At 31.8% G+C, this 63,715-nt stretch overlaps 4 protein-coding genes and 2 non-coding genes across 6 annotated transcripts; 4 read left to right on the top strand and 2 right to left on the bottom strand.

The window, feature by feature from the left end:
* Nucleotides 1-11,770: 11,770 nt before the first annotated feature.
* Nucleotides 11,771-15,077, bottom strand: LOC132727680 (von Hippel-Lindau disease tumor suppressor-like). The gene is made up of 3 exons (XM_060713247.1): nt 14,955-15,077; nt 13,728-14,068; nt 11,771-12,495 (listed from the first exon to the last, which is right to left on the bottom strand). Exons 2-3 carry the CDS (start codon nt 14,059-14,061, stop codon nt 12,323-12,325), a joined length of 507 nt encoding a protein of 168 aa, XP_060569230.1. The 5' UTR covers nt 14,062-14,068; nt 14,955-15,077; the 3' UTR covers nt 11,771-12,322.
* A 1-nt stretch (nt 15,078) lies between these two features.
* Nucleotides 15,079-16,567, top strand: LOC132727679 (sulfiredoxin-1-like). Its single transcript, XM_060713246.1, has 2 exons — nt 15,079-15,396; nt 16,167-16,567. Exons 1-2 carry the CDS (start codon nt 15,079-15,081, stop codon nt 16,374-16,376), a joined length of 528 nt encoding a protein of 175 aa, XP_060569229.1. The 3' UTR covers nt 16,377-16,567.
* Nucleotides 16,568-22,641: 6,074 nt separating this feature from the next.
* On the bottom strand, nt 22,642-41,447 carry LOC132727681 (WD repeat-containing protein 31-like). Its single transcript, XM_060713248.1, has 10 exons — nt 41,290-41,447; nt 39,737-39,926; nt 34,885-34,959; nt 34,114-34,255; nt 31,983-32,083; nt 29,213-29,283; nt 28,322-28,463; nt 27,024-27,177; nt 25,134-25,203; nt 22,642-23,610 (listed from the first exon to the last, which is right to left on the bottom strand). Exons 1-10 carry the CDS (start codon nt 41,328-41,330, stop codon nt 23,523-23,525), a joined length of 1,074 nt encoding a protein of 357 aa, XP_060569231.1. The 5' UTR covers nt 41,331-41,447; the 3' UTR covers nt 22,642-23,522.
* On the top strand, nt 40,831-40,903 carry Trnat-ggu (transfer RNA threonine (anticodon GGU)). Its single transcript has one exon. It is a non-coding gene; the product is annotated as a tRNA-Thr (tRNA).
* Trnat-ggu (transfer RNA threonine (anticodon GGU)) lies at nt 41,081-41,153 on the top strand. The gene has a single exon. It is a non-coding gene; the product is annotated as a tRNA-Thr (tRNA).
* Nucleotides 41,448-51,481: 10,034 nt separating the features above from the next.
* LOC132727682 (perlucin-like) lies at nt 51,482-55,624 on the top strand. The gene is made up of 6 exons (XM_060713250.1): nt 51,482-51,703; nt 52,049-52,161; nt 53,103-53,196; nt 53,564-53,661; nt 54,031-54,152; nt 55,126-55,624. Exons 1-6 carry the CDS (start codon nt 51,589-51,591, stop codon nt 55,157-55,159), a joined length of 576 nt encoding a protein of 191 aa, XP_060569233.1. The 5' UTR covers nt 51,482-51,588; the 3' UTR covers nt 55,160-55,624.
* Nucleotides 55,625-63,715: the final 8,091 nt, after the last annotated feature.

Genomic DNA, 63,715 nt, shown 5'->3' with positions numbered 1-63,715 from the left:
TCAAACTATTAGGTAAGTTGTTTTATTAAGAATTTCACCACAACAAATTTGTTATCAAAAGAGCACATGTCAATAATTGTGGTTAAACTATTGTTATTCAAATAAAAGGTCTTTGTATCAGAACAACCTTCCTCACATGCCAGTTTGATTGAATTCTTCATTTCCATGTACGCAAGAGAGCACCGCAAGTCATATTTGGAATTCTACTTGCATACCTTCTCTTAAGGGAATATTTGGCAACTGGAAAAAAACACGGGGACCCTGAGCGTGACATCATAGTCTCGCTATGGTGTATAGATAGAACCTGATGGTTTAAAGATTTAATTTATTACTAAATGAAAAAAAAACCCCAAAATAATGTTTTATCTTTCAAAATACATTTTGTTATTATATTCGTTCAAATATAAATCCGTTCATAATGAAAAAAAAAAAAAAAAAAAAAAAAGAAAAAAAATACGTCTCTTAATACGGCATAAAAACGCAGATGGATAGCGTTTCCAAAACCATTTCATTTACATTGGGTCATAAATAACTGCAAAATGAAGGCTACAAGTGGAACTTTCTCAGGCATAATCAAAATATTACAATAACTGTTTAAAGTTTATGCATTTGAAAAACTCAAACAAATAATGTTATGATTTGGTAAAACTCTAAGGCAAAGTATATACAAGTAATGTTTCAAAACTATTTTTACGGCGATATCAAGTATATCTTAAAAAATTAAAGTGAGAGAAAAAAAGATCTTGAAATAAAGCCGTTTCAAGTATTTGCTTTTTCTGACCTAAGGTATTTTACCCATTTAAGAAAATTCAAGGTTTTAAAATCGATATATTTCATTTTATTATTTCACTAAAAATTCAAATTTAATTAAAATCGAAGGATAGAACAAATTATCTTTAAGATGTATCCCTTTTGAAATCGGCCATCAATCAGTTTTATCGTGTGTTGATGTTTTTACTGTTGAAAAAAGACGAAACTGCGTGGTTTAATACTAAAGCTGATATTGACGGCAAGGATTACACGGTCATGATATTTACTTATGCCATTTATAAACTGAAATATTACTCTAAGCTGTTGAAAAGGTCGGTTTCGGACTCAGGTTACCAGAAATACACGGTGGTTTTGTTTCACTGTGAACAAATATCAGTCCGGTAGAGCGTTGGACTGTGAATCGGAGAGCCGGGGATCGATTCCCGGACGGTGCAAGTCACGTTTATTGTGATTGATCAAGAAATCCTTTCTACGGTCATTCGCACCTAACCTCTGCTCTGGCATGTATAGAAGATATCAGTTCCTTGCAGAATTGAAAGCAACTAGTCCTGGTATACTGCTTGATAGCCTGTCCAGGAATGATGCGGTGGCTGAACTGTGCTCTAGTGAATGCAAAATGGTTTACAGCCGTTATTACGAGATACAGATTATTTACACTATTACTTAGGTTAACACGAATTTTAACAAAATATTTCAATGGATGTATCACCTTAAGAGTATCTCACGCGGAAGACAAAACTATTCTTTTTAACAAGATATATCGCAATGTACAAAACAAACACAAGATTTTACTTGACAATTTTTAATGTTTTATCAAACTGTTTGAATAAAGCAAATATCACAGATAGCTTTTCTACTTGAAAGTACATAGGAGTGCCTCTTAAGTGGTTTAAGCAAAATAATGAGGACAAAAATAGTTGAAACATGATTTTTACTTTTTATCTCAACATGGAAACCATAAGATATACACTTAGATCATCAATTACGAGGCACAAAAAATATAGACCTAAGGAATTTCAAGTCATGGCATTTTAAAAAAAAGACAACTTTCAATAGAAGGCCACAGCAGGGCCCGATGTTTGATGTTAAAAGAATACATGCTCTATATATGTTCACAAATTTGTTATCTACATATGTATTTAAATGGAATCATTTGAATTCCCCATAAAATAATAATGAAAAAAAATATACCAGTATGTGTATAAATTAATCAACTTGTATCACAGCGTTTGTCCTTTAATATTATTAAGTACAATTTAGTACATTATACTACATAGTATGTTATCATTTTTTTAAAGTTTCTACTACATTTAATCATGCAATACAATGCTAAAACATTGTCTGGTACGTCATGGGACTTAAAAATGTATATTTAAAGTCCCAGAGTAGATGTAAAAATATCTTTCCACCACGACACAGAGATGTATATGTCGTTAAAATGACCAATTTATAGTTTCATTTATGTATTGTACATGATAGTTTTGTCGTAACAAAATCAAAACAAAACAAAACAACAAGCATCATATTAATAAATTAGCTCGAGGACGGCTGGAAAGTGAAAAGTAGGTTCATGTTCACCTGCTGTCACCAGAACTGCCTCGGGGGGGGGGGGGGGGGTACAAATAACTGATTGATGGATAGCGCTTTTAAGTAGAATGTAAAGACATTTTGAGCATGTGGTTCCTACTTTCCCCAATTTAATACTCTTCAAAAAGTTACTTCTAACATGAAAAGCAAAATTCACTTTAAGTCAAACATACATACCCTGTACACCTCAATCATTCCCATTTTAAAATAGATTCGGACACATTGTGATTTCGGCCAGCGAAAAAAAAGTACAAATTAAATTTATGTAAAAAAGAAACTGTTAGATAGTGAAATGCAAAACGGAAGTTGGCATTCATAATGGCGATTCGATATGCATAATCTACTTCAGTGCCAATCAATTTGATTCTGAGAAGAAACCTGTATCAATGAACATGTCTAATAGAATCTTAAGTTACTGCAGTTCAAGTTATAAATGCATATCTCCCTTTGAAGAAAAAATATAGATAACTAATAATTATGAATAATTATATGCATGTACTTCACTCTTGACCCATAAAATATGGTTAGCACATTTTATTTATATGACCGTGCCCGGAGAAATGTTTTCAATATTTAAGTGAACTAATTTTAGCTTCCTTAGCTTTATCGTTCGAGAATGGATTGAACCGGTCTATGTAGATGTCTTTATAAGAAAGATTGTGCATATAAAAAGTCATTTTTGAATGTTTCAAATGAAGATAATTCTGAATTCACAATAATTACAACACAAAAACATATCGTACGTATTTTTAGCCCAAAATATATATTAATTAAGAAAACTGACAACAAAAAGGAAGTGCTTTGTTCATTTATCGCTTAGAAAAAATAAAATAAACTTTTCTATCAATATATAAAAAGGACATGGATAGAAAAGCACCTAAAATATTATTTTTTGAATGAAGTAACAATAGGTGACTATGAACTCGAAATGATATGTTCAAATAATATAATGAAATGCCCAAATAGTTCGCGTTAAGTACATTAATTATGATTTTAGCCAATATCTAAAAAAATATTTAAAAAAAAAAAAAATGAATATAAAATCCTAAGATAAGAACCCTAAGGGAAAAGCTTTTTTTCTTTTTTAAATTTTCCTCACCCCTTTTTTAAATTTTTCCCGTAAATTTTCATTTAAAAAAATACATGGCTTATTCAAGTTTTTTTTTCAAGATTTTAACAGGTGTTGGCTGTATATAAACAAGTGGTTTGTATATATAACCTGAGCGGCTAGGCGAGGGTTATATTGCAAACAACCGTTTATATATACGGCCATTTGCCCGATCGAAAATCTTTAATTTGAATTTATAATACAATAAAAATCTTATTTTTAGAATAAAACATAATTAAAATATCTTCATAATTTCTTCTTTCTTCTTCGTTTTCTGCTTAGTCCTGCACGAAATTGTCACATTTCAGCTGTAATTCTTGTAGTTCCATCAGTTATTATTAAACGTCATTGAAACCAGTACCATAATTATGCAGCATTATTTCCCATTGTGATTCTCATTTCAGTTTGTTCTTGTTTCTTTAAAGATTATAGCTAATTCGGTGATTATTCACATTAAGCCTCTTCCCAATCAATTTTTCCCAAAATCATTCAGTTTTCCCAAATATCTGAACTACATCGGCTATTTTACTTCCCAAGTTACCAATTTTATAATTAGCGATGCTTTGCCCAAAATCAGGAGGCTAATGCCTCTTTCCAGTTAATTGAGTATAACCACTATAATTTACTGTTATTAAAATAGAATATGAAGTCATTTTGTTCTTGCGTGCCCAACGTGCATGTAACGTCCTCGAAATCTTGATAAAAATGTCACTTGATTAGGCGCTCTACTGCAAAATGCAAATATCACTTCTATCGTTACAGTAACAGGTGGAGTAAGGCACTTTCATTATTTAGCACTTGTAAATTGATGGGAAAAATAAAAACATTTTACATCTCGTTTTTGTTATTAACAATTAAAACAACATCATCTGACGTTTCACAGATTTTGCAATTTTTTCTTTATCATAATCATCAAATTCTCCTTTTGTTGCCACCACAACAGGAACGGGGGCGGCAACTTTCTTCTCCTCTACTTTCGGTGGTTCCTCTTTGATCTCCTTTGGTTTGGGTTTGTTTATTCTCTTTGGCCTGTCCGGGAAAATTTTAGGGGTGGGCGGTCGGGTCATTTTGCCATAACCACAGTTATGAAAGAAGTACGCGCAAGACTGAGTCCATGGAGTAATGCACAGGTTTACACACAGAAACCACACCGGTTTACACCAGCCTGTGCACATTATTTTCAGCATTTTCACTGGCCGAACGGTTGTAACGAACAACCAATATTGGGGAAATAGTACATTGGTTACCCAAACCCAATCCCCAAAGCTATTGCTATACAAATGCCACAGAATTTAAACTGAACATACGTTTTGCTAACAGCAATTCTTATACAACAATCGAAAACCTATTCTGAAAACTCCCAAACACAGTCAAGTGACCGCGGGCTTGTTTGAGGCTCAGCAAAAGCGTCGTAAAATTCACATCGAACATGTGTATTCAAATTATTCGGATCACGATTCTCTTTTGGTTTTGGATCTGGTGGCGCGACTCGGTTGGTTCTCGGTTTTGGTGCCCGGTTCCGTTCATTCCTTTCCTGCTGAGCGAAATATTCATCCGCCATATCTATTTTCTAAAGATCTCGAAAACTGTGCGACTCTTTTAGTTCATAAAGAAGTATCTTATCACATGTTCCTCGCAAATAAGCTTGGTCCGAAAATAGTTCCTATAATTTCATTTCAAAATGATTTTATTTCAAATTATTAAGAGGTACCCGTGAATGCAAATAATCCAAACACTAAATGTCCAGATTTAATATAACCACTCTGTTTAGTAATTTATCACACGTTTCACGATTGTTATTCTGTCGTTTGTACAATTTATTATTCCAAATTAAAACAAGATAGCGAGTCCTTACCTCGTATCATTTGATTTTATTACTTTATAGCTGTGTGTCCGGTATTTATAAAATCAGAAGATATCCGAATGCATTAACTATGACAAAATATCGTTGAAATAAATTGTACCCATTCACTTAAAAATACTAACACTGTATATTTGATCTTGTTCTTCACTTATTGTCATTCGTTTTCTTTTTAATTCGTATTCTTAACAAGAACAAAACATTGATTTTGCTATAAATTATTGTTCTCTTCAAGCCTGGACGAATTGCGCCACAATAATTGGTAATCAATAGATCTTGCTTTATTACTGATACATAATACAGGCAAGCATTTTCTGGTTAAAATATTTTTTTAAGCCATTTGCTTAAATGTCATTGTCGAAAGGCGTTTAAATGTAGAACTTAATTACTGCACAATCGTGATAGGCATGATCAGTTCCATGTTCTAAATATGACGTAATTGAATTAAACCCCAATAGTTTCGTAAAACATAATTCCGAAAATATCCGAAAAACATTAAATTGTTCTAAATTGAAGAACCCGAAAAGCTGACGTCAAATAATCACGATCTGTGCCATAAATGCGAAGGTAAGTAAATTTGTCAACTGGTAGTCTCCAAAATAAAGTATAAACAGAAAACGTACGAGGAATAACTTCAGTATTTGAGCCGAGTCACGACAAAACCAACATAATGGGTTTGCGACCAGCATGGATCCAGACCAGCCTGCGCATCCGCGCAGTCTGATCAGGATCCATGTTGTTCGCTTACAAACCCTCTATAACAAGAAGAACAGCATGGATCCTGATCAGACTGCGCGGATGCGCAGGCTGGTTTGGATCCACGTTGGTCGCAAACCCATTATGTTGGGTTTGTCGTGACACGGCTCATTTATAATCCTTAAGACAAACCTCTTCAATATGTAAAGAATATTTAATTTCACTTCATTGTATTGTGTGCACTTAAACGTAAAAACGGACAAATACTTTTAAGACGGATTATATTTTTGTCAGTAAAGGTTAAGAATACTGGTTAACATGTACCATGATAATAGATTCGTAAAACTGACGGAAGAAAAGGATCGTTAAAACAAAGGGGGCAAAATAGATATCATTCCCCTCAAACGGCATTAAAAACTGTCCATTTGTTTACTGAATACTTTGTTTGTACACGATACAAGTCATTGTTTGATTTATAAATATGTTTATTGTTGTTTGTACTTCGAGTAAAGATCGGACTAGATACGGAAGAAAATTTCATGCGGTCCTTGTAATTGCCCCTTTACTTCCCTCCGAATAATACTATATTTATTATTACTATCATGCACTATACTATATGTGTTTTATATACTGAATATGTCATGAAGATGTCAGACATGTTATATTGCTCAGATAAGCTTATATATGACCCGAGTCGCTAGGCGATGGTTATATTGCAAAACAGCCATTTATAATATTAGTTATTACGATGTTTAACAGGTTATATGTTCAGTATAAATGTCAGTAAGTTTATATAACCCAAACCGCTGGGCGATGGCTATGTTTATACTATTAGTTATAAGAGTTCTGACAGGTTATATGACCGTATATAAATGGTTGTTTTCATATATGCTGTAACTAGTAAATGAATAATATATACGGCCATATAACCTGTCAGGAATCTTAATAGCGAATTTAATATACAATAAACTTCCTTTTGAGAGAAAAAATAAACTATATAAACGTCATTATTATCCAAGGAAAGAAGACATTTCAAACGTGCATTATTTTAAATCATATATAGAAACACTTAACTGACAACAGCCGTGTATATATATTATATAAACTTCACGATTAACAAATAAGAAACGGCGTTATACACGTGAAGGTATTATATCAGCGAATATATATAACGTTCATTGCTACATAAACTAACGTTTAAAATGGATGACCTTAATTCCAATCAAGGTCATTGCCCCGGATTAAAACAATTTTCTTTTGTTGGGGTACGATTTATTCACATTACGTGACAAAAGTGAATATATTACAGATATAGATTAATAAAAACAAATATCTTTACATACAAATGATACATTTGTAGGCTCTAGATATCACTCATTTCTAACTTATAATTATATCACATTTTTACTAAGTGAAAACAATTGTACGTTTAAGGATTAATGCTACAATAAAAAAAAATAATAATTAAATACCCATGTAAGAAATGCGGTTCCAAGATCAAGACCATCCATTACTTCTTTACTTAGTTTAAACATATTCATTTAATCTGGATCGCGAAACAAGTTATTGCAACTTATACTAATCACCATCGAGTCCACTTCCTGGAACCAACCAGTACTGGTGTCAGAAACATGGTCGAGCCAGAGTAGGGCTTTAACCCTTGATCACTGGGTTGACAGGGGGATACCTTAATCATTAGACCGCCATTCCCGTTAAACTACTTGTTTCTTTACTTTTCAATTACTAATGCAAGGTCCATCATAATTAAATGTCATAACTTTCTGTACCGGTCATTCAGTCTTTGGGTAAAGTGAGAAAAATTAAAATTTGGGGAAAGACAACTAAAAACCCTCCTTCTTTTTTTTCGGGGAAAAGTACATACAGTATAATAACAAAAACGCGTTCATTTTCAAAAAATTTTATACAATTTTAGTACAGTCCCTCTTTTAGAAGCTGAAAAATTTTGGGTTTCTGGAAGGGGGAAAATACAAAAAATTCACTTTTAAATTTTGGGCAGTTTTTTTGTTTTTTTTATACTTTTTTTGGAAAAAATTTGTAAGGTGCCGCTTTGTTAAAAAAACCAAAAACCCCGGGTGTCCCCATTTTTTAACCAAATTTAAAAACGCATATTATTACAAAATACAGGGGTTCCCCGGTTTAAAGGGAAACTTGCTACCCAAAAAGGACTTTTTATTCATACAGTTTTTCAGGCATTCGTACTTGTACAAATCTATATATCAAACAGAACCAAAGACCATACACGGGAGATGACTTGAGAAAACTTGTTCAAAATTACGTAGCTTGCCAGAATCGAACACTTGTATTTTGTTAGTGTGTTTAGTATGGAGTCATTAATTGCTTCTTGTAGAACATAAACCAAATTACTGATTTAAGCCATAAAAATAAAGTTAAAGGGATTTAGTATCTATGCGTTCCATATACCACCGTTATTTATGTTTTGCTGTCTTTATGAGAAGCAATTCCACACTCAACACTCTAGCTGGCTTTGAAACATCTGATATTGGCAACGTAACTTTCAAAGGGTATGTAACCAAGTGTCATAGGTAAATAATGCATTTGATTTTTATGACATTTACTTTGCATCATATCTTCATTTATATAATAACTATATTTCCAGTAATACCCTGAAAAGGTTAATATAATTCTTAATGGGCAGTTTCTAACTGCCTAAGACATGGCTTCGTAAAACGGAAAAATTATGGCCCTTTGCAAAATGTCCTGTTATACCAAAGGGCCTACTAGCTAAATAACTCAACAGTAATAAAGGGCCATATCTCAACAACACGTATGACATGTCAAACTCCGCGGATCGGTTACGCTCCAGCCATTCTAATCCTGTAAGGGGAGATCACTGCGTGGGAGATTGATGACATGTAGTTATTTTAATACAAAGGGCTATAACTGAATAATAAGTAACAAAGGGCAAAAGACGATTTTTAGGACGCTTGGTGCGCTAATTGTTTTATCATACATTCATGCCAAGTTTCATCAAAATCTAACAGCAAGTTCTAACATTTTCAAGATGCAAAACGTCATTTCAATATCAGATTTGAACCTTAGGGGGTTAAAACTGATGTAACAAAATCTCATAAATAATAACAGTTTATTATAACTTCACAAATTTTGTAATAGTGATGACAAAAGATAATCACAAAAGTAATACATAAAGAAGGCATTTATAGATGGTACATGTGATTATTATATGCAGTGATACATCAGTTTAACTGAAATCATAACAATCAGTTACACAATAAAGCATAAACAAGATGGATATGATGGCCCTAGAACACTCACCTTGGATAAATTGCTACAAATGGTCACACTTTTTTTATAAATTCAGAAATAAGTAATAAGGTCACACAGGGTGCACCATCTGTAACCTAAGTTTAGTATATTATAAAATATCTGTAGATGTCTGCTTGGAAATGTTACAAGTAAAAAAAAACAAAGTGAAACTGCATACCCAAATATCTATGCTCTGAATATTGTACATTTTTTATTAATGTAGTTTCTAAATTGTAGATTTTAAAGTATTTCATTTTTTTAGTCAGGCTGGAACCATTTATATAACTTTTGAAGAGCTCCAACTTTGAGTAAAAATCCACCTTTTGGTTTAGGAGATTTTGTTTAATGAAACTATTGAAAACAGGGTATAATGTTGGACAAACAGTATATTGTAGGTCATACAACGGACAAATTGCCATCACAAAAGCTTATCTCTGTGAATTTTGTGTTCAGGAGAGCTTACAAGAGCTGTCTGTAGAATAGCTTGCTCTACTATTCTCAGAGCTTGATAGTAAAACAAGAGCCTGGATAAAATGGTATCATTCTGTTAAAATCCTGATTAGAGTTATTGCCCTTGGACAGTGGCCTATTATACTCTCAAATAAGTGTTTGACCCTTCAGTAGTTATAGAGAGACCAACTTGTGCTCAAAAACTTAACCAAAGTATGATGGCAAAGCCAATGTGAGTACAAAAGCTTTTCCTATTCTTCGAATAGTCGATCACATAGGGCACAAATAAATGTTCACAGAATTAGAGGATATTGTATAAGGTTTGATTTAATACTAAATTTATTGAACAAATTGAATAAAATCATGTTATGCGAGTCTCTGGTGAGCATAATTCTGTTTTATGCAATGAGTTCAATAACTTTAGCATTCAATCTACATGAATATAATATTCTACGTATCATATATCTAAAATAAGAACAGTGTACAGTTTAACACAGTCATTTTCCATTGACACGCCTGTAGTGTAACACTTACATTAGCGCGCTTTAAAGCTATGTTTGTATATAACACAAAGGACGTTACGTTAAAATGTTATTACACTCGTTTCTATTAAATGCCTTTATTACACTCATGTGCCTTTCTTTATGTGATAATACAAATTACTTATTACAGACAAAAAGCTAATGTTTTCTTTCACTCTTTCATCACATTTATCTCCACAAGTACTGAAGTTGTTACAACACAATTTTTAACCAAGCTTACATCAACGTAATTTCAACCAGATTTCATAATATAGCTCCACTTTAAACACCATATAAGATATAGAGGATATTTGTTTAGTTCAGTGTAAGATTGGAATATATAAGTGAGCACCAAAAGGTATATTTCACGAGTGGCGCAGCCACGAGTGAAATATGAACCTCTGGTGTTCACAAGGTGTAATATATTTCGATCTTACACTAAACTAAACAAATTTTCTTTTTATTATATGCAAAAAAAACGTTTTAAAAAGACATTTAACCTAATACTGAATGAAAAGCGCGCCAAATAATAATACAACATGACGTCATTTACGACATCACGTCATTAAGTTGGTACCCAGTACTCTGCATGCTGGTATTTTACTGAAACAACGTAAGGGGCTTAAATTCAAAACAGTGAAATAACCAAAGTGGTAATTTCACTGTTTCAAACAGTGAAATTACCAGTTTTATTTCACTGATATATTTCTATAACCCACCGAAAAGCATGTAATAAAGATGTTTGAACATCTAATAATACACATCATCTAATAACATAATCTCTAATAATAATTAAATAATCTCTAATTATACATTACATCTAATAATACATAACATTGAATAATACATAATATCTAATAATACATAACAGTTTCTTCTGTGAACTAAATCAAAATGTTATACAAGGTAAAATTTCATAGACCATGTAGACAGATGACAAATTATTTCAATTTTTTGTCCGGTATCTGGAATACCAAGTTTTCCATTTTATGAGGATTTTTATACAATGAAAACAAAGGAGAAAAATTCAGGACCCTGAGAAATGTCCAGTTTACTGAGAGATCTGATTAAGTGGAGATTTGGTTTTTCCAGATTCTACTGTACATGTATATATCAAAATAACCAGCATCAATATGCACATCAATGTAATATCATTTTTACAGTCAGAAAGCCACACAGTTATTATGTGATATTGAACTCCTTTCCTTTGAATTGGGGACATAAATTTTGATGTTGTGTAAAGGCCTGTTATGCCCATGAAGTGTTTTTATTTTTATTTCCTTAAATCTTTTTATTTTTTTGTGTCCTGTTATTGTTTTCAAAAATATACTAATTGGCCAAGTACCTGATCAATCTTTTGTGTCTGCTTTGGCATTTAGCACAGATATAGTGACTTAGTGTTTTGTATTGAAGTGAAAATAGTACTTTGTTGACATTTTGCTACTTTATTACAAATACTTTCACATTCAGTGCTATTTTCTTCAGGTTATCAAACATACATAAAACCATTATTTAAACATCATAAAACTTAAGATTTCCCTTTCTAAAGGATGTAATTTTATTTTTTTTAATGAGGCAAAATGTGCCTTCAGTATGCCAAAATTGCTAAATCTTATAACCTTCACCTTTATTTTTAAACTTATTCCTATATTATGTCACCATATTTCTGTATGTTTTATTATGTTAATCAACTTTAGAAAAATCTATTCAACAAAAAAAATTACACAGCTCTGTTTGTTCTTCCAAAAGTAATACTAAATATTGCACAGTCATTTGAGATCTTGGTATAATGCAAGTATTTGACTACTTTTGTTTGCAAGAATTTGAAATAAATATTAATACAACTACCAGTAACAAACTGCTAACATATTAAAATCATGCAAATTTTTCAAATGCACCCGCTATCCACCAATCCACCAACAAAGTGGGGACTTTGGCTTTTGCTGTTTTAAACCCTGGTACAGCCCATAGTCTGGCAGTGAACAACGACAATGTAAATCACTATTCCTTTATCATGATCTGTCACGTCACGGATGATGATGATGAAGCGCCCTGGTAAATCACGTCAGAACCTCCACGGAGCATGATTTTATGGAGGTCCTCTTTGAGCACATCTGTGATTTCTAGTTCATTTATACGATCCTTGGGTACAATGCCACGCAGCTTCATCAAGCAACACTCTTGAAGACTGTACACTGTGATTTAGCAAAAAGTATGTTAAATCATATGATAAAATAACTTTGTTACTTACATTTGTATATCAATTGACATTTAATATCTTTAACCCTTTACCTCATATATACGCGAAACAACGCACTTTCGACCCCCCCCCCCACCTCTTTTAGGCCTCAAATAGTGAAAAAATGTCCTGGCCCCAAACACATGTTTTCGTTTGAGAAATGTTGCTAAAAAAAGTGAGCACTTTTTCGCGCCAACCCCCCATCCAAAAGATACATCAGGGGGTTGCCAGAATGGGGATGTGCCCCCTTCTGTTTGGGGGGTTTGAAGGGGGGCGGTAAACACCCTCATCGCCAAGAAAATTTTGGACTTGTGAGAGGCTTAAAATGACCCCAGGTTGCTCATAAGGTAAAGTGTAACCAACGCTGAAAAGCCTTTGACTCTATCTTAATCCCTTGAGAAGTTGCAGCACTTTGAAATAAATTTTGATGGAAAAAATCAAGGCAAAATAGTGATTTTTGGCAATTTTGAGATGTCCCCTCGTTGCCATGGTAACAGGAAATTTAGGACTGAGCATGTCGTTACAAAGGCAATGGTCCAGTCAACATTTGTGCCAAGTTTGATCAGTATTGAAGAATTTTTCATAGTTTCATAGCAGTTTGAACTTGTAACAGGAGGCTTTTCAATGAAAATGGCCATTTTTCACAATATGCTCATGAGGGAAATATCCTGGGTAAAAGACTGAGCATTGAGATATGCTTACTAATAAAGCAATAGCATTTAAACAACATGTGATTTTGTTGACGCAACCTTAACAAAACAAAAGCTTTTATACTCAAGATTACACCATGAAAAATTCTGCATTTGCCTTTAATTCAAATAGTACAATACCTCTCAGCAACCATTCCAAATATCACCTAGCAATTTCAGACCTCATTGAGTCATACTGTATTGTCAGTGACATCACTTTATATCAAAATAATAATTCTTCAAAGTTTATAATATGGCAATTTTATGTTATACACAATCAAACCTGCAAACAAAGACCATCCAAGGGACAAATCAAACATGTCCTTTATAGAAAAGTGGTCTTTATTTGGAGGTTTCTTTATTCAATCTAGTCAATGAAGGGTTGTTGAAGAGTGGCCTTTACTAACTGATTGGTCTTTATTCAGAGATGGTCTTTAAAAACAGGTTTGACTGTATCATAATAAAAATAAATGCTCATGAATCATGCTAAAATTTTTACCAGGAATTGTTATATTAACAACTTTTCTCTGAGGTGGCCAATCATTTCCGTCAGAATTCCATGCAACTGGCTCAAAAATCTCTTTCAATTGTACAACCATCTTATCCCCAGTCAACGAGTCAAAGAAGATCCATGGGTGGCCAGCAAATGTGTTGATATCAAGGAACTGTTCTGGAGTCAGTGTTTTATACTTCACACGAGCTCCTTCATAGTTAACCCACACTACATCAACATTTCTGTTTGTTTTGTTCAAAAATCGCAAAAAGGAATAATGAACAGATTTTTTAGACTTCAAAGGTGGTTGGTCATTTTCTCTCTGCCTAGCTTCACCCATTCCAAGTCTGAAATTTAAAACGAAAAATATTATATTATAATAATATGAAATAATAATATTTTGTCTTGGGATGGAAATTACTGGAGTTTATTTAAAACATTGAAACATGTGACAATTGCAAGACTAGAACAATATACAACAGATCGCAGATTACATGTCATTAAAGACATGGACAGATTAATCCTCACTATGAGCACATATCTAACAAAGCACGGATTTTTATTAGTAATAGATCTATAAATCTGTGAACAAAGTTGATTAAAAGTTGGTCAGCACTAAACATTACTATATTAAAAGCAAAAAGTCTTAGTATTCTATTTGTCCAAATATTTAGACGTAACCGCGGATTTGAAGCTATTTTTTACATGGGTCAAATCTGCTTTATCGTCCGATAAACGTCAAACTGTAAAAAAAGTGCAATGTCTTTCAATGAAGGACTAAGTATTCTATCTAAATCTGTTTACTGTCAACATCTCTTACAAGTGTTATGGACACAAAGACAATATCTTATTATTAAGGACTTTCATTATTAAATTTAAAGCAGAAATGTTAGCTTAAGGTCTTCAGGGCGCGTGTTTATATACTATGGCATGACATGAAAAGCAGCATCAGACAACAGAAATAATGTTTAAAAAGTGGCTAATAAATCTTTTGGAAGCCAGAACTACAGAAAGGTAAGCTTCAAAATATTATATATATCGGAACCACTGAACCAGAACATAGAGGAGGCTATTGTGGAATTTGTGGACTCAAGATTCAGAAATCTCATCTCAACAAAGCTAAAAGTTATGTGGTCTACACATTCACCACTATTCTGCAAGTGCTAGATCAATGTGAAAATATTTCATATTTTCTAAAATCAACATACATACTGTATAATCAATTGTAATTACCTTTCAATGTTTTAAACGCAAATTACGTGAAAAATATCTTGATTCCTTGCAAATGGCGTCTTTTTATAAAGGGAAGTAATCAATATATTGTATCATGCACTAATGTTTACTTCCGTTTTCAGGGATGCGGAACAGCTGTCAAATAATTTCCTCATTTCTGGATACAGTATTTTTAACGTTTCACATTATTGTTTATGTGCAAGCCAGTGAGAAATATTCCAGTGGAATTATCTCTCCCGGTTACAACGATGTTTACTCGGTGACAAAATGTAAATCTGACAAAAGCATGGCAGAAAACAAGTGTGACAGAAATCTGGAAATTGACAGTGTACATTCCAACCATGTAGAAGAAGTACATAATGTACCGATTGATGTCTTGATCAGACCTATACCATCCATATTAGATGAGAGTAAAGTAGCATCACTGATGGAAACCATAATGGTTTGTAATATTTTCAGCCTTTCCTCATTTTTTAGAATTTAAATACATTTATTTTAAACTGTTAAATACATGTATAGCATATTCTAAACAATAATACACATTAAAAGCCTGATGAGCAAACTTCTGTCAGTCAGACAAGCCTGTCTGACAGAAATCAAGGGGGCTGGGGAACTTGGGTGAGACGTGTATACAATGCAAGATCTATATTTTTTAGTATATACAGACTTCACTGAGGCACATATGTAGCTAAGGGAGTACTGGTAAGTACAGGAGGGGGAACATTGTACTGTCATAGAGAAGGGAGAGAAGGTATAATTGTATAATAATCTGATGTTGCTGTATATAACCTATAGTTCAGGGGATGGTCATGGCATGATAATCACTGTTGATTATGGTAAACAATTTTCAACAAATTATCTTTGTCTTAAAGGTTAATTTATATGACTAAAGTAAAACATAGAGGTTTTGTATGTTACATGTATTTACTCAGGGTTCTCTGTGACTCATGATCTGTCATCCTGGTACGCATGTTTATTGCTGCTCACCAGGATGCGTAGATTTCAAAACTAGGATTCTGTACATGTTTCTTTGCAGGACAATATTTCCCATTTTGGACATTATAACCATTGTCTTGCTTTTCCTATGTTCAAATTCTGACCTTCACACACACCCCATCCACACACACTCATCTATTTTGGGAATCCTAGTAATAACCCTGTACTTATATACGTACAATTCTTAGTGAAGCTTAGAACTGTTTTTTATTTCAGGATGATGAAACAAGGGATAAAGTGCCACCTATAGATGTTTTATGGATTACAGGCAGGCAAGGTGGAGATTATTTCTATTCCTTCGGTGGATGTCACAGATACGAGGCCTATAGACGATTGAAACTGAAAACAATACCATGTAAACTAGTGAAATCTACTGTAGAAAATCTTAAAACATACCTTGGAGGATCAACACCAGATCTTTTATGATTGATTCATAATTTATTTGGAAGCTATTTTACTGCTATTAGCAATAAAGATACCTCAATTCAGAGGCTGGAACCTTAATTGAGGTGTCTTGTTTTTGATAAATTTTGGTTTATATAATATTTATTATTATTATCCTGATAGATGTCATTGTTTAACCGAAACCTATTGATGAATAAAGTTGCTTAAACCGACTCTGGTGTTCTTTACATGTTGTTCTACATCCATTCAATGGTTACTTAGAATATATTTTATTTCAATTGTGTAGGAAGCTTATAGCTTACAGTCAGTTCCTGGAACCAACCAGTACTGAGCAATAAGTGTAAAGGAAACAATGGCTTGTTCCCGACGGGGTTTTAACCCACGCAGATAGCGATCCTTAGATTGCTAGTACGACGTGTTACTCACTCGGTCATGCAGCCACCAAGTTTATTTCCAAAATCAAAATTTTTTGTAAAGAAATGTTGAATATTTAGCTTAACAACATATATATTTGGAAAATGGTGATGCTGTCCATTATATTCCCAAGCATTGGTGTTGAAACAGTAATTAGTTAAGTCATAATTCTCATCAAATGCTCAGTTACGAAATAATACTTGTATCGGGCATCATGTACAATTTTATTTACCATTCATGACAAGTAACTCCTGCTATATTTTATTGAATTATCTTCCCTTGTAAGGCAGAAGAAAATTCCGTCATGGTTCTTGTTTTACTCGTAAGCACTAAAAAAAACTGAAGGCTGTTTTCAGTCTGACAACTGTTTTTCTGGAAGTGTTTAAACTGTATTATGTATTCCATGAATTTTTGTGTGTTTAACATTTTTTGTACATAAAGATGTCTGGTCACATCAAACTTTCCAAAGTGTGTTCATTCAATTTAAATAAGGAACAATAACAAGTAATACATATTTTATCCGGGTGTTAATTTTATTTTTTATAAAGGCAAGATAAAATCACAGATGTTATGAACATTATAATATCCAACATTCCCCCACCCACACATTCAGACTGAGTGAGTGCAAAAAAAAAAAGTTTGATGAGATACATTCAATGTCTTGTTTTCAATGTAACCATATTATATGGTGTTATTTTACAGTATCATATGAAAAAGAATTAATAATCATTTGATACTGTTAAAATCTAATATCACAGGTAACTCTCTCTTTGAGTGAAACAACAATTCAACAAGAATTAAAAACAAACTGACAGAGCCTCATGTATATTCACAACCCCTTGTGTTTAAATATCACAACTCCTTGTGTTTAAATATCACAACCCCTTGTGTTTAAATATCATTATATCAAAACAATCAACAACAGAATAATAATAAATACTACAAATATGTATAAAACAACAATACTACTGAATAACTTTGACTTTTAAAGCTGCATGCCTCCAGTTAAGCCAAAATATTTCTAGAAAATCAAACTTGAGAAAAATCTACTGAGAATATACGAAAAGTAAAACAATTCAAGATAAAAGTAATAATTTCCATGCTATGTGGCGTTTATGACAGATTTTGCAATATTGCCACCATAGTTCTATTGCCTTTCTAACAAAGCAAGGGCTATTTTTGCAAATTTTGACATCCTTTTTGGTAATTTACATGAGTTGTAAGTGCTGTTTTGCAATGTGAAAATTATTTTCTTTGTTCACTTCACAATATTATACTTTTTAATATATTTTCAAAATTTTCATGAAAATTAGCATGAATCTGAAGGCATGCTGCTTTAAGATAATTATCACAAAAAATTCAATTACCAATCTTATAATATACTTGTCAAAGACAAAAATATTGAGCCTGGCTGTGTCTCAAACCTGAGATAAACCACTTAAGATCCTGTAACACAAATTTTTTATGCTTTTATATCATAAATATGATGCTCAAATTAAGATTTATCAATTTTGCAAGTTTCAAAAAGCATAACTTATAAAGATATTATCGAATTTAACATTTCATGTAAATAAAGGGAGGTAATAATTTTTTTTTCTATATAAAGTCATACTCAAATTTTTCAATAAGAAATGAATGCATATATTTTAATGATTTCATATTATATGAACACATATTTTACATAGTCTTTGATGTTTGAAAGTTGTTTATAAGCAAAATTATAAACATATATATAATTTCACTTAAGTGTGGTATACAACCTCAATTACAACATACAGGATCTTTATGTTGGATTACTACATGTCTTCCAATTTCCTGAATCTTACAATATAATTGTCACAGGGAGAATAAAAATATGCAACCTGGCCAAGTCTTGAACCCAGGACCTGAGGTTTATAAAGATACAAACTTTGAAGTATCTAGGTCAATGCACTTTGGTTAAATGGCCAGTTTATTTTCGTTATTACAGGTCCTACTGACCTTGACCTTTGACCTGAAAAAGGGTGTGGTATGTAGAACTTATGACAATAGCCAGTCTTTTCTTTGTGGAGCTAAAAGCTAAATGTACTTGTTATACAATAATAAGCATTCAATTTATATGTGATGAAGGTCTATGAACAAGCTGTGGGGTATACATGTATATTGATTTCATTTCGTATCATAATATCGGAACACAATCTAAACACTCTATTTTTAGATTTATCTCAATGACAACCCATGTATGTTGAGTAATGCTTATAACATGGTGTAAAAATTTTTTTTCTCTTAAACATGCAAATGCATATCATACAAAACTTGCATTAGAGAGATTAGCATTTAGCCACCAGTGTAGAGCAGTCTAACCAAGCTCTATACTGTTGGTAGCTCAATTTTTTATTTTGATACAGAAATTTCTTTAACCTTGAATGGAAACTTGTATGATACTTATAAAATACTTTGCTCAAAAGTCAAGAAACTTACTGCAGAAGCTAAAAAGTATTTTTTCAACACAGTGATCAATGAAAATAAAAAAGATACAAAGAAAATGTGGCAAAATTTAAAACACCTATCAGGAACAAATACTAATACTCAAACTCAATTCATTAACGATGAAAATGGAGAACCAATCACTGATCCTGCTGAAAGCGCAACGAAATTTAATGAATTCTTCACAAGTATTTTTAAAAGGGCACCTCATGTCAATAACTATCCCGAATCATACAAAACTAGACTGAGAAATCATAATTCAACTTGTTTCAAAACTGACCAATTGTTTCGAATTCCCCCAATATCTGAAACATTTGTGAGGAACATGCTTGAAACTCTAGACAGAAGCAAAGCTACTGGCCTTGACCAAATAGGTGCTCGTTTCTTAAAACTTAGCTGCCATGCTATCTCAAGCCATGTGGTTAAAATAATAACCTAAGTAATGATACAGGTACATTTCCTTCTGCATTTAAAATGGCTTAAATAATTCCAATCTACAAAAAGGGCTGTCGGTAGGACAGCAACGCTCGACTATTCTTAGTGCTTGATAGTAAAAAAAATGCTTGATACAGTTACCTCTTCCTGTTTACAGGTTGGGTCATGATGGTGAACAAGTGTGCAAAGTTTCAAAGCCATATGTCAATGGACTTTGAAAATATTTGAACTATTACAAAAACTTTAACGTAAATTCTAAGTCGAAAAAGGGGCATAATTCTGTCAAAATGCTTGATAGAGTTACCTCCTCTGTCTACAGGTTGGGGTCATGATGGTGAACAAGTGTGCAAAGTTTCAAAGCCATATGTCAATGGACTTTGAAAATATTTGAACTATTACAAAAACTTTAACGTAAATTCTAAGTCGAAAAAGGGGCATAATTCTGTCAAAATGCTTGATAGAGTTACCTCCTCCTGTCTACAGGTTGGGCTCATGATGGTGAACAAGTGTGCAAAGTTTCAAAGCCATATGTCAATGGACTTTGAAAATATTTGAACTATTACAAAAACTTTAACATAAGTGGTTACGCCGACGCCGACGCTCGGGTGACTGCAATAGCTCTACTTATTCTTATCGAATAGTCGAGCTAAAAAGGGGCATAATTCTGTCAAAATGCTTGATAGAGTTACCTCCTCCTGTCTACAGGTTGGGGTCATGATGGTGAACAAGTGTGCAAAGTTTCAAAGCCATATGTCAATGGACTTTGAAAATATTTGAACTATTACAAAAACTTTAACATAAGTGGTTATGCCGACGCCGACGCTCGGGTGACTGCAATAGCTCTACTTATTCTTATCGAATAGTCGAGCTAAAAAAGGGTCTAAATTTGATAAAAATAACTATAGACCAATCTCTGTTTTACCTGTTTTATCAAAAATCATTGAAAATCATGTATCTGATAGTCTCAAACAATTTCTTGAAGACAATAACCTTTTTCATCAAAAACAATCTGGGTTTAGAACAAGTCACTCTTGTGAAACTGGTCTAACATCCATAGTAGACAACTGGATTGATCAAATCAATAACAACAATCTTGTAGGAACCATATTTCTTGACCTAACAAAAGCATTTGATCTAGTTAACCATACACTACTCATTGAAAAACTTAGTTGTTATAACAATTCAGATCATAAATTACAGTGGATTCAATCATACTTAACAGAAAGATCTCAGAAGGTGTCTGTGTCAGGCACCACGTCTGAGTCTTTCTGTGTCAGGCACCACATCTGAGTCTTTGGGTGTATCAGCTGGAGTACCTCAAGGATCTGTCTTAGGGCCCATTTTATTCTTGATCTATATAAATGATTTACCTTTACATCTTGAACACTCAGAAATGGATATGTTTGCAGATGATGCTACAATTAGTGCTACAGGACGTTCCACTGAAACTTTAAATGTAAAACTTCAAAAAGACCTAACCTCTTTTCAAGAATGGTGCACTCACAGTGCTATGATACCTAATACAGACAAAAAAACCAAAGCTATGTACATATTCACCTCAAAAAAGACCCAACATTACACTCATGCATCAACAAGTACACCACTTCAATTACTTAACAATAATATAGAGTTCACTGAATCTGAAAAGCTTCTTGGAGTACAAGTTGACAATTGCCTAACGTGGAAACTTCAAGTGGAACAAACAATAAAGAAATCCAATAGTAATCTCTATCTTCTTTTAAGGTTAAAACAATATCTTAATTTACATGCCAGGAAACTTCTATAATGCCTATATTTTACCTCATATAGACTATTGCTGTTCAATTTGGGGAAATTGCTCAAAAGAACTTCTTGAGAGAATGCTAAAATTTCAAAAACGAGCAGCTCGCATTATTCTAGATAAAGCTGCAGATGCACCATCTGAACCTCTTTTCAAAGAATTAAGATGGATGAAATTTAATGACAGGGTTGAGTACAAAAAGGCTATCCTGATATACAAATCATTACATGAAGAAAACTCACCATGCTACATGAAAGAAAAATTTCATTTTGTCTCAACTTTACATAACAGAAATCTCAGATCAACAAACAATCTTAATCTACATGTCCCTAAACCTAATCTTGAGTTTTACCGTAAATCACTTTCTTATTCTGGAACTAAAATCTGGAATAATATACCACTCTATGTACGTCAGTCTGAAAGTACTGAAAAATTAAAAAAAACTTACATAAAGTGCAAGTACTCTGGTTAAACCAGTACCATAAGTATTATTTTTGTATACCGGTAATTATGTTTACTGCAGTTTTCATTGTTAATGGTTAATATTTATGTTTAGTTTGTCATTGCATTTATAACTAGTTAATGCTATGTTTTATAATATTACATTGTCTTTTGTACAATTATTTGATGTAAATATGTTGTAAATATGTTGAGGTACATATGGAAGATCGTTTTGGCGAATATGTAGCCTTGTTAAATAAAGCCTTTATTATTATTATAAACGAAATACATTCACCTTTTGCAGTGCAGAAAATTAATCCAAATTTAAAATCTTTGCTCTTTGACAATGATAACAAAATTCTGTTACCTGTTAAAGCTACATGCCTCCAGATAAGCCCAAATATTCTAATAAAATCCAACATGAGAAAAATACACGAAGATTTTCGGAAATCTTTAAGATTAAAAAAATAATTCAAATGTTATGTGCAGTTAATGACTGAATTTTCATTATTTTTAACTACATGTATATTTCTACTGCGTTACTAATGCAGTAAGGGCAATATTTGCATATTTTCACCCCTTTTTTGGTAATATACGGGGTTGTAAGTGCTATTGATAATGTCAATATTGCTTCTTTTTTATAACTTCACATACTTATACTTTAACAGAAATTTTCAAATTTTCATGAAAATTAGCATGAATATGGAGGCGTGCTGCTTTAAAGAAGTCACTCTTAACACAGTTTCAATCATACTATAAACTTTAATATTTACTTAGTAAATATAGTTAACAAGCAGTTATAAAGTAATCAACTAAGTAACAAACATACTAGTACCTACATTGTAATGATCACTATGATCACAACGAGTGATATAATATTTCTTTTTAAAGACTCACTATGCCTCAGAAATGCTTTTTTCTCTTTCTCAAAAGCTTTTAATTTTGTTGTACTTATATATATAAGTCTCCAAAACGTTATTTATTGGCCAGTTACCTGAACCATCTTTTTCACCTGTTACTTTTTGGCAATAAGAGCAGTTATGATGAATTAGTATTTGGTATGGAAGTCAAAATACAACATGCACTTTGTTCACATTCTGCTACTTTTATGATAAATTATTTCACATGTATCACTACTTTCTTCAGGTAAAAGCATGTAACATTTTTAAAACCATTATTTAATCATTATAAAAATTAAAATTCATGTTTGCCCTTTCTGAAAAAGTAAATATTTTTTTGTTTCTGAGGCATAATGTGCCTTTAAATAAAATACATTATACATGTACATATTTTTTAAACACATAAACACTTTAAATGGAATGTAAGGTAAACATTTTAATGGAATGTAAAATAGAAAAAAGCAAAAAAATTTTTTGATATGTTTTGACTTTTGGCAACAAAAACAGAGATTCAAACCACAAACTAGAGGCATAAACACAACAAAATCCGGAAAAAAAGGTCACAGCAAATTAACACATTGTACATAAAACCACACACAATACTTCTTGAAAGCGTTCTGGAGCACCACTTAACTACACACTTTTAGTGCCTGTTTCCTACACACTTCCAATGGAAATTTACAACATGTGCTTTATAAGCGCTTTATTGGCACTTTTATTGGCAGTGTTGATTTAAAATGATGAGCGCTGTAATAGGGAACCGTCTTGGACAGATAAATTAAGTTCATGGATGCCTGTATTAAAACTGGACACACATATACTGAAAAGAAAGAACATAGCATATTTATCCTCATGTCATTACAATCAATGATAAACTAGAAATGTGTCCATAGGACACGGATGCCCCCACACGCCACTGTTCTGTCAATCTTATGACTCTAGGTCAAATATTTTTTGGACTACATGTGCCACAAGTTGAAAACTAAAAATCAACAAAGGGCCATAATTCTGTTAAATTTGGTTGCAGCAAAAATTCCTTACTTTAAAACCATCTACACATTAAGGTTGTTCATCCCTGGAAGTTTAAGCAAAATCTGCCATTTGGTTTAAGAGGAGTTGCATTCACAAAATTTCTACATAGTATATAGTGAAAAATCAACAAAGGGCCATAATTCTGTAAAATTTGGTCGCAGCAAAAATTCCTTCCTTTACTACCATCTACACCTTAAGATTGTTCATCCCTGTAAGTTTAAGCAAAATCTGCCACCCAGTTTAAGAGGAGTTGCGTTCATAAAATTTCTACATAGTATATAGTGAAAAAATCAACAAAGGGCCATAATTCTGTAAAATTTGGTCGCAGCAAAAATTCCTTCCTTTACTACCATCTACACCTTAAGGTTGTTTATCCCTGTAAGTCTAAGCAAAACCTGCCATCCAGTTTAAGAGGAGTTGCGTTCACAAAATTTCTACATAGTATATAGTGAAAAAATCAACAAAGGTCCATAATTCTGTTAAATTTGGTCGCAGCAAAAATTCCTTCCTTTACTACCATCTACACATTAAGGTTGTTCATCCCTGTAAGTTTAAGCAAAATCTGCCTCCCGGTTTAAGAGGAGTTGCGTTCACAAAATTTCTACAAAGTATCTAGGGAAAAAATCAACAAAGGGCCATAATTCTGTTACATTTGGTCACAGCAAAAATTCCTTCCTTTACTACCATCTACACATTAAGGTTGTTCATCCCTGTAAGTTTAAGCAAAATCTGCCTCCCGGTTTTAGAGGAGTTGCGTTCACAAGATTTCGGGACGTACGGACGGACGGACGGACTGACGGACTGACGGACGGACGGACAAGTGCAACGCTATATGCACCCACATTGTGGGGGCATAAAAATTACATAACCTTATTACTTGAAAAGTTTCATTTTGTTTTTGGTTTTACGGTGCACCAACACAATTTAGGTCATATGGAGCTCAAACAGGAAAGATGATTTTGGATAACCCCGGATGTTACAAACTTTAAGTAACACCACAGGTCAAAACCAGCTCATCTGCTGCACCTAGGAGATCCATAGACTTCAGTAATTTGAACCTATTTAGTTGTCTCTTACGTTCACAAAGGGATAATTGGTGACTGCAATTCTGGTGCCTCAACCCTTAAAGGCAATCCCTCAGCAACAAGGTGGTCAGATTATGGAAACAGCATACTTTACCATATATAAATATCATAAAAAAATATTTCATAAAATATGAAGTTTTAAACCCTTTAATACATTTTTACCAATCCTACCTAGTTGAATTACAAGATTAATAACTTATGAAAATATTTCACACAACAAAATTACCTGTTATCTTCATAAGCTATTAGGGATGTTAAAGGTCCTGATCCACTTATTGTGCACCGTGCTATACAGTCTGTAATAAACCAATACTTTTTAAATGAACAATTTTATGCTGGATTTGTGTTCATATAAAAAAGGAAATTTGTATTAAAAAACAAAAAAACAACAAAAAAACAATAACAAAAAAACAGTCAAAACAACACATTGACCATTGTTAATGCATAAAAATCAATAGCTATCTGTTAAACCATATTTCCATATGTTTGTTTGTGAGAACACTAACTTCACTATTTCTATGAAAACATCTATAAAGTCTATATAAATACAAAATCTTGCATGAGGAAAAGTTGTCATTGTATTCTTTGATAAAAGTCATCACACCATTAAAAAAAAATAACAAGAGCCCGGTTTGAGCCGGGTGATGCTCCCCGATAGGTTTTGGACCCAGGAAAGTACACCTCTTGTAGTTTCAGAGTTATGTCCCTGGGAAAAGTTCAAAGTGCAATAATTCCAAAATTAGGCAAGGCAGAATTACTGTTCTTGCACTGCACTTCTAATCAATGTGATCTATCAACCTACAAAGTTTCTTGATGATATCTTTTATGATTTCCGAGTAATGTCCCGGACAACTTCAAAAAAGTAAAAATAAACAAAGGGCAATAACTCCAGAATTAGGCAAGTCAGAGTTATGATTCTTGTGCACTGCACATCTACTCATTGAGATATATCTACCTACAAAGTTTCATGTTGATATCTCTTATAGTTTTACAGCTATGTCCTTGACAAGATTTTTCTCAAAGGGGAAATAATTCAAAAATGAGGCTTAACAGAGTTATGGTTCTTTTGCACTGCACCTCTACTCAATGAGATCTATCTACCTACAATGTTTCATCTTGATAACTCTTATAGTTTTAGAATTATGTTCTGGACAAAGTTCAAAGTGTTAAAATTAACAAAGGGCAATAACTCCAAAATTAGGACAAAAAGAGTTATTGTTCTTATGCACTGCACATCTACCCATTTAGATCTATTCACCTACAAAGTTTCATGTTGATATCTCTTGTAGTTTTAGAGTTATGCCCCGGACAAGATATTTCTATAAGTGGAGATAATTAAAAAACCGGGCAAAATAGAGTTATGGATCTTTGACACTGCACTCCCCCTCAATGCCCTCTACCACTGTATGAAGTTTCAACAAATTATCTCCAGAGGTTTTCAAGTTATGCTCCGGACAAGACAACGGACGGACGGACAAGGCGCCAACTATATGTTCCCCGGAAATTTTTCGAGGAGCATAAAAATATGTAATTATAATAAGTTGGTTTAAACTGTTAAAGTCATAAGGCACTTTTTTGGCTTTATTTGTAAAGCAAGACATAAGGAGCCCCTCCATGCATTATTTCAGGCAGACACCAAGAAGAACCATCTGCATTTGCAAACTATCTGGACTTGAACCTAAATTTGTGAACCTAAAAAAGGCTTTTGGCCATAGAATATCATAGAAGTTTAAATTAAAGCTGCATGCCTCCAGAAGAGCCAAACTATTTCAAGATAAACTTGAGAAAAATGAACTATAATGTTTGGAAAAGTAAAAAGATTTAAGTGATAATTTACATGTAATGGGCAATTAATGACTTTTATTAATTGATTCCATATTTCTACTGCATGTCTTACGTAGTTAGGGCTATTTTTGCATATACTGAGCTCTTTTAAGTAATTTTGTTGGATTGTAAGTGTTGTTTGCATTGTGTAATTAACTTTCTTTGTTCATTTCACAAAACATGTATTTCACATTTTCAAGTTTTTTTGTGAAAATAAGTATGAATCTGGAGGCTTGCAGCTTTATAATATTCCATGTTAAATACATCCAATATTGTCAAAACACTACCATACCATTAGTATTTTGGTCCCAGACTCTGACAGAACAGTCTCTAGATGATGTAGCTATAAGGTCCCTCTCTTGATTCGGCAGGAATATACAACATTCTATAGCTTCTGTATGCCCCTTAAACTCCTTCACAATCTTCAACTCTCTTAGATCCCATAACTAAATGATGAATATGAAAATATTATAAATATTAGGCAACTATCTGATGAAAATGAAAATAAATATAAAATAAATATCAGGTAAATATCAGGTAAATATCAGGTAACTGCTGTAATTCTCCAAGATTTTTCACTATGTACAGCAAAATATTGAAATATTTCAAAGTTTGAAACAAAAACAAGAGCACAGCATGATGTTTTAATGCTAATCTGTTAAAAATTCTAAGTTAAAAAGAGGCACAACTCCAAAATACTGCTTTTCAGATTTATACCCCCTGTGTAACAACTGGACCTTGTTAAGATAAGCAAAACTTTTTTGTTATGAAAAAATTATAGTAAAAATGTGTTAAAAATTACTGTCTTGAATTCAAATAACTGAACAAAAAGTAAATAGATCCAAGTTACTACAAACTGAGTCTACAAGCCATACTACAAAATAAAATCCAGATGGAATATGACTGTTAAATCACATTGCAAATGACCTATTTACACAACAATAAACAGGTTTTGAGGGTCAACAAGAGCGATCAGTGATCACATGTGTCGCCTCATGATGGCAAATTTCATGTTGGGACAAGTTTTGTGACAAGACGGACAGACAGATGGACAGTGCACAACTAGATTTGGTACTGATCATTCCTGTAAAGTTTGGATAAAATTGCACCAGTAGTTTATGAGGAGTAGTGCAGACAAGCTTTTGTGTATCTGGCAACACACAGAAAAAAAACACCTTTTTATCAAAGGGCCATAACTCGGCCAAAAATCATTCAACTGGAAAACTCGTGCAATATGCGCAAGGAGTTGAGCTACAGATCGATTCTGTAAAGTTTCATTGAAATTGCATAAGTGGTATAAGATAAATAGTCTGGACAAACTTTAAAAATAAAAATTATTAAAGGGCCATAACTCTGATAAAAATCATTGAACCGGAAAATGCTGACAATATGCACAACAAGACTTGGTGCTGATCATTCCTGTAAAGTTTGGATGAAATTGCACCAGTAGTTTATGAGGCATAGTCTGGACAAGTTTTGTGTTGGACGGACGGACAGACAGACGTAGAGGCGACACAAAAAGGGGTGCAATGTCAATAAAATGAGACAAAACTATGTAGATTCAATTTTAAAACCTGAAAATATATCTACCGTAGCTTCACAACCATTGCCACCGAAACCATTACTACACGTGAGACAGTAGTTACCATCCGCACTGACATCACAACTCATCTGTATATACTGTTTCCGTGGAAACGTGTGTGCGACATACATTGTTCGTGTATCAAACAACCTGGAAAACAGAAAAAGAGGGTGAAAATATTTGTTGTTCATTTACAATAAAAAATAAAACAGAATTTGATAAGTCACATTGCTATAATCACCATCAACTATAAATGTTTGTTTGTTTCATTTTACGCCTTTTTCCAACAGTATTTCAGTCATATAGGCGGGTAGTTTACTAACCATCGTTCCTGGAGAGTTACACCAGTACTAGACTACCTTCCTCTAGGCTAAAATACCAAAGCATCCCCCTGGGATCGAACCCACGCCTGTAGAGAGGTAACTGGATAAAAAGTCATCGACTCTAACCCCTCGACCACGGAGGCGGTACACGTATTTCTATATGCATAAACAATAAATAAAACATGTATGCAGATTTTTATGCTATTAAAATACAGGTCTGTGATTGCTGCCTTTATCTTTGAAAAGTTGTAAAAATATTTTTAAACCATAGCTATTGAGTAAAATACAGCAAAAACATGGCAACTGAGCAAAATATTTTTAAACCATGGCCACTGAGTAAAATACTGTTAAAACATGGTGACTAAGCGAAATATTTTTAAACCATGACAAACGAGTCAATAAAAAGAGTAAAACCATGGCAATTGAGTGAAATACTGTAAAACCATGACAATAGTGTAAAATACAGTAACACTATGGGATAAAGACACAGTTCTTGTTAATGTATAATACAAAGAAAAATAATTACTCCAGTTTCTATGTTACATAGCTATCTCACATGACTAAATACTGAGGTACCTACCTGACTCCTTATCTTCCCCTGTTTGCACGAGTAAATGTGAATCTGGAACAAACTTCACATCTGTGACCTTGAAATTAGAAATAAAAGCTCATGAAAGTATAAATCTTAATGAAAAAAGGGCTACAACTCTGTCAAAATCTAAGCTAGAGTGATAGACCTCAAGTGGTGACCTCCTATTATGCTTTCAACACTTCCCCTTAGGTCTTAAGTTGTTCTGGAGATGATTAAATGATTAAACATTTAAAAACACCTGAACCTACAGTGTATGCTCCAGACAAAACCGTTCTTTCATTATGAAATAAACTCAAATAAGAAAAATCCTAAAAAACTTTGGAAAAACTTGAAAAACCTATCAGGCAAAACAAATGTTCAACAAAATTCTTACATAAATGATGAGAATGGTTTACCGATAACTGATCCAAAATTAACAGCAGAAACCTTTAATACTTTCTTTGCAAGTGTATTTGAAAAAGCTGAAAATGTATCAGAAGGGATTATCATATGAATTGAAAACTGCTCTACAAGAATCGGTTAAATCCAAAATTTCAAATCAGTCAAATAAAATATGAAATACCCTTTGTTGACTTAAGCTATGTAAATCAGAAACTCAATAGTCTAGACGCCACAAAAGCAACAGGCCTAGATGGTATTGGTGCAAAATTCCTAAAAACAGCAGCTGATGTCATAAGTAAAACCTCTATGTAGTATTATTAAATCTAAGCATAGAAAGTGAAAATTTCCAAATAACTCAGCTAAAAACAGTCAAAGGTAACACCAAATTTACAAAAAAGGACCAAAGGGAGACAAAAAATAATTACAGACCAATTTCAGTACTTCCCTTATCTCTAAAATAATTGAAAAACATGTATCAGACCACTTAAAAGCTCTATTTAGAAACAAACCATTTACTTTACACTGCTCAATCAGGTTTCAGGGCACATCATTCATGTTGAGACAGCTCTTACAAATATAATTGATAATTGGATCAGCGCTCTGAATGATGGCAAACTTGTCGGAAACTGTTTTTCTAGACTTTCCAAAAGCCTTTGATTTAGTAAACCACCAAATTCTTCTAGAAAAACTACCTTTCTATAATTTCTCTTCACATACTATAGATTGGATAAGATCTTATCTATCAGACAGGTCACAAAAAGTCAATGTGTCTGGTGTTTTATCTGAACCAGCTGAAGTTGTCTCAGGAGTGCCTCAGGGCTCAGTCCTTTGGGCCCCTACTATTTTTGATATACATAAATGACATCCATCTTCATGTTAAACAGTCAACTACCGATATGTTTGCAGACGACACTTCCCTTACTTCTACTGGAAGTACTTTAACGGAAATGAATTATAATCTTCAAACTGATCTTGATAGTGTTAGCACATGGTGTAGGCAAAATGCAATGATATTAAAATGCACAAAAAACTAAGGCCATAAATTTTCTCTTTAAAAAATACTAAAATCAAAAAATACTGCTTCATCTACTCTGCACCTTCAAAACAAAGAGATAGAATTTACAGACACTGAAAAACTGCTAGGAGTCCAGGTTGACAAAAATCTTAAATGGAAAACACAAATTCAAAAATATTATTAAAAAATGCAATTCACAGCTCTATTTGCTTCTTAGAAATCAAAACAGTACCTTGATCTCCACTCCAGAAAACTCTTTTTTAATGCTTATATTTTGCCACATATTGACTACTGTTGCACTATTTGGGGAAACTGCAGTAGTGAAATTACTTTCGCAAATTGTGAACTTTCAAAAAAGAGCTGCAAGAATTATTTTAGACAAAAGTTTTGATACCCCATCAAATATTCTATTTAAAGAATTAAAATTGGATGTCCTTTGATCAAAGAATTATGTACAAAAAGGCAATCCTCATGTATAAATCTATAAATGAACCATTCCTTTCCTATTTATATTGAAAAATAAATTCCAAACAATAACTGACAAACATGACTTTAACTTAAGATCTATACAAAATGAAAAACTAACTGCTACCCAAACCAAAAACAGAATTTTTTAGAAAATCTTTTAATTACTCTGGTCCTGTGGTATGGAACAGCATACCAATCCATATTCGAAATTCTGATACCCTGAGGAAATTTCAATCCTCCTATATCCAAGTGGCAATTTTGTAACTAATTGTTTGTACATTATTGTTTCAAAAAAACATATTACTTTCCATGCTGAAGTTATGAAAATGTCACTTCTCTATGTAAGAAGAAAAAATTGTTTACTTATTTATTGTATTGGTATGATGTTTAATGTACATATTTATGTTGTCTAAATGTTGATTGTATTTTATGTTGTGTTGTATATACTGAGGCCCGCATGGAAGATCGGGAAACTGAATGTGTTAGCCTCATAAAATAAAGTCGTTACTTACTTACTTACTTACTTACTTACTCATACCCCATTATCTATCATACCAATCTGAATATACTCCTCATTTTTCTGTCCGAGATTTTGTCCAGTTTTAGTCCAGTGACTCTTGTTATTTTTATATTTTTATTTTTTTGGTCAACAGTCACGGCTATACATGAACCAAATGAATTCACATAACTGTGCTTTATTTGAAATAATGAACACTTTTCTGCAGAAGTATGCATTATCTGAGATACTGCACTGTGCATTATTACCAATAAAGAATGTCACTAGCATAAAACAGCCGAGAAAAAGCCACGTCATGCGATAATTTCCAATATCGAAGCCTATTTTTTTTTTAAATTTACTTTTATATTTATTGTAGTGGACAAGAGCTTACTAGATTTCTGGAGGTCTTATTTTCCCTCAGGCAATTTCCACTTTCAACATCCCATAACTTGATGGTATTGTCTCGTGAACCAGTGCATAATAAACTATTTTCTGAAAGGTAAAATAAGGTCAAGTCAAAACATTTTATTTATAAATTATTTACAATGAAAATATTCTTGTCCGCTATGATAACTAAAATAAACTATTTTCTGAAAGGTAAAATGTGGTAGTAACAAAACATTTTATTTATTACTTAAAATTTTGTTTGTTTGTTTAATTGAGTTTTACGTCACACCGACACAGTATAGATTAAATGGTGACGTTCCAGCTTTAATGATGGAGGAAGACCTCAGATGCCCTTTCGTGCATTATTTCAGGCACAAACGGGCACCTGAGTAGAACCACCGACATTCCGTAAGCTAGCTGGATAGCTTCCTCACATGAAAGAATCCAAAGTCCCTGTCGGGATTCAAACCCACAGCAGTGAGGGGCAAGTGGTTTGGAGTCAACACCCTTAACCTGTCAAACACCCCAACACTTCCAGCATATACATTTTGTTACTCATAAGGATTTGTTTATTAAAGCAAATTTCAAATAAAAAATTTTTTTCCAATGGCATTTAAATATTTTCTTTCTAGTTTATAATGATGGTATACTAATTTTTCTTCTAGTTATGTTAAGTTGTTTCTGGTTCAGAAAGAAATTCAAATGTACTTTTATAACAGAGTATTATTTCTGAATAAAATATTCCATACAGTTATTTATATTCACTATTTATCAATCAATGAACAATAGGACTAAACATAATTTTTTTTTTTGTGCTGATAGGCCAAGTTCGAAACAAACAATTATAACTGTTGGTATAAAAACATAACTATTCTTAGTGCTTGATAGTAAAACAAAAGCCTGGATTATGTAAAATTTTCTTAGTTCAAAAATGGCCATAATTTTGTCAAAATCTATGTTAGAGTTTTGAACCTTGATCAGCAACCTCATATTGTGCTTTCAATAAGTGTGTGAAGTTTCAAACTACAGTCAACTCTCGTTATCTCGACATCGCTTTTCTCGATATTTCGTTATCTCGATGAAATTTTGAAAGTCCCGATTTTCTTCCTTCTTTATCTATATTAAAAATATTTGTTTATCTCGATATTATTATTTCGATATTTTCAGTATCTCGATGTAAAATTTCAGCCCCAACAGTTATTTTCACACAATTATCCTTTGTTTATCTCGACTTAAACTTTTCTTTCGTCTGTTCCCTTCAGACGTGTGAAAAACACAAACTAAACGATAATTGCTCAATAGCATGTGTCATAATGATGATTATGTTTGTAACAAGTTTAGCTGTTTTTATAAAAGTTAATCTATTTAGCGTGTTGATTGACTTATGTCCAAAATGAGTGAATTTTACGTTCTTTATAAATATTCGAACACTGTATTAATTCATTATGTTTTTAAATGTAAATGAAAATTAATTATGAAAGTATAGAAACGCTATCGTTGCAATATTGTTTCGCAACATCACCACCAAATCAATCAGCGGTCGAACAATCGCGAGAAAGACCCGATAAATAATCAGGGAGGATATCCGGATCAACCACCCTTAAAAAATGTTTTCACTATATTGGAATATTACTGAGTAAACCTCATTGTGTTTTTTATCACAGACACCCGTATTTCCGCTGGTAAACATCCGATAATGTTACTTTGTTAAATATTGGCTAGGCCTACGAAAACAAGACTTGGGGATATCATAGTTTATTTGACATAAGGTATGCACATGTCTTTTGTAAAAATCGGTTTCTGTCTTATTCAAACCCTAATATGTTTATCTCGACATTTCGTTATCTCGATATTTTTTGGACGGTCCCGATGACTTCGAGATAACGAGAGTCGACTGTATTCCCTTCAGTACTTTTTGAGCTTACATGCAAAAACTTAACCTAAGGTAAGTGTGACGCGGACACCTGTGATGAGTACAATAGCTCTCCCTATTCTTTGAATAAGCGAGCTAAAAACCTGAAATTCTTGTTTAAGGGTACCTATGTAGGCAGATGTGCATGTATGTGTAAGTGTGCAAAAAACCTATACTTTAATTAAAGTGTGCCTCTGTATGCTAATGTGCCTGAACAACATACCTTTATTAAGATGAATTGCTGACACAACTAAATCATGGCCGTCATATTCTCGCATGGGGCTGGCATTACCTCGTTTCCATAGTTTCACTGTTCTATCTCTAGATGCACTAAATATACCTTGACATTGTAAACCATAGTACACCTGGAGAAATTTTATAAGAATACAAAATAAATTAAATTAAACATATTTTCTGTTGTTTGCTTTTTATGCCAATTTTAATATAATGTACATTTTATTTTTTATCATATCTCGGCAGTTGATCAACCAAACTGGCGAGTCTGGATAACTAACCAGTTAATGTCAATTTCCCTGCAAGTGACCGACTTCTAATCAACCATGATTTCTGAATCAATTGACAGAGACAAATGACTATTAGACTCAATGTCAGAAATCAACTTTCTCAAAAAAAAAATGGTCTCACCTGAGGATTGTACCAGCGGCCCCTGGATTACAAATCAGATGTTCGTGGGTGGACCCCATATTTTGTTTAGAAACAGATAAAATATTCTTTAGTCATTATGTACTGCTCATTGTGTTAGAGCCAAAAAATCCAAAAACTTTACATATGATAATTGTAAATATATACAGAAGAATTAAAATTCACATTAATTCTCAATCACTTTCAAGAATTCATTTCTTGGCCAATATGTTAATTAATACATGTAGCTTCTGGTCTGTTTGAAATCAACATGTGCTATTATCAAATGATAAACACTTTTGTTTTATTGCTTTAAACCTTTCCAGTTTTGCTTCAATTTTTCATAAATCACCTTGGTTATCTCCCTTGAATGCCCAGTCCACCTGTCTTCCAGACGATGATTATGATAATCATACAGTGACACAGTCTACAATAAACATCAAGCATAGAACCAGACTAAAGACACATCAAGAACATCATACCATGGTTAACATATTGTACATGCTTTGTTTTTATTTGATACATACAAAGGGAAATGGATTAATATCTTTAAAATCCAAAGTGCTGAAAGTGAAAGGCTAACTTCATTTTTTTCACGTATCATGTGATAATGATAATGCTAAATTTACAAAAATTAGGCCAACACATCATAGGTTAGTAAAATATCTGTCCCTATTCTTTAGATAGTCAAAGTAAAAAAATAACTTGTTTAATATTGAATTCTGCTTAAGGGGCATTTAAGGAAGTCTGCACACTTTCTAGTACTATACGCAACAGACTCACTGCAAAACTTTCAATTTTGCCATTTTAGATGTTCTTTAGGGACTTTTTTGTTGTAAAATATATTGTCAACCTTATAATCTTCCCTTCAGAAGCATACTTGTATTAGAAAGCCAAAAAATTGTTCATACTTTTGTTTTACGTAATAATTTTATATTATAAATTATATGAAATTATTATAGGAATTGTTTTATAAGTAATTTTTTTTTATATACATGTATATATTATAAATTGCTTTAAATTTGTTTTTTAATATATTGTAATAATATAATTATAATAATTAAATATTTTTTGTATGTATAATTATGTTTAATTTGTTATTTTATGAAATATTTTACAACATTATATATTATTGCTTTATATGTGTGTTTTCATTTACTTTAAACATTTCTACATTTCAAACTTTGGAAACCAAAGTCATAAAGCAGGGGGGAATTATTAGAAAGCCAAAAAATTGTCCATACTCTTGTATTACGTAATAATTTCATATCATAAATCATATGAAATTATTATAGAAATTGTTTTATAAGTAATCTTTTTTTTATATACATGTATATATTATGAGTTGCTTTAAATTTGTTTTTCAATATATTGTAATAATATAATTATAATAATTAAATATTTCTTGTATGTATAATTATGTTTAATTTGTCATTTTATGAAATATTTTATTATAGTTTTGAACTAGAAATGTGTCCATAGGACACGGGTGCCCCCACCGCGCCACTGTTCTGTCAATCTTTTTACTAAGTCAAGGGAAATAACTCTACAAATACTGGAAAAATCCACAAGCGAAACCCCAGATGCAAATCTAAAAATATGCTGAGCAACCTGCCTATAAGGTTTAATGACTATGTCAAATCCTTTTTGAGAAACTTGCGACTTAAGTTGAAAATTGCAAAAATTTTCTAAGTGAAGGGCAATAACTCTAAAAATACTAAATAAATCCAGACGAAAATACCTGGTACACAACTGCACATGCTGATCAATATTCCTGTAAAGTTACATGACTCTAGGTCAAATACTTTTTGAGTTACGTGTGACACATGTTGAAAATTGCAAAATTTTACTAACTCAAGGGCAATAACTCTGAAAATACTAAAAATATCCAGACGAAAATACCCAGATGCACAACTACACATGCTGATCAACATTCCTGTAAAGTTTCATGACTTTAGGTCAAATACTTTTTGAGTTACGTGCGACACAAGTTGAAAATTGCAAAATTTTACTAAGTCAAGGGCAATAACTCTGAAAATACTAAAAATATCCAGACGAAAATACCCAGGTGCACAACTACACATGCTGATCAACATTCCTGTAAAGTTTCATGACTCTAGGTCAAATACTTTTTGAGTTACGTGCGACACAAGTTGAAAATTGCAAAATTTTACTAAGTCAAGGGCAATAACTCTGAAAATACTAAAAATATCCAGACGAAAATACCCAGGTGCACAACTACACATGCTGATCAACATTCCTGTAAAGTTTCATGACTCTAGGTCAAATAATTTTTGAGTTACGTGCGACACAAGTTGAAAATTGCAAAATTTTACTAAGTCAAGGGCAATAACTCTGAAAATACTAAAAATATCCAGACGAAAATACCCAGGTGCACAACTACACATGCTGATCAACATTCCTGTAAAGTTTCATGACTCTAGGTCAAATACTTTTTGAGTTACGTGCGACACAAAAGTGAACGGACGGACGGACGGACAAGGGTAAATCTAAATCACAAAAATTACTTAACTGTACATTTCAAACTTTAATAATTTGTAATTGTTCTTTATTTCTTAAAATCTTGTAAATTTTTTACATAACTCTTTTTTAACACTAAAGTAAAGACAAGCTGTTAGGCTTTTAGCAAGTTTTTTAACCATAAAACATCTTAATTAACACAATTAAATGTAAATACTTTAGTTTGTATTAAATCTTTGTCCAAATGTCTGTGTGATTAAGCAACAGGAACAAGGGTGCTAAAGTAACAAACTAAGTAAATTACCTTCTGGACAAAGTGATAATCTATCATGTAAAAATTTCCTTTTTCTTTGTTTGGTTAATTAAGCCATATTGTTTGCAAATATATGTTTATTTCAAATTTGCATTCAGGCCACCGGCCCATACACATGTATACATAAAATATATATATATATTTATAAACACAATAGCATAATGACATTACAGCTAGTTAGGATAATATAACATCGCATAATATACAGATTTACATAGAGTTGTATGAAGTACAATGACATGTTGTCAGAGCAGCATTTTAGCCAATTTTCACAAAACATATAATCATGTAATAAGATTTAGCAACTGACATAAAGACATTTAAGATAAAGATTCATTTCGCAGTTTAAATGCATAATATAAAAACATTGATAAGTTTCGTATTGTCTCAACACTTTTGCATGACATTAATAAGTTAAATTTATGATTATTTGGATGTTCCCAATACTTATTTGGTATAAATTGTTGACGTAGATTATTATATAAAGGACATTTTAACAGAAAATGAAATTCGCATTCAATTTCATATCGACAGTGTATACAAAAACGGATTTCCCCTGGAATACCAATATGTCTTCCTTTCTCTATCATCAATTGATGAGAAGATGACCTAAAAGCAGCAAGACTACTCCTAAATTTCAATATATCTATACAGTCCAGGTATTTTTCAAAATTAATATTACATTTAAAATTTCTATAGAATACTAGCTTTCTGTTTTCTAAACACTCACTGTTCCAATTTTGCATGTACTGATCTTTTAATCTATTTACATAAAGGGTAAGGAATAAGTTTGCATTTTCAACCTTTTGTTGTTCTCAAATATAGCCAAAACTATTCTTATAGAGATTTAATCGTAGAGTTGTCACCCAATTTTTATAACCTAGTTCATCTAACCGTTTAAGCATAAAACAACTTTTTTTAACATATCTCTCATCATCCATATATAAAATCCGTATCCAAAATTTAATACATCTTTTTGTTGCATATATATACATTGGGTATCTTCCACAATCTCCCATTACAACTGCATTACACGACTTTAAAGAAATATTCATAAATCTCTTACATGCATATATTTGAACACGTTCTATACAATCCCTAACTTCAAGTCCCCATATTTCTGACCCATATAACAAAACAGGACATATTTTTGAGTCAAAAATTTTAAAATAAGATTAACCTGACATTGGTAAAAGATTATACATATTTTTTAAAAGGATAACTAATACTTTTTTTGCTTTTAAAGCTAAATTTTCAGACATTTTATACAATGATAATTTACTAGTGAAATTTAAACCCACATAGGTAAAGGCATTTACTGTTTCAATAAGGTTATCATTATAAAACCATTTTTCTCGTTTAGATAGGTGACCTCTGTTTTTAAAAACAACAATTTTCGTTTTTTCAACATTTACATTAAGTTTCCACTCTAAACAATAAAAACATATGGTGCTAAAAGCCTTGTAGGGCTCAATGTCATAATCTACCTGTATAAAAGTCAAGACGAAAGTTAGCAAGTCACATATCAAAATTGTGACTGCTAAATAAAGTTAAAATTAGTTCTTAACTATCGTCTTACTTTTATATAGGTAAGTCCTCTTTTATTATTCTTTTCTTGTTTAAAGTAAATTTTTCATTTCAATTAATAAATGCTACAATAAACTCTTGTTTGTAGCAATATTAAATAGTAAATGTTTTTGTACATAAATATAATGAACATAATTTTTGTATATTCTATTATTTCTTTTAAAAAAATTTTTCAAGTTACTTTAATATCATACATGAAGATATATTTGTTTCAAGTAATTCAATTTACTAACTCTTTTTAATATACTTAAACATAAGGTTTTTAAAAAAATGTTCATACTTAATATTAAGCTTTTAATTTTTGTAAGTCAATCATTATAATCTTATCTTCATGAATGCTTTCCCTTAGTACTTCTTACTTGTTAAGCAAGTGTTTAAATAAAACAGCTTTTCCCCAAAATTAGTTGTTTTTAAAAAGTATAAATTGTTCTATTAATATAAACAAATTTCCCAATAAAATAGTATTTCAATCAATTTGTTTTAAAGCTTAAATAATGTTCATTTATTATGTACAATAATAGTTAATTAGTTTATTTTGTTTTAACTTTATGTTATTTCAATCTTCTCTGTTTAATATACATAATTACATATGCATTAAAATTGTATTATTTTAATATTAATACACATTATGCGTAATACTGTATATACACATATCAAAATTGTGACTGCTAAATAAAGTTAAAATTATTTCTTAAACTATCGTCTTACTTTTATATAAAAATACAGGTTAAAAAGTAACGCCCCAACAACCACGGCGTCACACTTGTGCACAATTTATATCATAAAAGCCTTTCGACCCACTAAAATTTTAACCATACAGTACCTTGTCCTTACTACCTGCTAAACAGAGTCCAGGTTGTATTTTGGCAAGGCTGACAACAGCCTCGGAATGTATGGCTTCACCAGTTGGCTGCTGTTGATATGTGTTAGACACATGTCTATTCATTCTAGCATACGATTTGTCTTCCCTGTGTGCTCCAGCTGTATCTAGGCTATCAAATCCACTTTGAGTACTGCAAAATGATGTGATTGATATCTTCTAAGAGGTGAAAATGACCAAGTGATTAAGGTATCTCAGGTTTATGACTGACTGGATGAATAGATAGCACCGCACTGAGCTATAGTTGCTAACAGTTTTTATATTATGTCCCATGTATATCATCTGTTTTAAAATATTACGGCTGAAAATATCTAATTGGCTGCTTGATTGAGGTCAGTCCTTTTTAACAGTCAACTTGTTTTTCTATCTTATTTTTTTACAAAAAGCTAGGTCAAATATCACTCTTATTGGCCTCATTTTCAGGTCTGTTTTCGGCAAGATATTACAGTATTACTCAGACAACTCAGAATGACGCTTAATCAGCTACGGGTTTACCAACAAAATAAATTATTAATTTGTCTGCCCTTTGTAAACAATTTGATGCATGGAAACTTTAAATCTAAGACATTTTTTTTCAGCATTACATGAGTTTATAAATAAAATAAATTGAAAGTTACCTCCCTTTCAATTTCCAGTGTTCATAATCATTCAACAGACAGGATGACTGAATTTTTTAAAACTTTTCGAGAAAGTTCATCAATTCAGATGCCTTCTCTTCGAACACACATATTTAAAATATGTGAGCAACTTTAGAGGAAATAGGGAGACGCGTGTTCCATAATTATGAGATCAATAATAATAGATTTATCGTTACTCATTATAACTTGCATTTACAAGACCAGTTTTACTATCCTGATTGTTTACTTTCAATTTTAATTCACATTACATTTTAATGCACCTGTAAAATTTTACATGCATTTTTCAAGTTTAACATTTTCGACAAACAGAAAGGTCATTATGTGGAAGAATATCATGTCACATAAAACAAATGTCACGGTTCAGAACTGTTCACTATTTAGGGGAGAAGATGTGTAAGCGGCCGGATAGCTCAGTCGGTAGAGCCGCGGAATGGTATTCCGAAGGTCCCGGGTTCGAGTCCCGGTCAGGCTGCACATTTTTCTCACCCTGTGACATTTGGCGCCCAACGGGGGACCGTGACTGATATAGCTCAGAGTTTAATTTACATTGCTCTGTAACTCTGTGAAATTCGAGGACGAATTTCAATATAGCAGGGGAGTATGTCACGGTTCAGAACTGTTCACTATTTAGGGGAGAAGATGTGTAAGCGGCCGGATAGCTCAGTCGGTAGAGCCGCGGAACGGTATTCCGAAGGTCCCGGGTTCGATTCCCGGTCAGGCTGCACATTTTTCTCACCCTGTGACACAAATAATTTACCGTATGACTCATTTTAAACTAACAGCTGACTAAGCTCTATCTGCTATCATGTATAAAACAACTACAAGTCTACAGAAATGTTAAAAATGACGACGTCTTACTTTTGCTTTGGATGCTTTGATTTGCTAAATAATTTTCCCATTGCAAATCAATGTCTTAATGAGGTAACATCGGATTGGCACATCGATTTGTCCTTTATTCACAAAGCAGTTTTTGTACCAACATGTAAACAAATAAACGGTGTAATGGTATTATAATCCAACAAGATTTTTTCAGTAGGCTACAGACCACTAATTTTCGTTCACGCGTAAAGCAGCACGCGTCCAGATTCATCCAAGCTAATTTTCATGAAATTCTGAAAATGTATCTTAAAGTAAAATATTGAGAAATAAACAAAGAAAGTAATTGACACATTGCAACCGGCATTTGTTATCCACGTATACCAAAAAAGAGGTCAAAATATGCAAAAATAGTCCCTATACTGCGTTAGTAATGCAGTAGAAATATGCCATGCCCCGTGTTCACAAAGAAAAGATCAGGATCAAGATCAGGTGATCCTAATTTTTTTTCATTGTTTTATAAAACTAAAATTGATTGTATTATGCTAGAATAAATGGTACATATTCGAATTATAAAAAATTGCTTATTTGCAAAGAAACCAACCTATATATATTTTGGGATAAAATCAACTATAATAACTAAATAAACAAATACAAAAATAATCGGATCAAAATGAGGATCAATTTTAGGATCAAGATCAAAATTTGGATCAACTATAAAATGCCATTTTCTTGTAAAAATAACAATAGTAAATTTACTCTAAACTTTCATAAACATGCTATTTTTAGTCCAGTTTTATCAACTTAATATTGAAAATTTAATCTATGATGATAAATAATAGAGAATATTTGAGTTTTTAAATTTGATCCTGATCCTTAAATTTAATCTTTGTGAACACGGGTCATGGTGATTAAAACTGGAAACAACAGTCATTATATAATTGCACATAAAATATAAATTATCACTAGAATCTTTAATCTGTTTACTTTTCTTAAAACTTTGGTACAGTTATTCCAAGTTTTATTTTCTTGAAATATTTTGGCTCATCTGGAGGCATTCAGATTTAACCTCTTTTTAGCGGTATATTACAGTAAGTTATAGTTATGCTTAGCCAAGGTAAACATGTAACGGTATAGGTCCTACTGTTTAAACTGCCCATTTTTCTTATTTACAGAAAATTACATGAATGTATACTGGACATCAATATGGTGGCCTATTTGTGCCATAAAGCATTTTCGGTCCGCGGGGCGCCTGGCGGAAACACGAAAATACGAGTCATCATTTTGCGTCCCGCGGAGCGAAAGTACGACACAATGTTTACTTTGTCGTATTTTTATGTTTTCGTCTGGCGCCCCGGAAATGACTTTGCGGAGTATCGATGTACGAGTATTATGTGCTTTCCGGTACGATTGAAAAAAGATATTTCATCACTGAAAAGCACAAGTTTTCTGATAATATGAATTTATTATAAATAGGTCATCTTTAGTATCTTATTGTTCTGTTATTGTCGACAGACTTTGATTGAATTAATTAATATGACTTGTATTTGTACCGTCATAGTACATATGTTACATGGGCGATAAACATTTATGTTTTTGTCGAATAAAATATTGAATTTAATACATACATGTTACAAACTATTAAAGTTTACTGTTTGATAATTAAACACGTAGTCATTGAATATTACAAAGTGATAGCTATATCAACAAGTGGAAATAAGCAATTATACGCTCCCTTCGCAGCTCACTGAATACACTCACCTTACTTCAGACAGTGGGCGATAGTGGAACATTCGACCGATGCGCAGGAGAGTAGCCATATATGACGTTAGAGATGATCAAATATTAATTAAGTTATGATCCAAAAAATTCAAAGACAGAATAAAAAACTTAAATCAAAATTTTAGACCAAAGGGGAAAGAACACTTTAAATATAGGTAGTAAAGTTATGACGGGATAGATATATCATATACAAAACGTAATACCTTTTATGTCTTGTTTTGATGAAAATTTAAGTAAATATTTTGCATTTACATTGTTTATGTTAAGAGAACAATGACATAAACTATGAACTTTATTTCTCCCCCTCTGCTTTTATCATGGCTTGGGACATGCTAGTTACTAGAACTAGGCAGCGTTGGAAGAAGTTTAGTTTGATAGTTTGTATAATCGCAAAGACCCTGTTTCACTTCAATATACTGGATGGTTTGAGTCCACACAGAATCGCTACACTTCTCCCCCATCCAGTGGCAAGACAGTTTCTATGGTAAATGTCACTTTAGTGTCCATACACGTGTAATTCCGGAATTCAATGTTCAACATCGATTATATTTCTCGTCCGTCATGAAGAATCATTCCTGTGACCATATCATTCATAGTGAAATACATTGTATACAAGTATTTACTGAGAAAAATATTTATTTCATTATATAAAGTTTTTAGTTTAAACATAATTATTTTAACTCGATTGCGAATCAAATTTTGCTGTCGGGATTACAGAATTTATTAATTAACAATGAAAATGACCAACAATTATCTATATAATACATTGGTCACATAAATTTACCTGCATAGTTTGATTCTTGCTATCGTATGTGTGGATATTCAGTATAATGCTCAAATTAGCCAGCAGTATTTCCTGTGAATCCCTGTTGTGCTCTGTTGGGATAATAAAATTTCATAATTAGCTTTTAGATAATTCATCGATGTTTTGATTGCCAACTACAGTAAAGATATATATATATCAAAGTTAGGTGAGAATCCAAGCACTTGTATAATATATTTGAGCCATGTTCATGTGTATTAAAGAAACCTACAATCTCATTTCAGCAATAAAAATTAAAAAAAATATTTTTGTTAATTATGCCCTTTCTAGTCATTCCGAGCTTTCTCATTGCATTTTAGCCCTTGAAATTAAACTTCCAGCTTTTCTCAAATTTGTCTTATAACTCACATTTGTCTTATAAACATCCAACTTATAAATTCTTGCAGGATATTTCTGTGAGATATATGAAGGGCGCATTGCGCCTCAAATGAATGTAATGATTTTATTCTTCTGTAGGAAAATATCGTATTGATGGTGTCCTACCATGAGTTACAAAGGGTAGTTCAGGTATTTTGCCAATGAGTTACTTTTTGAAACTAAAAACTTTTAAAAATGAAAAGTGTACGATCTTTAAGGCTTAATGGGCCTTTGAATTTCTTAAATGCCATTTTTTTGAGTTTATTGAGTTTATAATGGAAGAATATTATAATAATCGTTAGAACAGCGTTTGTTTAATGTTTAGCTTTTAAAAAATTAAAAACGGTCAACCAATAATACGTTGAAGTACTTTGATTATGCTCAGAAGCTTGGAGTCAAGAGAAAGGGATATATTAAAGAAATATTGGTATGTCACAACTGTTAGACAAAGAATAACTTACATATTTTTTTCATTCTTCATAAAGATCTTTTTTAATAAAAATGATAAAAAACTACATATTTATTTTGTTTTATTAATCTGTATTCATGTGTTGTGTAAATGAAATCATCTTTTGTCAAGATTTTAAGACGCAATAAACTTTATCATAGAAATACTCAAGAATAACACATTATAATATCATATAAACTTACCTCATCAACCTCAGGTAATCTTTACTGACACAGCATATCTAATTCCTTGACCATGCTCAGATCTACAAATAGTAACCTTTTTAAGCAAAAATGCTCTGATAAAGTGTTAATAAAGCATCATAGATAGTTTAGTGCGTACAGCTTTTATAACCACTTCTTAAAAGAACATTAATGATTTAACCATCAGCTTGAATATACCTTAGGAATTAAATTTGATTTTTTCAATCTTTACTAAACCTTAAATTAATTCACATTACCAATTAATTTTCGTCAAAAATTCTTTTTAATTAAATTACAATTTGCAGATTTGTTAGGGGTTTTATCTATTTATATTTTATGACAATTCAACACAAAAAGTCATACATACGAGTATGCAGGATGTTTCTTTTTCTGCCGTCAACACAAAGTTACTAATTCGTTTCAGTCACCAAGTCACATCTCCAGCTCCTTTATGAAAAACGGTTAAATAAATATATAGGCAATGATCATAAAAGAGAATAAATCTTTATTGTTTAAAAAAATTAACTTTTACAAGTTTTAACATAGTTTAATATATTTTTTATCTTGAAATAATTAAAAAAAAACTGTTATCATAGTCTTATCATTTCGGGCCCATTCACTTTAAATATTTTCATGATTTGAACTACATGAAATACCTGGAAGATTAAAGTAGAAATAATTTCTAACAAGACACCATATCCACCTCTCTCAACAATGAAACAACTTCAAGTCTGGTACAGAGGTGTAGAAAGCTGCCCCAAACACGAAACCTTCTTGCGAGTAAATAAGTGCCGGTCCTCTCGAAAGAATCGTGACCAGTCTTGATCAACTTCAACGGTGCTTGCCAAGTCCTTGAATCAGGCATGCTTGAATATCATAGAAGCTGAATAAGAAGAAACAAAGTCGAAAAACTAATTATCTCCTACTCTTGAACATTAAACAATTTATGACTATGTAGGACAAAATACTTCTGTTTAAATTAAAATTTAGAACTGAAAAAAAACAACAGTTATTGTGAATTATAGAAAACTATACTCTAATCCATTTTATTTTTACAACAGTATCGTTTGTTGCATGTAAAATTTCGTTCAAAATTTTACCTCCATCCGTTATGAAATTTGTTCTTTGGATCAAAAACATCTTCTTTTGACATATACCACTACTAGTAAGCAACCTCATGGGGATGAATCCAACCATCTGCATTCTCATATCTCAAAACATGTCACAACATTGGAGGCTTATCAGTTGAAAGATTATATGATCAAAGGGAATGGATAATAATGAACAGCATTTACATCGTGCTAATATAATATCAAAATATTCTACGGACAATCACCTGGCGTCTTCTTTCATCAATAAAGAGACTACTGAACATCTAACTAGCAACTAACAACTCTTTCAAATGCATTCAAATCGTATCATATCATCATGAAACATTTGGACATACACTCGTACAAAATGAAGTATTTATAGGAGATAGTTGGCAAACGAAACATAAGAAAATAACTTTATTAAGACAGAGGTGATGAAAATATTATGACGCATATTTAACAACCGCAATATTAAAGAATATTTTGTTAAGATGGGAGAAATGTGATTGAAACAATCAATATATAACATTTAAATACATTTCGACAAATATTAGACAGCATATTTTAATTAAAAGTACCATATGTTTACAATTAAGCGAAAAATAACCGACGACCCGCGTAGCCAGGACATCGCAACGGAAAATATCATGACACATCTAAAGAATTCTAATAGAATTAAAGGGGAACCATACAATATTGTTTGGAAGGACATAATTGTAATTTATATATACATGTTAGTAACACTGGAAATATCTTTTTAATCAAATATTAAACAACATATTCTAATTACAACACAAATACAAAATGTTTACATTTTAAGCGAAAGATTAATCGACTACCCGCGTAGCCAGAACATCGCAACTAAAATTATTATGACACTTATTTGACAACTGGAATATAGCAAAATAGAAATAAAAGGCACACAGTATTTTTTTTGGATGGGAGTAATTGTAATTTAATTATAATACATGTTAGAAATACATTTTGAATACATATTAGACAACAACAAAAGTACAATATGTTTACATTTAAGCGAAAAATAACCGACTTCCCGCGTGGCCAGGACATCGCAAATGAAATTTTAATGACATATATTTAACAACTGGAAAGCAACAAAATAGAAATAGGGGACACAAATAATTTTTTTTGATGGAAGTTATGTTGATTTAAACATAAAATTTAGTAACATTAGAAATGCGTTTTAACAAATATTAGACCATAGAAAATAATTACGACACACGTACAATACGTTTACATTTAGAGCAAAAATACATGACGTCCCGCATAGTCAGAACATCGGAACGGAAAATATTAGGACACATATTTGACAACCGCAATATTAAAAGAAATACAGGACACTAATAATATTTTACGTGGATGAGAGAAACTTGACCGAGACATACAAATTAGTAACATTAGAAATACAATTTAACAAATATTATAACATACAAGTACCATATGTTTACATTCTAGCGAAAAATAACCGACAACGCGTAGCCAGGACATCGCAACGGAAAATATTATGACACAGGTTGGACAATTTGAAACCAGAATTGTAATAGAATTAAATGACACATACAGTAATTTATTGGATGGAAGTAATTGGAATATACAGGTTAGTAACATTGGAAATTCCTTTTTAAAACAAATATTAACAGATTTTAATTACAGCACAATATGTTTAGAATTTAACGGCCCGCTTGACCAGGAAATCGCAACTGATACATGTATTATGACACATATTTGACAATCGGAAAACAGCAAATAGAAAAAAGGGGCATACAGTATTTTATTTGGGAGAAATTGTATTTTAAATATGAATGTTAATACATTGGAAATACATATTTTAACAACTATTAGACAACAGGTTATAACGACAACAATAGTACAACATTTTAACATTTAAAGTAACAATCCACAGTGAAACACGTGGCCAGGACATCAGAACGGAATAAAGTCCAACACACCGGGACTCTGGAAGAATCGGTACCAGTCTTGATCCAGTTCATGGAGTCTGCAAAGTCCTTCATTGCTCCAGTAGTCACAGCTCTTATGCAACATGGGAACTCTCCAACATTATTTGCAAATGTGTCCCTAAATGCAATAATATAGAGAAAGGCCGGTGGCAATTATATCAATATGTAAATATTTACTTAAACCATGTTATCTAAAACCTTTTAAACCCACCATATTACAATTTATTTCATATGGGGAAATTCCAGCTCTTTAGATGTGCGCCTAAGTGCAATATTTCAGGCAAGGGGTTGCACCGGAGTAGAACCATTAAATTTCCATTTCCTAGCTAACTAGACAACCTATATTTGATAATTCCTATCATCTGTAAAATATACCTTATTGAAATTATTACTTATTTATTGAATAAACCTTTCAAATATATATTAACTTAATGAAATATTCAATAAAAGAACAAACTTTATTTCTCCTTCGATGCTGGCCTGTCTCAAGAATAACAATGCCATTTACATAATACACAATTTACCAATGCTCCATCATGCAACTTCCCAAGACAAACTTTTCACGAATGTTACACAACCATCCACATTTCGACATTATCCACCAATGACCACCGTCACAACGTTGGACACCAATCTAGCATTCATTGTTCAAGGGTTTACTGAAAGGTCACTAGGGTTAACAGAACAACATTCAAATCGCAAAATGTGAACATTTACTTTAAACCAATCTTTTTAAAATTTAACTAGTTACAAATTATATTTCTTTTTAAGACATATGGCGACATTCAAACTACATTGGTAAATGAAAAATTGCCGTTATATGTATTGTTTCTAACAAGTGTAGATATTTAAGTAAAACCACCGAAGAGTCATAAAGTAGCTTGCAAGTCAAACTACAATTAACAAAGCCATGAGAATTTCCTCGTCCAAGCAAAAGTCTAGCCCATCTTACAAAAAGGAAATAGCAATAATTATATCGACATATTATTTGATTTGACAGGTTTTCGAACCGTCTTATGAACATAACTATGACTCATTATCTTTCACAATACACCGTGTCTATCTCTCTCCACACTGAAACAACTTCCAATCTTACAAATCTGCCGGCACAGAGGTGTAAAAAGCAGCCCCAAACACGTCTGCTTCTTGCGCGTATATCAGCACCGGGACTCTCGAAGAATCGATACCAGTCTTGATCAACTTTCACAGTGTCTGCCAAGTCCTTTATTGCTCCAGGAGTCACAGCTCTTATTCCACATCATGGCAACTCTCCAGCTTTTTTTGCAGATGTTTCCCTATGTGCAATGTATGTTATAGACAAGGGCCGGCGATAATTATCTCGAAATGTAAATATTTATTTTATCTAAACAAACTGTTGAAACTCAACATATTACAATTAATTTGTTGTTTTTTAAGTCATATGGCGACACTATAGGTCCGTTTGGTACATGAAGATGTGCGTCTAAGTGCAACGTTTCAGGCTAGATGTTGTCCCGGAGTAGAACCATTAAACATCCATCTGCTAGCTAACTAGACAACCTATATTTGATAATTCCTTTCATCTGTGGCATAATTCGCAGCCACTGTCAGTCTCGTACAGCTTGCATCACAAATAGACTGGTGTTGACTGGTACATTGGTTTGGAAAAGTTAAATACTTACAGCGTGTATCGGTGATAAATTGATACACCCAATTCCGACAGTTAGCGTTGTATCCTCTATTTATCAATTTTAACAGTAGGTGATGGAAACGACACAAAATCGCTGCTTTAAATTAAATGAATTTGTCTATAATAAAATTTCTGTAAAGCGAATAATAATTACGTTGATTAGGCATATTAAAGGAGCTCCACTGAGGTCTGACAGGCAATTTGGTGTCCAAAAAAAATGTAAACAAATTTCCACACAAATCACAATATTATAACTAAATTAACAATAATTTACTTTATAACCAACCCTTAAACAACAAATACGCTAGAAAATTCATTTTTCACATTAGCTTTTGATGCAAAAATAAAAATTAGTTTTTCCAGATATATACATAAGTTACCCTAAATTCATCGGGTATGACTAAAATACGCAACGGAGATTTTTTTGGGGGGCAACGGAGTAACTATTTTCTTAACACTCTAACCTATCGTGTTTATAGAACTTGAGTATAACGAAGAAAACTTGATTGTAGCAATTTTGATGTCTTGAAAAGTTAAACGCCAGCGAAACACACATTTTCTAGACAAATTTTTAAATTTTTAAAATAATGTATGTTTATTTATACCTATATTTATACCTATATTCAACCTATATTTATACTTATATTCAACCAATAGTAAAAATATCTGTTAATTGAGTGAAAGAAATTAAAACAAGTTTGTTTTGATGTTTATTGAAAAGTTTCAATTTCGATATTTTTAAGAATTGGATGAAGACTAATATTATGCATAAGTGATATCTATACTATAACGAGCACAATGTAATTACACCTATAAAAGAAAATTTAAAAGCATGTCTCATTTAATTGTCTTTTTTTTTCGGCGGGAGGGGGGTACGTCGCACAAAAACAGTGTAGGTCATGATGGCGACTCTTCAGCTTTACTGGTGGAAAAAGATCTCAGGTGCGGTTCTTTGCAAAATTGTTTCAGGCACAAACGGCATCTGCGTACAATGAGTGACGTTTCGTAAGCTATCTTGATAGTATCTTGCATACACGTTCCAAACACACTCATGTCGAGCCAGATTGTTACTCTTTTTCGACCCTCTTTAGAAAGTATACCATGTGCTAGTTGCATGAAATAGGTATTAATGAACTATAGTTTTAAATATCTAAATCCAAAACGTAGTAATTTGCTTATCAACAAACATTTAATGCGGATAAATATGCAAGTATGTGTATAAAATGATAAGAATAAAACTACAGATTTATGTAGAAAAGGACATGGATTTTTTTTGTTAAATTTTAATTTTATGCACTAGACACACATAAAAATAATTTACTAGTAAATTTCATGCCTAAATACTCTTTAATATGGCCTGATTCATTTTAAATTTAGCCAGTGCTTTAAGTGTTTTGATCCGAGTTGTAGAGAGAACGATATCGTGGACTAACATGGTGTGTATGCGTGTGATTTTTAATGCTTACAATACTCAAGGCCTTGTTCGTTGTACAAAAGCTATAACGGTATTTTTTTCTGAACGTGTATCAGATAAACTAAGACATAGTACTAAAGTACTGTATTGAATTATATAGAAAGTCATCATTTTTAAGAAATTTATTCATATAAAAATGATTTTTACAAAAAGCTTAGACAATTATCAACTTCGAGCCAAATGCTTTCAACTGATCCTCTTTTAACCAAACTAACAGAAATGTGAAGTGTTACATATTGAGTCTCAATTTCTCATTTGATACGAGAGAAAAAAGAAAAAATCCTGAAAATAACTTTAATTGTGACATACAAACTTCATTTGTCATATCAATTCAGAAAGTCATAGTACAATTTAAATGATGTAAAATAAATTTTTAAATCTCTTTGCACCTTTGTTTATTTAGTTAACTGTTTTGCTGATAACTAATCTTTTAATGTTAAACTTTAACCACTGTCTGTCAAGTTCATGACTAAAAATCTAGCTTCACCGAAAGACTACAAATCAAAAGAAGCAACAAAATGGTCATATCAAAATTATTTAGAACTTTGTGCTTTATTACTTTGTTATCAAAACTTTATGCTGAGCAAAGGAATCATGTAAGTGACTTTCTGAGGAGACATGGACTGGATAGAGGTAAATTTTATCTTAATAGATACTTAAATAAATTTATTAAATAACTGACTATTAATTCGTTTCATTTTCTGATTTCAAAATGTTGTTGTTGTTTTTTTTGTAGCAGTTGCATGAATTGTTCTAAAAACCACATTTACCTCAATACATGTCGACACTTGCTTAGTTGGTTTTAGAAACAGAATGCTTATTGATGCACTGATGCAAAATTGTAAATAATTCCATTTCTTTTCGTCTATTAATCAAATTTAAAGTAGGCATTTTTACATTTATTATTTTACATCGTTACTATCTTATGTAACTATTTTAAAAGATGATCAACTTAAGTAAGAATTTTCAATATTTTAGAAAAACGTCACGCTGACGCTCCAGTATTTACACATTGTCCAAATGGTTACACGAGGCATGACAATTCCTGTTATGTCATTACAGACCGAAAAGCAACTTGGACGGACGCCTATGTGAGTTATCCATATATGTAGAACATAATTGTAATAGTTTTAGTAAACGAATTGTTGATCGATAGTACAAATTAGTTCTATATCATAAAGATTTTAAAATTCATACATTTTCGCCTGTTTCTAAGCCCCGCCTTCTTTTGTTTAAATTTTTGCACATACTACTCTATATAGATCCCATATTATGTGCAAATGTAGCGGGCAATTACTTCAGACAATGCAATTGTACGATATTTTCTAATTCAGGTAGAAGACCTATAGAGAGTTTCGTTCGCTTCCTTTTGCTCAACCTCCCACTAACAAATTTTTACTTGTGTCCTAGCTATAATTAAGATTTCTTTCAATGGTTGTTTCTTATTTTTGTCTGTATTTTATCAATATGTGTTTTCAGTTTTATTTGTATCGACTTAATTTACATGGTATACAACTTTAATTGTGACAAATAACTATGCATGATAACAGATAAAGCTATCAGATTCATTGATATTCAATAATACCTGGTAGTTGATATAATATTAGTAATATAAGACCTGTTTGATATTAACACAATATAAAACAAATTGTCAAATAATCAGATGCTGTGCCAATAAGCTTGGTCCACACAGGTGAAATATTTATTGAATGATATATCACTGAGAGTAAACTATGCCAAATTGAAAGGAAAACAACAAAACAAAACAATTAAACTAAATCTTGATATTTGAATTCTTTTCTATTGGCATGGCTACTCGTTCTATAGTAGTAACACCAACGATTATCCATAACCGTTTAACAATAATTTGTGTTTTGTACTTGAACCTTTTTTGTGTTAGAGATTATAGAAAAAATAACGTTATTAAATTTTGTGTTCTAGAATATGCAGACTGTTTTTAATTTGAACGGTCCATTTCGGACAGACTTCACTGTTGTGTTTGCTAGCCTTCTTAGAGTTAGTATTATTTCAGGTGTTTTGTGAGGCATTCGGTGGACACCTGGCTTATATTGAATCTGAAGGAGAGCAGCACTTTATAACAATATTCCTAAACACAACAGCAAACGGTTTGTTTACGTTTATTGAATTTAACAGAATACGTTCATCGTATAACAGTGTATAAACTTAATAAAACTATTGAACAAGCAATGACTTGAAGAGGTGTGACATGCTTTATGTCTTTATCTTTCTTGACAAGGTGAAATTCTAGGGTGTAGTTAAATTTGAAAATACCTAAAGTAGATTCTCTTTTATTAATTCTATTACGCCTTTAACACCTCCTTTCATTTTGTTGAGTAATGTGGGTACATATATTGTTCAACAATGTCCGAGATTTCAACCTTTACTTTCTATTAATAAACAATAATTTTTTGTTTTTAACATCTGTTCAGTATAAAATATACTAAGCAATACATTACACACTTATCACTTTAGCGGGAAGAGATCACACGACAAATTACTATTGGATTGGAGGGACAGATGCCGTCACTGAGGGCGAGTGGTTGTGGGTACCTGCTGTCAAGCCTGTTAAGGTAAAATGTTCTTATATAATCTGCAAAACTACGGTTTACGTACGGATCTTAAATTGCATGTTTTTAGACATTGTAATATCAAATAATTTATTTTATTACGACGACAAAATAAATGGTTCTCAGTGATTTCAGCATAGTATTTCGAACCTCTTCCTGTATGCAAATGACATGAAAATTGCACAGGATCAGTACCGTAAATATCGGTATTTTTCATAATGCAAATCACATAGCTCAAAGACATATAACGAACACGCGCGCGAACACACACACACACACACACACACACGCACGCACGCACACTAATGAATTGTTTTGTTTATATTTTTACATATGTTTTCAACAGAAACAATTGACAATAATTAATTGCAGTATACCAAGTGGAATCCTGGAGACCCAAGTAGTTTTGTACAAGACTGTATTGCCTTGTATTGGAATGGTGTATGGGATGACGGGACATGTGAAGAGAAACATTACTTCATTTGTGAGATTGAGTAAGTTTAACTTACCAGTTGGTCGTATAAGACCTGTTTTCGTACCAGATTTGTTGTCGTATAAGACCTGTTTTCATACTAGATCTGTTGTCGTATTAAACCTGTTTTCGTATCAGATATGTTGTCGGATACGACCAGTTGTCGTAGCAGATATGTTGTCGTATATGACCTGTTACCTCCAAAGACCATAATCCAGTTCGTTTTGTTAAAATGCTTAATGAAATTATCCGCACTCTAGGACATGATTTTGTTACTGTCTGGTGAATAGTATCCTTTTACAAATGATAATGTGGTCTGGTTAAAACTTGAATAATTAAATATTGCATTGATTGGTGATGCTTTGTACCCAAACATTTTGTTTTTTTACCTTCAAACAGTTCACTGTTTTATTCTATTATTTACATGACTTACCTCGCTATTGGAAACAAAATATTGTTGTAATTTTGTAGCTATAATTTATATCAATATAAAAAATTGAACATTAAATCATATGATTGTTATATACAACACTTAATACTCATAATACATATAAGTGCAAAAGAGTAATAAGCATTACTTTTTGACATATATTCAAACAAACTAGTGTATGCAATATTTTATTTTTCCTTTACATAATGTTAAAAGCACATGAAATTTTAATTTGTTGTCGACTTTGTTCATTAAGCGTTTAATGTGTATGCAACGTTCCTGACTTAATGTTAGTTGAAATAGGGTCTTAAGTATTGTATGAACATATCTACGGATGTTTTCACCATTACCATGATTAAATGAAGCCGATGATGGGGACTATGAATGATAACTTTCCAAAACCATTTATGAAGAGGCCCAATCAAACCGAGTCTGCAACATTTTCAGTTTTGGGCTGTTTCTAGGGATTCCGTTTTTTCTTTATTTTAGGTTCTGTACTTAAAAGGATATGTTTGGTGAATGTGTCATTCATGTAAAATATTAAATAGGTTTACTTACGTTTCAGATTGGAAACAGAAATCAACCAGATAGTTGGCTAGCAGAGAACTCACGATTTTTGTGCTTTCTGGTATATATTTCGTTACATTAGAGCTGATTTATTTCGTAAAAGAATAAATTGCAATTGTTTACTTGTGTTGTTAGTTTATAAAGTCTTAAAGGGTATAAATCTATATTTCCGCTGTCTGTTGATTGTAAGATTATTGTTTTATCAAACCTAAAAAAATCATTAATTATTCATAACTTGTACGATAACGTTTGATGCCATGTATCCAAGTTAGAAAACTGATCATGTGAAGATCTATATTAAATTCCTAGCCTGAATTATGTAACTGGTCCATTTTCTTTTAGCATGTCATATGTACAACTATTATTTTTTATACTGTATAAATGATACATATATTCATTGTTTGACATTGATGCAAATGGACGATGAACAAACTGCTAAAGTCTAAAAGAAATATTCATGCCATTTCTGCTCCATTTGCGCTTAGCATTGAAATAAATAAATTAATTAATTTTAATAAATTTTATTACCATTAATTTTTTGTGTTCATAATTAATAACAGCACCATCTGACTTCATCATCTAGGAGATGACATTATATTGCTATACCTGAATCTCATTTGGTTATAAATCTTTATCTGTCTAGAAGAAGCGACTTTTATCTGTGTGTGACATTTCCAATAAATGTAAATGATTACCAATCTAAATTGTTGCTAAATTCAATAAAACCATCGCAATGATCATACCACAGTTGTAAAGCTAAGTCAGACAATGCTAGGTAAAAGTAAGCAGTGACATAACTGACAATTGTTGCGTATGGATTTCGTTTAACAATTTAAGCATGGGGTTCCTTTACTTCACAGTGTTTTGTGTACAATTAATTGCGAAAACATATTGCTTAAATATAACAATTGGCGTTCTTCTAGAAAGATCGGCTATTTTGGATTTTCCATTTTCCATTAACAGAACAAAAGGTTTAATTGACATAGCAATTAATAAAACACAATATATGCTAAAGGATGTTGCAAATTTAGAGTATATTATTACACCGTGTGATGTTCCAACTTGTGTTGCGTCTAAATGGGGAGCCTTATTCTCTGAGATGTACCATAAATACAAGCCTCATGCTGTGATTGGTCCAGGTATGTGATATATTTGCTAAGTTAATGGATTTTTAATTTCAATATGTTTAAAAGTTTTGAATAGGACGCAAAGTGTCTGGGTTCAAGCGAGCGAAACTGATAAAAACTTTCAAATTGGTGATCATTTGAGTGAGTTGTTATGCATTTTTTAAATTAGGAAATATGTATTACGTGACAAACGTTGCATTAGTCCATGCCAAATGAAGTTAATTACTTAAACTATATTTTTGTTCTATAAAAATAAATGGTCCTATGTACATTAAAAATAATCGATTGTGAAGTTAAAGAAAAAAGGGGGTTAAAATTGTTTAAATGGACAAACTATATATAAAACATTAAATATGTACTCAAAAGAAATAATTATGGTCTGGAAACAATTTTTTATATGGACAGTCATTCGCAATATGGGATATTTGCGAAACTTGTTACAATAGTTTTGATTGGTAAAAGCAAACCCAATTTGACAGCGTTCTTTTTCGGCACGAAAACATTTTTTTATGTTTTTAATATGTTCCGATAGGTTTCGGGTCTTAAAATGTTTTTCAACAGTGTCCATTGTATGGGCACTTTAATTTTGACATTTTGAAATTAATGTATGGCGATTCGCAAGTCAAACAAGTTGTTCACTGTACAATCCGCCCACACATAACATGTTGCCTTTGCTCGGGTCTGGTGGAACGTTTGCAAAAGCATTTGTAGTAAGAATATTGCTTTACATGATTTAATTCAACATATCAGACAATACAAATATAGTGTGTGGAATTTATGTTTATTTATTCTGGCACCGTAATCAACCATATGCCCGATATACATCCGTGTCAATGACGGTCCGCATCAGTTGCTACATCGATGATGTCTTTTTCATGTCAATTTTTCTGCAAGTCCTGTTTTTGTAGGATCACATCCTCTCGAGTTACTTCATCCCTGGTACTTGGGATAACTTGACCTTGTATATATAATATTTGTGTTCATATTTAATTTAATAATGATCTCATTCTCCCATTTTAAAGTTGCAATTGTATTATTTCTATTATTTTGTCTTATGTACATATGTTCATAGCATTACAATGGTTCACTTTACTATATGTCACTTTAATTTGTTTTGTAATGTTTGATGTATTGTTGTTTCCTTGAGGTAACAATATAAACTTGAAACTTGATAACTTTAATACATTTGCCAACAAATGCTAATTGGAAACATCAAGCATTTTTAATTTTCAAATGATTTCTAATTATTCATCTACAGGTTAAGCTGTATATCACATGTCAATAATCCATGTCCATGTTTGGTAGATATCATTATTTGTTATATGCCGTTCAATCATCAATGCCAATGTTTGATAACAATCACGCGTGTCAATATTTTGTGAATCATCATATGTCAATAATTCATGTGTATTGGAGGAAATAATAATAATAAAATTAATTCATAGAAGGAAACACATTAAGAATATACAACATCAATCATATACATGTATATCTTATTTCAATTGTGGCCTTCTAAAATTATTGTAAAACAACCACAATTGAACATGCATATAAGGACAAAAATATTTATCGTGATATTAATAGATATTTATCCAATTTAATAATGTATACAAAATCAATTTGAAATTAATAATCTAAACAGCGTCTGCAATACAGTTATATTGATTGAACATGTTGTGCTAAATTGCTACACGATTTATATTTCTATTTGTTTGTGATTTCTTTAATAGATAATATATATATTAATCACATTTTGGATAAATTGTCATGTTGTTACCATGTTTATAACCTGACTTAATAATAAAGAGTATTGTATTGTATTGTATTGTATCAAGTTTTGTCCCAATAATTAAACATTTTGTAAAGCGATGTTTGCTTAGTTGTTTAGATAATCATCTTTGTTTTCGTTTTCACTTTCTTGTATGTAGAAACATATTCATTTTGCCTTTGTTTCAAAAGTAAGCCATGAAATATTGCCAGAAAAGCATAAACCGTGTAAACACCTAGTATATTACCAAAGAAAAAAAATCTATTCAAGTGAATTGGTTCTTAATTGAAGGTATTCAATACCATAAAATCATGTTGATAGTATTTAGTATCATACGTGACCACAAACCACACAGGAATTATATATTGGTGATATAAATGAATGCTAGATACAAGATCCGATATTACATATTCATATATAGCAGATAATACATTTTCTATAACAAAGTATTATTCTTCATCATATAACTGGTCATACTAAATCATACGAAAGCCTAACAGTATATTGTCTTTTCGTATGGGAGACTATTAATTTTATAAAGTAACTAAATAGTTTAAACATTCTAAGAAAAAAAAAAGATTCCCCCAGATCGGTTAAATAAGAATTGATAAGAGAATATCGCATATAACGATTGATTGATATTTATTCTATAATAAAGATCAGTGTCATACACAACCATATATTATTACATGTACATGGCAATATTGTATCAGCCGAGAGCTGTCTTATAAAAAAGAAACAGTTTAATTAACAGGGGTTAAATTGTCGTCTACACCTGCGTTTGTCTCATTATAAAAACAGCTGTATAGCACAAGTTGACCATCTATTAATTATACGTTATAATCTAAACAAAACCCGCAGTATCGTAACATTTATTTGTTGTATAGGAGCCAAACACACTAAAGATTCAAAATATTACTTTATAATACGAAATGAGTTAAAAATAGTTTTAAAACAGTATATTCATGCAAAGATTGTATTGTTCTATCTGTTTGATGAGTCTTTCTTAACAACATTTTTTTCATGCTATTGAAAACGCATAAGGAGGCATATCAATAAAACATGCATTTATCTGTCATATTTATACAGTTATTACTCGCAACATGAACATAAATGTTTTAATGCGACTACAATTGCAGGAAATTAATCATTTTAGTAGCAGTACGGATTTAAATTTTGATTGTTTACGAGTGTCATCATAAAATTAAGCATCAACAACATAAAAAAAACCATTTAATAACATTTAATACAGTCGGGAATCATCATAATTCTTTAATTTTACCATAAGGTTGAACTCACACAAATATAATTACTACTAAAAATACGATCATGTTTCCATTAGAACTAATTTACAATAGTATTATTTCCTTGTGGCGAAGGTGTTACGGGTTGAGACATCATAATTGCAGCCTACGTTTAACACTTCGTCATTGTAAGATGGTTTGAATTATTTGAGTAAATGTATCTCCTAGCACTGGCAGGTGAGGTGGTTTTGATTCCTTGTATTGCTTGTAACACCTGAGGTAAGCCAAAATCATTTTTCCTTGTCCGGTGCTATATGACCTAAACTGTTATGTTGTGCCGACAAATAAAAAAACAAACAAGAAAACAAAAACCAAAACAAAAAATATCAGGAAAAAAACAAAACAAAAACACAACAACAACAAACAAAACTATGAACATCTTTAGAATATCAGTATAAAAGGTTGTCTCAAATACGTTAATGTTTATCAACCTTCAGCCTGCTAATGAGAGCAGTGCAAGATCACCATCGCAATTTTTTTTTTTTTTTTTTTAATTTAGAAAAAATTAATTTAAAATTTTAAATTTTTTTTTTTTTTTTTTTTAAATTAAAAAAAATTTTTTTTTTTTTTTAAAAATTTTTTTTTTTAATAAAAAAAAAATTTTTTTTTAAAAAAATTTTTTTTTAAAAAAAAAAAATTATTTTTTTTTTTTTTTTTTTTTTTACTGCGGTCTAATCATGGTTTGCACTGTATTATATATTTAGTTAATAAATATTTTGTAATTTTTACCTAACATTGTCTTGGTCAGATTGAAAGAGGTAAACGTCTATATAATATATTTAGCGAGGTAGGAGTTAAAGCAAAAAAAAAAATGATTAAAAAAGTCAAATAACCAAATAATATTATGTTTAGTGATGATATTTGATGTGAATTTTTCACGCAATTCATCTTTCCTTCGTCATACATACGCATACTTCTTTTTCGTTCGATCAAAATCATTTATTGATAAAACACATGTCGGGTCTGTGTCCGTTCATGTTTAAACACGTGGCATTTTTGTTACGAAACACCAGTTTGTGCTAAATTTAGCAGAAACAAAATCATTACCAAAAGGAATTAGTACATTTCGCCATAAACTTTATCTCATTCCAGCTACAACACATGTTGTACCCAAATGACTCTAATGTACAAGATACCTTTATTATTCTCATGGAATAAAATGAAACTAATGAATCTAACGAAACATAAAAGACGGAAACATTTTCTGCCTATAAAAAGGATATTTGTCTTGATTATAAAATCACGGTTAAATAAAGTCATCCAAGGGAACAGTTCAATGTACGATAATTGAGACAAAGCCTATCTGAAATTTACAGCTCAGTGAAGATAAGGTTCACTGTCACAGCGTTGTTTATTGTTAAATGTTTTGAAACATGACAATCTGGTTAACGATATCATTACAAAATAGTGTTGGTTATGGTGAGGATTAAGTCGTACGAATAAGCTTTATCATTCAATTTATTAGATGTAACAGTGTATTTCAATAAACATAACAACAACAAGAATAGCATAGATGGGCAATATAGAGTAAAATACATCTCAAGCTTAAAATAGAGAAATAGAGAAAAGAATTTCTTAGAGAACGCCCAAAACGGCAAATTTGAAAACGTTCCAGGCTTGGTTTGATTGAGTCTGTACATGGACAGAAGTGGTATTTGCAAGCTACCGTCGACTCTCCCTAGCACTGGCTGAAGTATATTATTCAATATTTAAACATGAAAACGGTACAATTTTGAATTCAGAAACATCCGCAGATGTGTTCATAAGGATGTTATTGTTGAACCTTCCATGAAACACTTTAATGCCTTTCATTTAAAAGCGGCGTATGGTCCACATTCAAAAGGAAGTGGTACCCTAAATGAGTAAACAATGGAAAGAACTGAACAAGATGGAATTTTTAAAGGTGTTCAGAGGTTATGGAGCCTATCACAGATAAGACGCCGAAAGACAAATTCAACAGAAATGAAGGATCGAAAATATATAACCTTTGATTAAATGTACGCTAACCATTTACCTAATTCAATATCTGAAATAGTCTTGTACTTCTTTAAATCTGGATAAAATCATTCATCATTATAAGGGAAAATTTCAAAAATAGCTTTGACTGAATAGCGATTTGTGCAGACACAAATCAGTCGGCACAGAGGGTGTGGCCTATCTTTGTCTACACTGATCGTATTAGTATTCTCAAAGCAAGCAAGCGAAGCAAGCGAAGGATTAAATAGAACATAAATCTTACAAATAGTCTTCTTTTTTTATTTTACTTCAATATTTATTTTGACTACATAGCATAGTTTGATTTATAACTTATTATATAAAGAACTTATGAGTCAAACAGTTGTGATACGTTTCAAAACGTTTAAACAATAATTCATTTATACTTATTACTTGCCTCAGATAATAATGGATATCAATGAGACCATATTATATGCAAAGCAAACTTCTTAAGAAGTAACCTCTTCCTCTTCCGTTAAGTACAGTAAGTAATCATTACTGAAATGGAGGAATAATGCAAGGACAACTGTTCAATATAGATAAATAAATAAATAAACAAATAAATAAATAAATAAATAAATAAAATATTGCAGACGCTTCAGTGTAAGCAGTGTAAGTAAGTGTTTTCTATACTGAATGCAAAGACACACAATAAAATTGTACGAACGATCAAATATTTCTTTCTTTGATAAACAATACAAAGCAATCATTTATGAAATACTTTAGTATTCCATACTACTTAAACATCTAAATAAACAGTGTTCATTTTTGAATTAAAGTTGTTAATTGAAACATACCTACATGAGAGAATGAATCTAGTTAGACATTTAGTTAAATTTCCCTTGGGAGTGCGTTCATGAACACAGTGGTTAATGATAAGAGACAGAGGGAAGTCATACCACATAAGTCTATTGGGAGGCCTTAAAGTGTTTATTTGTACAAATCGTTTTCTTTTTTGAATTAGAATATAATGAAATATCATGGTCACATGACAAATTGCAAAAGGAAAGATAAATAAAAATCATGAATATGTTCAACAATTATATTCTGATATTTCTTTTAAAAAAAGAAGATAAAAAACCTCACAAAACAAACTAACATGCCATAGGAGACTCGCAAGGTCATAGCCATTCCTTTGGTTAATGTTTTTGTAAAGAAAAACCTCTTAACTAATGCAAGGGCTCATCCGCAACGGAATCAGACACATAATGTTTAAACGGTATGCACCAGAAAATGGCGATTTTTTCTCTCTCGAAAATTTACATACTTAAATATAAAAAAACAAATCGACAATCCATAAAACAACCATACGACACGGGCATCTTTAGGCCATTTCTCTTCGGTTAGAGTTTGAGCCTCAGAAGAACCTCCAAACCAATAGTAATACAATAGTTAATTTGCAACGGAATCACACAAAAAATGCTGTTTTAAAGTTGGCGCCACAAATGTGTTTTAACAGTTGGTGCCACAAATGTGTTTTAACAGCTGGTGCCACAAATGCGTTTTAAAAGTTGGCCAAACAATGTTGCGTTTTTACGAAAATGCATACAATTTAAATGCACAAAGAACAAATCACCAGTCTAAAAAGTGACCATACAACGCAGGACTCTCAAGGTCATTATTCCTTGCATAAGAGCTTTGAGCCTTATTTTGCTGCAAATATAGAAAATGCTACCTGATACAATTTACTATAGTGCATACCGTTCATTTTACTATGCCTCACTGCACTTGAATGACAATCTTGTAATAGTTTGAATAAAGTTTTTTTTTTGCATTTATTGTATAACTTGTGAAGTAACTAGTATATAACTAGTACAGACATGTGAAGATTCTGTTTATAATTCCAATACATCTTGTAGAGATTTAAAATATCCACATTTCTACATTTTAAATATTATTTTAGACTTAATACAACAATCTAACTTCTGAGTTGACTCAATTGTTTTACACTAGCGACAATCAGTTAGTCAAATGGTGTTTTAACCATTGGCTTGAGAAAATACGAATCCATAAAAAAATGTTCAAAACGAATAAATAGAAACTATTGCAAGCTCGTCGTATTTGAACCATTCCATGGACACAACTAGAAAATGCAAGCTTCCGCCATGCTCCCTAGCACCAAGTTTTAGCAGAATTCAACAATTAACATGAAATATTTAATTTGAAATTTGAAACATTCGCAGATATTTTCATACGGCGGTGATCATGGAACCTTCCATGAGAGATTATGAAGCCTGAATGTTACAGATAAGCTGTTAAAAGATTTAAAAGGCAGGCAACAAAGACTAAGGGCGATTAAATAGTAGTCATGTAATGAATACTGGAACAACACGGCCAAAATAAAAGCCAAATAGAAAGAACTAATCTAATTTTACCTATCGATCTTTTGCATTA

The sequence above is a fragment of the Ruditapes philippinarum genome, unplaced genomic scaffold (assembly GCF_026571515.1).
Source record: "Ruditapes philippinarum isolate M1 unplaced genomic scaffold, ASM2657151v2 ctg3267_1_1_1_1, whole genome shotgun sequence".
In the NCBI taxonomy this organism is placed as follows: Eukaryota; Metazoa; Mollusca; class Bivalvia; order Venerida; family Veneridae; genus Ruditapes; species Ruditapes philippinarum.
This window is presented reverse-complemented; position numbering and strand designations above follow the sequence as displayed.

What these genes read in the sequence shown, in the direction of transcription:
- LOC132727680 (XM_060713247.1), bottom strand. Translation starts at nt 14,061, where the DNA reads ATGGGTGAAGCTAGGCAGAGAGAAAATGACCAACCACCTTTGAAGTCT. An exon ending in TGTTAATATAACAATTCCTG is followed by an intron (nt 12,496 to 13,727) that starts GTAAAAATTTTA and finishes GCTAAATCACAG; the next exon opens with TGTACAGTCTTCAAGAGTGT.
- LOC132727681 (XM_060713248.1), bottom strand. Translation starts at nt 41,330, where the DNA reads ATGGGAAAATTATTTAGCAAATCAAAGCATCCAAAGCAAAA. An exon ending in TAGCAGGTAGTAAGGACAAG is followed by an intron (nt 34,960 to 39,736) that starts GTACTGTATGGT and finishes TGTTTATTGTAG; the next exon opens with ACTGTGTCACTGTATGATTA. An exon ending in GAAGATAAGGAGTCAGGTAG is followed by an intron (nt 28,464 to 29,212) that starts GTACCTCAGTAT and finishes TCTGTTTTCCAG; the next exon opens with GTTGTTTGATACACGAACAA.
- LOC132727679 (XM_060713246.1), top strand. Translation starts at nt 15,079, where the DNA reads ATGCGGAACAGCTGTCAAATAATTTCCTCATTTCTGGATACAGTATTT. An exon ending in CACTGATGGAAACCATAATG is followed by an intron (nt 15,397 to 16,166) that starts GTTTGTAATATT and finishes TTTTTATTTCAG; the next exon opens with GATGATGAAACAAGGGATAA.
- LOC132727682 (XM_060713250.1), top strand. Translation starts at nt 51,589, where the DNA reads ATGGTCATATCAAAATTATTTAGAACTTTGTGCTTTATTACTTTGTTA. An exon ending in CAACTTGGACGGACGCCTAT is followed by an intron (nt 52,162 to 53,102) that starts GTGAGTTATCCA and finishes GTATTATTTCAG; the next exon opens with GTGTTTTGTGAGGCATTCGG. An exon ending in CCTAAACACAACAGCAAACG is followed by an intron (nt 53,197 to 53,563) that starts GTTTGTTTACGT and finishes TTATCACTTTAG; the next exon opens with CGGGAAGAGATCACACGACA.